Source organism: Lutra lutra, chromosome 16 (assembly GCF_902655055.1).
Source record: "Lutra lutra chromosome 16, mLutLut1.2, whole genome shotgun sequence".
Classification (NCBI taxonomy): domain Eukaryota; kingdom Metazoa; phylum Chordata; class Mammalia; order Carnivora; family Mustelidae; genus Lutra; species Lutra lutra.
The window spans coordinates 56,212,925-56,285,013 of NC_062293.1; the positions used below are offsets into that span (position 1 = coordinate 56,212,925).

Sequence of the window (72,089 nt, forward strand, 5' to 3'; positions counted from 1 at the left end):
CAATGGAAGGGGGGAGAGAATATGCTGGGGATCTTAGAGAGTCCCCAGTGTACACCCCCCCACACACATGTGCACGTGTGCACACACAGACACAAAAAGCAAATCATATACACGGATGAATAAAAATCGGGTATTGGTCCTGGGGATAAAAATATATGTTTATAAAAAATAAAATTAAGAGTCAAGATGGCGGAGAAGTAGCAGGCTGAGACTACTTCGGGTAGCGGGAGATCAGCTAAATAGCTTATCTAAAGATTGCAAACACCTACAAATCCAACGGGAGATTGAAGAGAAGAAGAACAGCAATTCTAGAAACAGAAAATCAACCACTATCTGAAAGGTAGGACTGGTGGAAAAGTGAATCCAAAGCGACGGGAAGATAGACCGCGGGGGGAGGGGCCGGCTCCCTGCGAGCGGCGGAGCAACGGAGCAAAATCAGGACTTTTAAAAGTCTGTTGCACTGAGGGACATCGCTCCAGAGGCTTAACTGGAAGCCCAGGCAGGGTCAGCGTGGCCTCAGGTCCCGCAGGGTCGCAAAAGGATCGGGGGTGTCTGAGTGTCGCAGAGCTTACCGGTATTAGAACGGGGAAGCCGGCTGCAGAGACAGAGCCGAGGAGTGACTCTCAGCTCGGGGTTGCCTTGGACCGGTCACAGGCTCGGCCAGCTCGGAGCGTGGCCGGAGGCCAGGGTGACGGGAGTCATTGGGTGCTGTTCTCTGGGGGCGCACTGAGGAGTGGGGCCCCGGGCTATGGGCTCCTCAGGCCGGAGACCAGGAGGCCGCCATCTTCATTCTAATCCTCAGGAACTCTACGGAAAGTGCTCAGGGAACAAAAGCTCCCGAAAGCAAACCCGAGCGGATTACTCAGCTACTCAGCGCGGCCCCGAGTAAGGGCGGTGCAACTCCGCCTGGGGCAAAGACGCTTGAGAATCACTACAACAGGCCCCTCCCCCAGAAGATCAATGGGAAACCCAGCCAGGACCAAGTTCACCTACCCAGGAGTGCTGTTTCAATACCAAGGAGAGCGGAAGAATTCCAGAGGAGAAGAAAGCAAAGCACGGAACTCATGGCTTTCTCCCCATGACTTTTTAGCCTTGCAGTTAATTTAATTTTTTTTTCTTTTCAATTTTTTTTTCTTTTTCTCTTCTTCTGCTAAATTTATTTTTAACATTTACCGTTTTCTTTTTTAACGTTTTTTTAAATTGTTTATCTAATATATATATATTTTTTCCTCTTTTTATATTTTTTCTTTATCGGCTTTCTTTTTTTAAATAGTTTCTTTCTTTTTTTTTTTTCTCTTTTTGAACCCATTTTTATCCCCTTTCTCCCCCCTCACGATTTGGGATCTCTTCTGATTTGGCTAAAGCATATTTTCCTGGGGTTGTTGCCACCCTTTTAGTATTTTACTTGCTCCTTCATAAACTCTTATCTGGAAAAAATGACAAGGCGGAAAAATTCACAACAAAAAAAAGAACAAGAGGCAGTACCAAAGGCTAGGGACCTAATCAATACAGACATTGGTAATATGTCAGATATAGAGTTCAGAATGAGGATTCTCAAGGTTCTAGCCGGGCTTGAAAAAGGCATGGAAGATATTAAAGCAACCCTCTCGGGAGATATAAAAGCCCTTTCTGGAGAAATAAAAGAACTAAAATCTAACCAAGTTGAAATCAAAAAAGCTATTAATGAGGTGCAATCAAAAATGGAGGCTCTCACTGCTAGGATAAATGAGGCAGAAGAAAGAATTAGCGATATAGAAGACCAAATGACAGAGAATAAAGAAGCTGAGCAAAAGAGGGACAAACAGCTACTGGACCACGAGGGGAGAATTCGAGAGATAAGTGACACCATAAGACGAAACAACATTAGAATAATTGGGATTCCAGAAGAAGAGGAAACAGAGAGGGGAGCAGAAGGTATATTGGAGAGAATTATTGGAGAGAATTTCCCCAATATGGCAAAGGGAACAAGCATCAAAATTCAAGAGGTTCAGAGAACCCCCCTCAAAATCAATAAGAATAGGTCCACACCCCGTCACCTAATAGTAAAATTTACAAGTCTTAGTGACAAAGAAAAGATCCTGAAAGCAGCCCGGGAAAAGAAATCTGTCACATACAATGGTAAAAATATTAGATTGGCAGCAGACTTATCCACAGAGACCTGGCAGGCCAGAAAGAGCTGGCATGATATATTCAGAGTACTAAATGAGAAAAATATGCAGCCAAGAATACTATATCCAGCTAGGCTATCATTGAAAATAGAAGGAGAGATTAAAAGCTTCCAGGACAAACAAAAACTGAAAGAATTTGCAAACACCAAACCAGCTCTACAGGAAATATTGAAAGGGGAGCTCTAAGCAAAGAGAGACCCTAAAAGTAGTAGATAAGAAAGAAACAGAGACAATATACAATAACAGTCACCTTACAGGCAATACAATGGCACTAAATTCATATCTCTCAATACTTATCCTGAATGTGAATGGGCTAAACGCCCCAATCAAAAGACACAGGGTATCAGAATGGATCAAAAAACAAAACCCATCTATATGTTGCCTACAAGAAACTCATCTTAAACCCGAAGACACCTCCAGGTTTAAAGTGAGGGGGTGGAAAAGAATTTACCATGCTAATGGACATCAGAAGAAAGCAGGAGTGGCAATCCTTATATCAGATCAATTAGATTTTAAGCCAAAGACTATAATAAGAGATGAGGAAGGACACTATATCATACTCAAAGGAACTGTCCAACAAGAAGATCTAACAATTTTAAAAATCTATGCCCCTAACGTGGGAGCAGCCAACTCTATAAACCAATTAATAACAAAATCAAAGAAACACATCGACAAGAATACAATAATAGTAGGGGATTTTAACACTCCCCTCACTGAAATGGACAGATCATCCAAGCAAAAGATCAACAAGGAAATCAAGGCCTTAAATGACACACTGGACCAGATGGACATCACAGATATATTCAGAACATTTCATCCCAAAGCAACAGAATACACATTCTTCTCTAGTGCACATGGAACATTCTCCAGAATAGATCACATTCTTGGTCCTAAATCAAGTCTCAACCGGCATCAAAAGATTGGGATCATTCCCTGCATATTTTCAGACCACAATGCTCTAAAGCTAGAACTCAATCACAAGAGGAAATTTGGAAAGAACCCAAATACATGGAGACTAAACAGCATCCTTCTAAAGAATGAATGGGTCAACCAGGAAATTAAAGAAGAATTGAAAAAATTTATGGAAACAAATGATAATGAAAACACAACAGTTCAGAATCTGTGGGACACAACAAAGGCAGTCCTGAGAGGAAAATATATAGTGGTACAAGCCTTTCTCAAGAAACAAGAAAGGTCTCAGGTACACAACCTAACCCTACACCTAAAGGAGCTGGAGAAAGAACAAGAAAGAAACCCTAAACCCAGCAGGAGAAGAGAAATCATAAAGATCAGAGCAGAAATCAATGAAATAGAAACCAGAAAAACAATAGAACAAATCAACGAAACTAGGAGCTGGTTCTTTGAAAGAATTAATAAGATTGATAAACCCCTGGCCAGACTTATCAAAAAGAAAAGAGACAGGACCCAAATAAATAAAATCATGAATGAAAGAGGAGAGATCACAACGAACACCAAAGAAATACAGACAATTATAAGAACATACTATGAGCAACTCTATGCCAACAAATTGGACAATCTGGAAGAAATGGATGCATTCCTAGAGACATATAAACTACCACAACTGAACCAGGAAGAAATAGAAAGCCTGAACAGACCCATAACCAGTAAGGAGATTGAAACAGTCATCAAAAATCTCCAAACAAACAAAAGCCCAGGGCCAGACGGCTTCCCGGGGGAATTCTACTAAACATTTAAAGAAGAACTAATTCCTATTCTCCTGAAACTGTTCCAAAAAATAGATATAGAAGGAAAACTTCCAAACTCATTTTATGAGGCCAGCATCACCTTGATCCGAAAACCAGACAAGGATCCCAACAAAAAAGAGAACTACCGACCAATATCCTTGATGAACACAGATGCAAAAATTCTCGCCAAAATACTAGCCAATAGGATTCAACAGTACGTTAAAAGGATTATTCACCACGACCAAGTGGGATTTATTCCAGGGCTGCAGGGCTGGTTCAACATCCACAAATCAATCAATGTGATACAACACATTAATAAAAGAAAGAACAAGAACCATATGATACTCTCCATAGATGCTGAAAAAGCATTTGACAAAGTACAGCATCCTTTCCTGATCAAAACTCTTCAAAGTGTAGGGATAGACGGTACATACCTCAATATTATCAAAGCCATCTACGAAAAACCCACCGCAAATATCATTCTCAATGGAGAAAAACTGAAAGCTTTTCCACTAAGGTCAGGAACACGGCAGGGATGTCCGTTATCACCACTGCTATTCAACATAGTACTAGAAGTCCTAGCCTCAGCAATCAGACAACAAAAGGAAATTAAAGGCATCCAAATCGGCAAAGAAGAAGTCAAACTATCACTCTTTGCAGATGATATGATACTATATGTGGAAAACCCAAAAGACTCCACTCCAAAACTGCTAGAACTTGTACAGGAATTCAGTAAATTGTCAGGATATAAAATCAGTGCACAGAAATCAGTTGCGTTTCTCTACACCAACAACAAGACAGAAGAAAGAGAAATTAAAGAGTCCATCCCATTTACAATTGCACCCAAAACTATAAGATACCTAGGAATAAACCTAACCAAAGAGACTAAGAATCTATACTCAGAAAACTATAAAGTACTCATGAAAGAAATTGAGGAAGACACAAAGAAATGGAAAAATGTTCCATGCTCCTGGATTGGAAGAATAAATATTGTGAAAATGTCTATGCTACCTAAAGCAATCTACACATTTAATGCAATTCCTATCAAAGTACCATCCATTTTTTTCAAAGAAATGGAACAAAGAATCCTAAAATTTATATGGAACCAGAAAAGACCTCGAATTGCCAAAGGAATATTGAAAAAGAAAGCCAAAGTTGGTGGCATCACAATTCCGGACTTCAAGCTCTATTACAAAGCTGTCATCATCAAGACAGCATGGTACTGGCACAAAAACAGACACATAGATCAATGGAACAGAATAGAGAGCCCAGAAATGGACCCTCAACTCTATGGTCAACTCATCTTTGACAAAGCAGGAAAGAATGTCCAATGGAACAAAGACAGCCTCTTCAATAAATGGTGTTGGGAAAATTGGACAGCCACATGCAGAAAAATGAAATTGGATCATTTCCTTACACCACACACGAAAATAGACTCAAAATGGATGAAGGATCTCAATGTGAGAAAGGAATCCATCAAAATCCTTGAGGAGAACACAGGCAGCAACCTCTTCGACCTCAGCCGCAGCAAAATCTTCCTAGGAACATCCTCAAAGGCAAGGGAAGCAAGGGCAAAAATGAACTTTTGGGATTTTATCAAGATCAAAAGCTTTTGCACAGCAAAGGAAACAGTGAACAAAACCAAAAGACAACTGACAGAATGGGAGAAGATATTTGCAAATGACATATCAGATAAAGGGCTAGTGTCCAAAATCTATAAAGAACTTAGCAAACTCAACACCCAAAGAACAAAGAATCCAATCAAGAAATGGGCAGAGGACATGGACAGACATTTCTGCAAAGAAGACATCCAGATGGCCAACAGACACATGAAAAAGTGCTCCATATCACTCGGCATCAGGGAAATACAAATCAAAACCACCATGAGGTATCACCTCACACCAGTCAGAATGGCTAAAATTAACAAGTCAGGAAATGACAGATGCTGGCGAGGATGCGGAGAAAGGGGAACCCTCCTACACTGTTGGTGGGAATGCAAGCTGGTGCAACCACTCTGGAAAACAGCATGGAGGTTCCTCAAAATGTTGAAAATAGAACTACCCTATGACCCTGCAATTGCACTGCTGGGTATTTACCCTAAAGATACAAACATAGTGATCCGAAGGGGCACGTGCACCCGAATGTTTATAGCAGCAATGTCTACAATAGCCAAACTATGGAAAGAACCTAGATGTCCATCTACAGACGAATGGATAAAGAAGATGTGGTATATATACACAATGGAATACTATGCAGCCATCAAAAGAAGTGAAATCTTGCCATTTGCGACGACGTGGATGGAACTAGAGGGTATCATGCTTAGCGAAATAAGTCAATCAGAGAAAGACAACTATCATATGATCTCCCTGATATGAGGGAGAGGAGATGCAACATGGGGGGTTGAAGGGGTAGGAGAAGAGTAAATGAAACAAGATGGGATTGGGAGGGAGACAAACCATAAGTGACTCTTAATCTCACAAAACAAACTGAGGGTTGATGGGGGGAGGGGGTTGGGAGAGGGGGGTGGGGTTATGGATATTGGGGAGGGTATGTACTATGGTGAGTAGTGTAGTAGTAGTAGTAGTATGCTGTGAAGTGTGTAAACCTGGCGATTCGCAGACCTGTACCCCTGGGGATAAAAATATATGTTTATAAAGCTGTAAAAAAAAAAAAAAAAGAAAGAAAGAAAGGATGAATACCCAAGTTTTGTAGCAACATGGACGGGACTGGAAGAGATGATGCTGAGTGAAATAAGTCAAGCAGAGAGAGTCAATTATCATATGGTTTCACTTATTTGTGGAGCATAACAAATAGCATGGAGGACAAGGGGAGATGGAGAGGAGAAGGGAGTTGAGGGAAATTGGAAGGGGAGGTGAACCATGAGAGACTATGGACTCTGAAAAACGATCTGAGTATTTTGAAGGGGTGGGGGGTGGGAGGTTGGGGGCACCAGGTGGTGGGTATGGTAGAGGGCACGGATTGCATGGAGCACTGGGTGTGGTGCAAAAATAATGAATACTGTTATGCTGAAAAAAAATAAAAAAATTAAAAAAAAATGGGCAGAGGACATGAACAGACATTTCTGCAAAGAAGACATCCAGATGGCCAACAGACACATGAAAAAGTGCTCCATATCAGTCGGCATCAGGGAAATACAAATCAAAACCACCATGAGGTATCACCTCACACCAGTCAGAATGGCTAAAATTAACAAGTCAGGAAATGACAGATGCTGGCGAGGATGCGGAGAAAGGGGAACCCTCCTACACTGTTGGTGGGAGTGCAAGCTGGTGCAACCACTCTGGAAAACAGCATGGAGGTTCCTCAAAATGTTGAAAATAGAACTACCCTATGACCCTGCAATTGCACTGCTGGGTATTTACCCTAAAGATACAAACATAGTGATCCGAAGGGGCACGTGCACCCGAATGTTTATAGCAGCAATGTCTACAATAGCCAAACTATGGAAAGAACCTAGATGTCCATCTACAGACGAATGGATAAAGAAGATGTGGTATATATACACAATGGAATACTATGCAGCCATCAAAAGAAGTGAAATCTTGCCATTTGCGACGACGTGGATGGAACTAGAGGGTATCATGCTTAGCGAAATAAGTCAATCAGAGAAAGACAACTATCATATGATCTCCCTGATATGAGGGAGAGGAGATGCAACATGGGGGGTTGAAGGGGTAGGAGAAGAGTAAATGAAACAAGATGGGATTGGGAGGGAGACAAACCATAAGTGACTCTTAATCTCACAAAACAAACTGAGGGTTGATGGGGGGAGGGGGTTGGGAGAGGGGGGTGGGGTTATGGATATTGGGGAGGGTATGTGCTATGGTGAGTGCTGTGAAGTGTGTAAACCTGGCGATTCGCAGACCTGTACCCCTGGGGATAAAAATATATGTTTATAAAGCTGTAAAAAAAAAAAAAGAAAAAGCAAAAAGAAAGGATGAATACCCAAGTTTTGTAGCAACATGGACGGGACTGGAAGAGATGATGCTGAGTGAAATAAGTCAAGCAGAGAGAGTCAATTATCATATGGTTTCACTTATTTGTGGAGCATAACAAATAGCATGGAGGACAAGGGGAGATGGAGAGGAGAAGGGAGTTGAGGGAAATTGGAAGGGGATGTGAACCATGAGAGACTATGGACTCTGAAAAACGATCTGAGAATTTTGAAGGGGTGGGGGGTGGGTGGTTGGGGGCATGGATTGCATGGAGCACTGGGTGTGGTGCAAAAATAATGAATACTGTTATGCTGAAAAAATAAAAAATTAATCAAAAAAAAGATTAAAAAAATAATAAAATAAAATAAAATAAAAAATCGGGTATTGGTAACACTATAGGAACATTCAAAGCTAAAAATTGGAAACAAGATCTAGAAAATTCTCAGGGCAATTCATACCACTACTTGCCACTAGGAGTAAAAGAACAAAAAGAAAGTGTGTTGAACCTTCCAACCACCAGAAAGGAAGGAAGGTCAAAATAGGAAAGCAGACTGGGTGGCTCATTGGTTAAGCCGCTGCCTTCGGCTCAGGTCATGATCTCAGAGTCCTGGGATCGAGCCCCGCATCGGGCTCTCTGCTCAGCAGGGAGCCTGCTTCCTCCTCTCTCTCTCTGCCTGCCTCTCTGCCTGCTTGTGATCTCTCTCTGTGAAATAAATAAATAAAATCTTTTAAAAAAAAATAGGAAAGCAGATACTATAGAGTGAAAGGCTTAGGTTTGTTTTGAAAGTGTTAAGAAAAGAAAGGATTTAAACAAACAAAACCCAAGATGATAAAAAATACGGTAATTTGGCTTATCAGTAAATTTAACTCAGATAGACTCATCTTTTTTTTTTTTAAGATTTTATTTATTTATTTGACAGAGAGAAATCACAAGTAGGCAGAGAGAGAGAGGAGGAAGCAGGCTCCCTGCCGAGCAGAAAGCCTGACGCGGGGCTTGAACCCAGGACCTGGGATCATGACCTGAGCCGAAGGCAGCGGCCCAACCCACTGAGCCACCCAGGCGCCCCTAGACTCACCTTTTAAAACATTTTATTTTCTTAAATATTAGCAGATTGTACCAAAAAGCAGAACCTAGGAAAGGCAGGTAAGCAAAATGACCTGAAAAATTGAAGACCAAGCAGTGGTGAGAGACAAAACTAAGAAGTGCATGAACCAGCAGACTAAGGTGAAAAATCATTATTTTGGATAGAAAACGCTGTTCATAGTAAAAAGGACAGAGCTGACAATATAATGAGCATCCCTCATGAGTCGTGATACATCAAACAGAGAAGTGTCAGTAGGCGTATGGGCAAATTGGAGATTTTATTTTTTTATCTTATTTCATTTTCTTAAATTGGATATTTTAATACACCTTTCTCAGTGTCTGACAGATGAAGCAGAAAGAAACCGTGTAGATAGAGATACCCAAGCAATGCATTAAACAAGCTGCATGTGATATCGAAAAATAGGTCAGAGCAAAAAGGGGAAAAAAATGCACTGACCAGGGAACACTAGTAGAAATGGCATAGAGTATATCTCCTGCACCTGGAGGAATAAATACATAAAATAACAGTGAAGGGGCGCCTGGGTGGCTCAGTGGGTTAAGCCTCTGCCTTCAGCTTGGGTCATGATCTCAGGGTCCTGAGATCGAGTCCTGCATCAGGCTCTCTGCTCGGCCAGGAGCCTGCTTCCCCCTCTCTCTCTGCCTGCCTCTCTGCCTATTTGTGATCTCTCTCTCTCTCTCTCTCTGTCAAATAAATAAATAAAATCTTTTAAAAAAATAAAATAACAGTGAAGTAAATAAAAAACAAAACAAAGCAAAACAAAAACCCAAAAAAGCAAAAAAAAAAAAAAGCTCTACTATCTAGAAAATGTAAACTCTCTCAAAAAAAAAAAAAAACTCTTGTCCCAACAAGAGAAGCCAAGCCCAAATTGAACACTTTGTATAAAACAAGGAAAATTTTAAAAGATGATGTTGATTTCGATCAGTAGAAACAAAGTTGGTTTCTTCAAAGGGTGTATCCGTCTGATCCTACCAGCCCCTTAGTTAAAATTGGTTAATGGCTACCTGTTGCTTTTTGAATGAAGTTGAAACTGTGAGGCTTTCATGTTCCATGATGTGTGGTAGCTGGGGCTCTCAGATGGTCCCTCGTGGTGTCACTTCCGGCTCGTAAAGTGATGGATGTCACTTTTGAGATTAGATTTCTAAAAGACTCTGGTTTTTCACTCTGTGTCTCTGTCTCTGTTTCTGTCTGTGTCTCTCTGAGAGCAGAAGAGGAGATACCTAGACAGGTCTGCCCCAAGAAGACAGGTCTTGCAGTGGTCTGTTTATCAAGCAGACAGAGGGAGCAGGGACGGAATGAGTGTGAAGAATTTTAACACAGTGACCATTCCCACTGGACCATACCCACAGTGACCATACCCTGGACCAAAAAGTGTCTCTGGATCCTGTCCAGTTAGATTCAGGACTCCTTCCCCTCTGTGTGCGAAGAAGAGTGGGGAGGGTGTAGGATAGAAACCCCCTGAATGTCAATGTGTGGTATTATCTTCTCTAAGCCAGTGGGTCAAGAGGAAAGCCCGGGGTCCACAGGGTTATGGCTGTTCCCTCAGGAAAACGGCCAGTTCTGTTCTGTTCCCACTTCTTGAGAGCCCCCCCCCCCCGCACTGCCATGGGGCCACCACAGTTCCTTTGTTTTGTTCTGGAACCTAAGCATTCTTAGGACTCATGAGAGTAACTGAAAGAGGTCCCCATACCCTTCAATCCTATGTATACCAAGTCTGGAAATCACAGAATCCCAAAGAGCCACTTTCTAGTCTCCTTCCCATCTCAGAGTATGTAAAACTCCTTTAATCCATACAATCAACCAGAGACTGTATAACGAATTCACATCCCAAAAGAATGCCTAAACTTTAACAGGAAACAGGAAGAAATCAAGACCTGAACATGAAAAGTTCTTTCTCTTCTAGAAAGAAAAATCTCCCAAAGTTATAAGGCAACAATTCTCCACTCCCTAATTTCCCATGATGCTTTAGGGTCGCCCAGGCAAAAGGGTCTCACTTTAGTTTTTTGGCCATATGTTGGGCTTCCAGTTCTGGGTGCTGACATGTGCTCCTTTCCAAATGCATGAAGTGTCAGCGTGGAAGAAACGCATTCCTTTCCATGCACTCTGTATCCTTTCCTCTTGGTAACTGACTCCCCTCTCACTGTGAGTCTAGTGGGGATGTCCATCAAGTGTCTTCACCTCCTCTTGCTGTAGGATTAAGCATGTCACCAAGATTAGCCATCAGTGACTGAATTCCCACAACACCTGGACACACTGATTGGATTTGATCTGGACGTAAGACCCATCCTCTAGAGCCCTTTGGGGGCAGGGGAATAGAAAACGAGGCTTCTCTCCAAAGAGCGGGAGTTCTAAAGACAATGTAAGTTTGAGGCTGCAGCCATGGGATTGCAGGCACAAAATGAGGACAGAATGCTGGGCGCCTGGGTGGCTCAGGAGGTTAAATGTCTGCTTTAGTTTCAGGTCATGATCCCAGGGTTCTAGGATCAAGTCTCACATCAGGCTCCCTGCTCAGCCGAGAGTCTGCTTCTCCCTTCTGCCCCTCTCCCCCACTTGTGCTCACTCTCTTTCTCTCTCTCTCTAGCAAAAATAAATAAATAAAATCTGTATAAGATGAGGACAACATGCTGCTAACTGAAAATAAGAACAAGCAGAGACAAACAGCTGAGTGGTGGGGAGTAATAGATGGTCAGAAAAAGAGAGAACGGTAACAATATTATGTGAATCTCTGTAGCCATCCCAGCCTGAAGCTAGATCCACCCCCAGATCCTTGCATTTTATTGCTTAACTGCTGGAGTGAGTTTCTGGCTCTTTTAATTCAAAAAGTTTTGAGTAGCTTGGGCCATGAGACATGCGTGATTTCTAGAGTGTGAGATGTCTCCTCCCCTAACACTCCTGCAGAAATGGCCAAATGCACAACTGGTGTTGTCATCACACTAGTCTGGAACCACACCAGGGACAGTGTTATCTCCAGTGAGACCTGCCTTCCCTCTCCACACTCTGAAGTTGAGGAGTAAAGAAACCACCTCCCTCAATGCCATGAAAAATCTCACTATCTTGGGCCCAAACCAGGAGCCTGTGGTTTCAGTATGAGGTCCAGGACACTCTTCACCTGGCTCCAGTCATTCCTCTTTCTTGTTACACCTGGTTATTGGTGCAGGGGGCCACAGCCCCAGCCTGGCTGAAGCTGACTCCTAGCACTGGATCCAGAGTATAGATTCCCCCCAAGTTGTGCTTTGGCCCCAAAGACTCATCTTTGTGCATTTCCCAACTTGGCTCCAGATCAGGCATGAATACATTATTGATTGAGTGTAGGATTTTGTGAATATGATATTATTATGTCCAAGGCCTGTAAATGCCTGGGTGTTACTGTACATTAGGAACAACAGAAGAATTACAATGAAAGTAATCCTTAGCAGATGGCGAGCACCTGGTATGCCCCGTAGGGCTTCCTGGCCAAGTTGAATAGGAAATGCAGCATAGGCCTCTTGCAAAGGTTTTTTCATGCTCTGAATTTAACATGATCAGGTCTCCAAAGCAGGCTCCATCCTACTCACCCAGCTGTAGGTACAGAGGAAGAAGGCAAGGTGGTGAAATTTTATCAGTCTTCCCTGCCCTGTCTGCTCACCAGGCAAGTACTAGAAGAGACGGCTCGTGGATGCTCATCCTTTAACTCACAGCAATTCTTCCTGGTAGTAACTCTGGTCTAATATTTTGCATTCTTTAATCAATTATTTACTAAGCCCTTAATATATATTAAGTGCTGTTCTAGACATGGAGGATACGGCAGTATGGAAAAAGTGCTACCCTCACTGAGCTCATATCATTATACAAGAAACCCACTTAAACCAGATAAGCAAATAAAAAGATATTTAAAATGTGGAAAGTGATTTAAAAGAAATTAATGTGGCACTGTGCTGGTGAGTAGCTGGCAGAGGGCTGGAATGGCTTGGGTAGCTCATGAAGGCCTTCCAGAGGTGATATTTGAGCTAGATCCAATGAATGCAAAGTAGTCTGTTGTGCAAAGAGCCAGGGGAGGCACATTAGAACTGGAATAACATGTGCAAAGGTCCTGAGGCAAGGAAGACTTTAGGATATTCTCAGAATGGCCAGTGGGACCATAGCATGGAGGGCAAGGAGAAAGGTGCTGTGAATGAGGTTGGAGGAGGGGTTAAAGCCATATCATGTGGTGCTGACAAGGCCATGATGAATACTGTCAGGACTTCACAGTTTATTCCAAGGGTACTGGGAAGCCATTGGAGGGCATAAAGGAAGAAAGAGAGAGAGTGGGAGAGATCATTTGATTTATCATTTAGCAGGATTTCTCTAGCTGCTATGTAGATATAATTAGATTCTAGGAAGGCAAAATAGGACACATGGCAGGAAACTAAAGCAGAAGTCCAGTTGTTCCAGACCCCAAGCAACAGAATCAACAATTCTTTCTCCCCTATGGGGTGGAAGGGTTGGAAAAACTGGTTGCCAGAAAAGAAAGCACAAGAAGAGGGGGAAGAAGTGACCTTCCACTGACCTATGAGATTATATATAGGTCCCCTTACCTGGATATACAATGAAAAAATGTTATATGCTTTAAGCTCACAATTTAGCTTAGCTTTTGAAAAATACCTTGGAAATAGGACTCTATCTCCCCATTTTATGGGTAGGAATACAAGCTTTAAGACTTTAACTTAAGAAGTAATGTATTCAAGTTGGAAGACTAGAAAGTTCCTCATTTCTCCACAGAGACATTGATTTAATAATAATATGAGGACCCAAATACTTTTATGAGAAGTGAGGAGGTTGCAGTATTCCAGATGAGAAACACACACATAAAACAAGAATACCCTTACTGAAATCAGTAAAAAGAGCAATTTCACTACCCATGCCAGCCCCTTCCCCAAGCTGGTATAGGTCATCACCAACAGAGATCGCCCAGCCCACAATGACTTTCTTGTGGATAGGAGACTGGAGCATGTCTCCAACATTCTAATTCTTCTGGCACACTGCCTGAAGGGCCAATTTCTGTCTTCTTCACACAAAACACTGACAGAACCAGCATTATTCAGATGCCTGGGGGCAGTTTAAGGACAAAGGAAAGGGGGTGGCAATGTGGTGTGCCCAAGACAGCTCTGGAAGATTCAGAGGAGGCACAGATACAGGGGTTTCTTTCCCAGAAGAAAGGAAGAGGTGTGAATTATGTTTCCAATGTCCCAGACCCTTGATGTACTGCTGAGAGACTGGGCTCTGTCATGCCTCACCCAGGCACCGATGGAACTGCATAGTTTGGTAGGAGTGGCTAAGAAAAGTTGCTGATGACTTGGTGAATCCAATGCACCTTTGTGAGAAGGAATTTATCTCAGTGTAGTAAGAATACATCTAACAGCATACTTAATAGTGAAAAACTGAAAGTTTTTCCTCTAAAATCTGGAACAAGGCAAGGATCTCCACTCTCACTGTTACTATTCAACATAATACTTGAAGTCCTGGCCAGAGCTATTAGACAAGAAAAGAAATAAAGTGCATCTAAATCAGAAAGGAAGAAGGAGAATGATCTATTTGCAGACTACATGATTTTATATGGAGAAAACCTTAAAGACCACACACACTGTTAGAATGAACAAATTCGATAAAATTTAAGAAGTCAAACTCAATATATAAAAATCAGTTGCACCTTCTGTACACTAACAATAGATTAACTAACAATTTCCCAAAAGGAAATTAAGAAAACAGTCTCTCGGGGTGCCTGGGTGGCTCAGTAGGTTAAAGCTTCTGACTTTGGCTCAGGTCATGGTCCCAGGGTCCTGGAATCAAGCCCCACATTGGGCTCTCTGCTCAGCAGAGAGCCTGCTTCCTCCTCTTCATCTCTCTCTCTGCCTGTCTCTCTGCCTACTTGTGATCTCTGTCAAATAAAAATAAAATTTAAAAAACAAAACAAAACAAAAAAACGCAAAGCAGTCTCACTTACAATACCATCAAAAATAAGAAAATGCTTAGAAATAAACTCAACCAAGGAGGCAAAAGACTTGTACAATTCTATAATCTGAAAACTATATAATATTGATGCAAGAAATTAAAGAAGACACAGACAAATGGGAAGACGACCTGTGTTCGTGGATTGAGAGGCTTAATGTTAAAATGTCTAGCCAGAGCTGGCGGACACATCACCTGGGTGCATAATGTCAGAGGATAGAGTATGATGTCACAAACTTGTGTTAACCAGCTTCAGTTGCATTTCTGGAATAATTCATGCTGATTTCCCTACATGAATGTCTTTCCCTTTCTCTCTCTCTCCTTTCCTATTTCCTCTGGTGCTTTCTTGCTCTCATTTACCCTTCACTCAACCCTTGCTTTTATTTCTTTCTTCCTCTGGTTTATGATCTTTATTTATTTAGGGAGTTCATGAATGATATTTCTTACTTACTCTAGAGGAAAGGGAGGATAGGGAGCAGAAGGTGAGAAGAACAGGGTGGGAAGATCTGGGGAGGGAGAAGAAGAAGACGGATGTGCCTTGTTCCCATGACAATCATGGGAATCACATGGGCCCCTTGTACCCACATGAGATTCTTATATACAAGGAATCTCGGTGAGTAGGACAGTTACTGTTGTCTAAAAGTTATGAGTAAAGTTCCAAGGCTTGGAACAATAGGCTCATTTTCTAAAGAAGACCTTGCAGGATGTAGATACTCCCTCTGGAGCTTAATAAATATGGGACCTGGCCCCACTGTCATCCCCCACCAAAAAGGAATCTTGGGAAGAATTTGCTGGTGGCCTTGTGGGGAGAATGTTATGACCTTCCTCTCTCCCTATCATGCTTCACCTCCCCCTAAATCAGTAGATGGCCTGTGCAGGTGGAACTACTGGCAGAGACTGCAGTGTCTACAGACAGTAAGTCCACTTGGCCCTCTGCTTATACTCTATGCTCCTATGAGAAAGGTGTGGGGTGCCTGGGGTAAGATGGCGGATGGCAGAGTGGAAAGAGCAGTTAGCAATGGAACAGCCAGCACTCACTGTCTGTCAAGGCAAGAATGTGCTGTTGTCACCGGGTCCTGGTGTCACCCTGCCCAGGTCAGGTACTTGACACATGGGATTCTTAAGCACCAAGAATGTTTGCAATTCCCAAAAGGAGCAGAAGCTAAGGGAAGTACAAAGAGGTCAGCCAGAGCATAGGCCCCTCTAGCTCCATACCACAGACTCCTCATGGCTTCTCTCAAAGGACTCATGCATTCACTCCCTACCTACTCCTCTCCCAGACCCACCAGGTGAGAACCACCAAGAGCCTCCTAAGATAGCAGAGAGAGAGCTGCCACAGAAAATGTGCTTTCCCTCCTCTCAGCCCACAGGCAAATCCCAATACACAAGAGAAGGAAGAAAGAGAGAAAAGAGAAGTCTCTTTTCTACCCCCACTCTAAGGCCTGACCAGTGCTGAGGAGAAATGAGAGGGGAACTCAAATGGGAGTGGAATGGAAGACCCCAGGGCTGTTTGATATCAGAAAGTGGCAAGAAACCTAAGGGATCTGACACAGACATTAGTAAGGCACACAAAGGGGGAAATTGTCACAGCATTTTGAAGGAAGTGATTGGACAGAAAAAACAAATTTGTGTTTTATCTCACTCCCAGCCCCAATGTGATTAAAATTAGAGTATCAATCAAGACAATGGCAGTTCATACTGATGGAGAGCTAACCTTGAGGCTGCACCATGCTCGGAAACCATCACTATCTTTGATGTGGACTCCATGTTGAGAACAAGGCAGGGACTTGCTGGGGTCCCCCCCCCTGAGACTCAGGGTTCCAGTGCAGGCAGCCCTGCCTCAATGACCATGCTCCTCCCAGCATTAAGATACACCACTGCCATTTTCCCTCCATGACCATGCCTTTTCCCTCCATGACCATGCTCCTCTCCAGTGTTAAGATACACCACTTCCATTTTCCTTCCCATTGTGGCACACGAGAGGGCCTGGTCCAGGTGGCTGCAGGTACATGGTACAAGCTATAGTCTGGGGGCTTTGGAACCTCTGGCTTCAATAGGCTCATCTCTCCATGACAGGGTGCTGTGGTGTCATTACTTCTCTGGGACCCATGGTGTGAAAACTGTATGGTAAACATTGCTATGGGGGAAAGGCAGGGACCGAACTCACAATCTGTAAGCATCTGCTCTGAACCAGGTTGTCTGCTTGCCAGGCCCGGTGATGGGAAGATCCCAGGTATTCTCTCTTTGATCATTCTAATAACCCTAGGAGGGAGAAACAAGTAGATCCATCTTGTAACTAAAGATGTTACGCTCAGAGACGTTCAGTCATGTGCCCAAAGCCATGTTTTGTTTTTTTTTTTTTTTTGTAATTCTTACACATTGATACTTTTTTTTTAATTTTTTTTATTTTTTCAGCATAACAGTATTCATTATTTTTGCACCACACCCAGTGCTCCATGCAATCCGTGCCCTCTACAATACCCACCACCTGGTGCCCCCAACCTCCCACCCCCGACCCCTTCAAAATTCTCAGATCGTTTTTCAGAGTCCATAGTCTCTCATGGTTCACCTCCCCTTTCAATTTCCCTCAACTCCTTTCTCCTCTCCGTCTCCCCTTGTCCTCCATGCTATTTGTTATGCTCCACAAATAAGTGAAACCATATGATAATTGACTCTCTATGCTTGACTTATTTCACTCAGCGTAATCTCTTCCAGTCCCGTCCATGTTGTTACAAAACTTGGGTATTCATCCTTTCTTTTTTTTCTTTTTTTTTTTTTTTTTTTTTACAGCTTTATAAACATATATTTTTATCCCCAGGGGTACAGGTCTGCGAATCACCAGGTTTACACACTTCACAACACTCACCATAGCACATACCCTCCCCAATATCCATAACCCCACCCCCTCTCCCAACCCCCTCCCCCCATCAACCCTCAGTTTGTTTTGTGAGATTAAGAGTCACTTATGGTTTGTCTCCCTCCCAATCCCATCTTGTTTCATTTACTCTTCTCCTACCCCCTCAACCCCCCATGTTGCATCTCCTCTCCCTCATATCAGGGAGATCATGGGATTCCAGAAGAAGAGGAAACAGAGAGGGGAGCAGAAGGTATACTGGAGAGAATTATTGGAGAGAATTTCCCCAATATGGCAAAGGGAACAAGCATCAAAATCCAGGAGGTTCAGAGAACCCCCCTCAAAATCAACAAGAATAGGTCCACACCCCGTCACCTAATAGTAAAATTGACAAGTCTTAGTGACAAAGAAAAGATCCTGAAAGCAGCCCGGGAAAAGAAGTCTGTAACATACAATGGTAAAAATATTAGATTGGCAGCAGACTTATCCACAGAGACCTGGCAGGCCAGAAAGAGCTGGCATGATATATTCAGAGTACTAAATGAGAAAAACATGCAGCCAAGAATACTATATCCAGCTAGGCTATCATTGAAAATAGAAGGAGAGATTAAAAGCTTCCAGGACAAACAAAAACTGAAAGAATTTGCAAATACCAAACCAGCTCTACAGGAAATATTGAAAGGGGTCCTCTAAGCAAAGAGAGACCCTCAAAGTAGTAGATCAGAAAGAAACAGAGACAATATACAATAACAGTCACCTTACAGGCAATACAATGGCACTAAATTCATATCATATCTCTCAATACTTACCCTGAATGTTAATGGGCTAAATGCCCCAATCAAAAGACACAGGGTGGGGATAAAAATATATGTTTATAAAAAAAAAAAAAAAAAAAAACCCTAAACAAAGGGTTCAGATCGTTTCTGGAGTGGTGAACATGAATGCTAGAGGGTAACATACCCAGAGAGCGCATGGATTCCTCTACCTCTTCCTCTATAGCTTGCTGCATGCATCTCTTACTCTGGGTAGTTAGTGCCAGAATTGAATTGAATTATAGGTCATCCATCTGGTGTCCAGAGAGTAGTAGAACTTGGTGTGGAAAAAATTCTTTTTTGTGTGTCAGAAGTGTTTTAAGTAGAAATAGATCAATATGTTATCTATATCTTCGTTCAAATCTCTATTGCAATGTTTACCATGAAAACCCTGTGTCTCCTTATTAGAGAACTCCTTTTGGAACTGTGTCAACAAACATGTTCATGACACTCATTGAACAGGTTAACTCACTTAACCTGTTACAGATTCTAATAAAGAATAACTTCTTCTTCAAAAAAAAAAAAAAAAAAAAAAAAAAAAAAGACACAGGGTATCAGAATGGATCAAAAAACAAAACCCATCTATATGTTGCCTACAAGAAACTCATCTTAAACCCGAAGACACCTCCAGGTTTAAAGTGAGGGGGTGGAAAAGAATTTACCATGCTAATGGACATCAGAAGAAAGCAGAAGCCATGTGTTTTGTACCTGGGTCTTAATTAATGAAGGTGACGGTGTGATGACACCAAGAGGTCAATACCACTGAAAGAGAATTTGAATATTCCTCACAGTGCCACCAGAAATGAGACACGTGATTCACCATGCAGGTCTGTGGGAGGAAGACCCCAGGTTTTGGTCAAGAAGCAGATGCAAGAGTGAGGGAAGGTTTAGGCCAACATGTTTATGGGGGACAAAGCAAGGGAGGACAGGGTGAGCTTAGAAATGGCTAGTTTGAATAATTTCAGTGGGGCTTTGGGCTACAGGGGTGTTCCCTAGTTGCCCAGCACCTAGCCCTGGATGATTAGGGCAACTGTTGCCCCCTGTGTTGTTCTGGCCAGGTAAAGGAGTTGTGGCTCTGGGTTGGTTAGTCTGCAAATCAAAGGCATGCTCCCGGATGAGACTTTTGCCCTCTCTAAAAGTTGGGAAGGCCAGTCTCTAAGATGTCAAAACATCATCATATACAGAAAATTTAAAGACACGATTAATACAGTATGAAGCTAGAAAGGGCTAGAGTTGGGATTCAAACCTGGATCTTTTCACTCTACCTTCTTTATGCCACGGATTGTCCATACCAACACTAGTCCCTGGAGCTGACTTTTATGAGGTTTAGCACCAGCTGCAATGGGCCTGAAGAGCAGGAGGAGGTCAGGGTTGGACTGGGAACAGCACCGTGCTTGTCAATCCAAGTCCATTTCCAAAGTAACTGATGGTGCATGAACTTAAAGATTGTTACTATCCAGGCCTGTGCCTATTGAGAACACTCCTTATCTAGTGTCTGGGATTTCTTGGTGCTTTGGGGCAGAAGCCTGGCTTCTGATGAGAGTCCCTAAGGAGGGAACCTGGTAGCAGTGGCTCCTACAAGCATCTGAAGGAGTTTCTGGTGAGAAAACCCTATCATCCTGCAGGAGGGGAGAGAGGGGTGGGCAAATTAAGCCAGCATGGGGAGACCTCCAAAGGTTACCTTGTTGGGTTCTTTCTCTTTTTTAATGTTCTGATTCTATTGAGGATCAGGACAGGGGAGTCATATGGAAGAGGGGAAGCAGAACCTGATACTGCCCCCTTCACAGTTGCAGAGGACCAAAGTCTAACCCTAGTTAGGGAAAGATTGAACTGAGTTTCAAGGGAGCAATTAGCAGATTCTGTCTGGTATGGACAACAGGTCATGAAGGACTTTTAACATCGATTTTTGTGATGGGAGACTCAAGTAGGAGAGGTCCAGACAGCCAGCCTCCATTGATTTAATGGCGTGTGCATTCATGCTCACACACATGCACCTACACACACCCATTATAGTCACACCACGATCCTTACCACCCACATCCTCAGGTTACTGAGAAGGGCCAATCAACGCAAGACCCAAAATGTTCAACCAGTTTGCACAAGCAGCTTGAGAATAATAGATTCCCATCCACTTTCTTTCTTTGATAATCTTCTTTGATATGATCCTTTTTTACTTTGATTTTCACCTTCTGCAGACAGCTTTGATGTGTTCTGTCCTCTGTTCATTCATTCATCTGTTCACGCATTTATTCATGTATTTTTCAGACACCCAGTGAGTTTCTTTTGGTGTTCCAGATTGGAACTGAAAAAAAAAAAAAAAAAAAAAAACAGCTAAGATGCAGTACTTCTCCGTGGTTGGGACAACTGGAGTTTGGCTCCAGAAATGTTCTATTTTTCTGCCAAGCAAACATGACTCTAATTGGTAGATGTTGTGTTGTTTGTCATGCAAATGTGATTTCACTTCGAATAGGGTTTTAAATTGATGACTGAATTCATTATTTTTTTAATCATAAAAGCCTTACACTTACACACACACACACACACTCCCACTGTATTTTCTTCATCCCCAAACACAGGCATTGTGCCAAACATGGCTGGGCATGGCCATTCTCCTTTGAAATTAATTAAAAACACTTATAATTAAATAAATGTGATTTACAGCAATACTTGCTCTAATGCCAGTATTAACTTTCAGGGTCTGGCTCTTCTTCCTTTCCATTCCTTTCATTTCATTTCAGCATCATTTTATGCTTTGAGGCTCTGAAGCGGCAGAAAAGCCAGAGCGCCTTGACAGCCAACATTTGAGAAGCCCCCATTTGCTGCCAGACACTGTTCCGAACACTTTCCATGCATTGCTTCCACTAATCCATACTACTATATACCTAGCAGGTATACACTGCATCATCTTTGTTAGTGTATGTGGAAACTGAGGCACAGAGCAGTTAACTTTCTCGAGGTCATGCAACGAGTAATTTGGCAGAGCTGAGATTCATACCCATACCACCTGGTCCCCGGAACCCGTTTCTTGGCTAGTATTCTTTACTATGTCCCAAAGCAGAAATAAATACCACCAATGGAAGAATGGGAGATAACGCAGTCCCCAGACAGGAAGGATTGAAAGATTTCTCTTTAATGTGAGCAGAAAACCGAAATTAGAATGACATGACAGATAGGGCTGAAGCTTAGTGGGAAGTTATTCTTGCTTGTCAAAAGAAAATGCTTCCCCCTGTGGGCATATACTTCCTGCAATTACACACACCTCATAAACCTTCCATGTTTATAGGGCTTTTAAAATTATAAAATTTAGAAATAAAGTAAGAGCCAAATATAAAATTAATCTCAAATGACCAACATAAGTGTCATGAGCTAGGTGATGTCTTGCTGATGCTAGATCTTTAAACCCAGGGTAACAGGGGTCCCACCTGCCACACGCAGTCCTTTTGAGCACACATATCTAGACTGCTGTGTGATCTCTGTGTCCTCCTACTGGTTTTCCTCACTAGGGCTTTGGCGAAACCTTTGTTCACACAGAGAACAGGGCAGCACATGGCCTCACTCGCTGGGAATGCCCCCATGTTGTGTAGAAGTATACTTAGTAACCTACACAATAAAAGAGACTACTTACTGGGGGTGGGCAGTGGGGGGAGGGTGGGCACTGAAATTGCATTGCTCCTGAAAAACAGAAAATAAAGGCAACGAAATGAGTTTTTCTCAGGTTCTCGTCAGGGCTTATTTTATTGTGCTTGGCATACAGTTTGAACAAGCTTAGTTATCTGGTTTCTCAATCTATAGCATATTGCAAACAGTGAATTAAAGGAATGGAGAGATACCGCCGTACGCTAGAAGTATGAAAAGATTGAGACATGCCAGCTGAGAGCCAGAGAGAACAGTATCAATCATGGGGCCATGTAGCATCACCCCCAAATTGCCCCTAATACAACTGGTCCCATTATAGAACAATACCACAACTGACACTCCCTGTGATGACTCACAGAGTCATAAAGGAGAGCTAAGTGGTTTCCTTCTCGCTCTGTAAGATGTCAGAAAATGTAAAGCACACTTGTCAAAGATGTTCACTGAAAATGATTAAAGTAAGAAAGGGTTTCAGGATTTAAAGGGCAAGCCCCGGTTTGGAACCGGCCAGGTCCTGAGACGTGACAGTAGAGAATTGATAATGTGTCATCTGCATGTGCTCTTTCTTAAGTTAGAGTGTGAAGAAATAGAGAGCAGGGACTAGAGACATATTTCTGGCCTTTGTGGTCCCCAAAATAGACTGTTGTTCATGCCACCATCATCATCATAATCACTGCGTATTGTCTCAGGCTTCACACTTAACGAATCGTCATGACATGTGTACGTAGGATCTGGTAACCCACACCTCGTGGCTTTGTGATACAGCCACTGCATTTCCCAGAATCCCCTTTGCAGTGTGTGTCTGGTCAGGGTTGACCATAAGAGTTTTTCTTTTTTTTTAATGTCAGATTTGGAGGGTGCATATGAAGGAAACGCCATCTTGTTTTTATACTCCTCTACCTTGTCACTGGTCTGTGGACTCACCTTGTTGGACTGGGGCAGCAGCCGTGTAAACAAAGCCACCTTCCCCTGGGATCCTCCTTCATCTTCACAGTCTCCTGGGCCAGGTGTGTGTGGCTGTGTGATAAAGGATGCGGCCTCTCGCAGGACCCAGCTTCATGGAAGCCGGAGGCAATGAGGAATGACACTGGTTCAGGTTGGTCCTGCCGGGCTCCTATGCATGTCCATGGATTCCAACTTGTCCTTGCTCTTCTCCACCTTTCTCCATCTGCCTGTTCTGAAGATATCAAGTAGAGCATCAGGCTGGGAGAGAAGAGCCTCCCAAAGATGGTTTAACCAACCGTCACCATTGAATAAGGCCAAATCCTTGGCCTATATATATTCTAGTGTGGCTTTGCTTCTGTGATTGAATTCTGACTGATAAAGTTTTCAGAGATGAGGAGAGGGAACTCAGGAAGGGTAAGTAGTTTGTCGGAGTTCTCAAAGCACGTAACGAGGTGGAACTCCTTGTGGGTCCATCTGTTGTGTTCTTATTCACTAGGTCATATGGTCTCTTGAATAAAACTTCAGCAAATGAGTGAATTCAAACAAATATAACATCTGACATCGTGGGAGCTGTAAAGTAAGGAAGTCGTTTCATTTTCTTGTGCACCTCTTTAGTGCCCAGAGAGCCTGGTCCTGGCATGGGGCAGACCAGCTGCTCCAGAATCTGCTTTTGGAACGATCGCAATGGGATCCTTTCAGTCCCATCTGTGACTGAACAACCACCAGTCAAGCATAGGTAGAGCTATCAGCGGAGCTCTCTCCTCTGTTGAAAACACTTTCAGAAGTCTCTTCACTGACACAACTGTCTAGTAGAATGTGAAGATAAAGATAAACATGCATACATTAGTGTCAGAAAGGGCTCTGGGGCAGTGATTTTATTTTCCATTCAATGTGCTTCGGTTTGTGTAATACACGGCTAGTCATTTCTACTTAGAGTAACAATAGAGAAGATTAATACAGACACGTCATATCTTCTGAATAGAGGCATGCAATTTGCATATACCAGGGTTGCTAAACTCTAAAAAAACAACTTGACATTTACTTTCATTTAGGGTTTTTTTGTGCGTGACAAAGTCTTTTAGACAATTATCGGTACACTGGGGAATAACATGTAACAAGTTCTTAAATTCTGCCATCTAGTAATTTTGATTAAGAGAAACTAAAAGCAGCCCAAACATTTACACTAGGATCCATTGTTCTAACCCTTAGCCAGAAAGTCTGGCTGTTGCTTCACTCAAGTTATAAATAACTATTACTGCTTTTTCATAGATAAGGCCTCTGACCTTCAAAAAAGGCGAGGGGGGAAAAAAATACTTCATCCTGTTGTTTTAAAAAAAATTTTTCTTTTTTTTTTTTTTTTACTATGTCTAAAAAAGAAGAAGTATTGAAACAGAGGTTGCCTGAGCTTTATAAGGTATAGGAAAACAGACATCTACACACTAAATTTTCTTAAGAATTTATTTGTGAGAGAGAGAGAGAGAGAGAGAGGATGAGCACTGGGGAGAGGCAGAGAGAGAAGCAGACTCCTGGCATTTCAAAAGTCAAGGGGAGGGGGAGTAGAAGTGTCAAAGGGAGCCCCCATGCGGGGATCAATCCCTGGACCCTAAGATCATGACCTGAGCCAAAGGCAGACACAACCAACTGAGGCACCCAGGCACCATACACATTACATTTCTAAGAAACATGAGGTGAAAGAAAATCCCTGGGTAAGCTCTAAGTTTGTACGAAGAAGCTAGATTTGCTATTCTCCAAAAAGCAAAGGGCCCTGCTGCACAATATACAGAAATACTAATGCCTTTTCCCAAGAGTGAAACTCAAGGTTGCTGCAGCATCGTATTCCTTGAAGGCATTTAAAATGCCAGTCCAAGCACAGAGCTGCTCCTTCCTCTCCTACCCATTGATGCAGTGATTTTCATGCATTTCTGGCCAGGTGTCAATGACAAAGGCCAAGAGGTGATGCAGGACTTCATCCCTGTTCTGCTGGAAGAGGGTCCGGAGGATGGCCATCTCCTCCTGGAGATCTTCTTCTCCACTTCCATGCTACAGCTGCCCAGGGATCCCAGACTGCATCTTCCAAGGCCTTGAGCTCCTTCTCTCTTTGCAGGTGGTATTGTTCAATTTCAGCCTGAGCTGCTTCTTTGACCTGCTTCAGCCTGTGGTTCTTTCGCTTGTGGGCTTCTGACACCTGCTCAGAGACCCACTTCCTACATTTCCTATTAAGTTGAATGGCAGTGGCCACTGTGGGGCCAAGGGGAGTCTAGGATTTTTATTTTTTTTTTTTGTCTTTTTTTTTTAATTTTTTTATTTTTTTCAGCATAACAGTATTCATTATTTTTGCACCACACCCAGTGCTCCATGCAATCCGTGCCCTCTACAATACCCACCACCTGGTGCCCCCAACCTCCCACCCCCCACCCCTTCAAAATTCTCAGATCGTTTTTCAGAGTCCATAGTCTCTCATGGTTCACCTCCCCTTCCAGTTTCCCTCAACGGGGAGTCTAGGATTTTTAAACGGAGATGTATCTTACTCTTCCCACTATTGGATTTCCAGTGTCAAAGTAAATGCTCTGATCTGGATGACAGAAGATCTGGGGTCTAATCCTGGATTCACAATTAACAGCTGGGCAACCCTGAGCGAAGCCCTTCGCTTGTCTGGGCCTCGGTTGGCACATCTGTGAAAGGAAGGGTCTCTAAATTACCCCCGTGGGTCATTAGCGCTTGCCATCTAGTTATGGGACAATCAAATGAGAACTTACAGTTTCATAACGTGTTCCTTCTAGGAAATACATAAAAGTGGAAAACAATTTGATCACATGTAAATCCAATCCCAAGATGAGAAGAGTACTAACTTTTCACTTGGACCTGAATTTTCTAAAGACGGTTCCTCCAGCAGATTTTCAAGGTTCCCTTCAGGAAAATGAGTAAGATCCTATATGACTAATTCTTGAACCTCAAGGAAGGCTCAGGAAAGTCAGGAAATAGAAGGGAATAGAAGGGATGTCTGTCTCTGCAATGTAAAGATAAGATTCCAAGTCTTTGGAGATGGACCCTGGGATTACACTAGTGGCCTCTTGTTAAAGGAGCCGGTGTCGGGACTGTAGTTCCTGGTAAGTTACCAAGAGAAATAGGAGGTGTCCGCCCCTATCTTTAAGGAGCTTATGGTCATGTGGCATGTGTACTGATGAAACAGTATCTCAGAACAAGAATAGCCTCAGACATCTCAAAATCAGTGGTTTTCAGACCACTGCATCACAATCACCCAGACAGTCTGCTAAAACACAGCTTTCTGGGCCCTCCCTGTGAGTTTCTGATTTTGTGTGTTTTGGAAGGAGCGCAAGAATCTTCATTTCTAACAGATCCCCATGTGATGCTTACTCTGCCCATCAAGGGGTCATCCTTTACGAAACACCAGGCTAGGAGACTCCCCACTTGTGCCCATGACCTCTAGCAGAGACAGTAAACGTTTCTGTTAATTCACGCTTTTTACAATCTGGCCCTAAACCCTTAGAAGGTTCACAAGACACCACCCATTGGAAAGGCAAAAATAAAGAGTAATTTTCATTAACACATTTCACAGAGACTTCATATTCCTTGACTTGGGTCTTTAAATTTCCTATGAAGTTGAAAATTGAGCGAAAATTGATCAGTTGTCTAGATTGCTTTAAACATTGTTCATTTTAAGGTTTGATTCAGTTAGGATCAGACTGCCCTCTTTTCTATACTATGAATCTTTTGAATCCCATTCAGACCAAGTATTTTTCTACCATGCTTAAATGACGGGGAGAGTCCACAGTCCATTCTGTGGCTGGATAGCTTTTCCCAAAATGAACCTCCAACCCACCCATCTCCCATCAGTCTCAGTTCTGAGCATCACACAAAAACTGTGTCTTCCTGTCTCCTAGTTGGACATTGGTTCAATATCCAAAGGCTCTTATGATGTGCTCACATAGGCACATGGATTGTCCCAAACACATTGGTCATCCCAGCTGGGACTATATGATTTTATCTGAGCTATTCCTGAGATCTTAGGGGTTTGGGGATAGACTCAAACTAAGGCTAAGTTTTTCATGGATTCAAAAATACCCCCTGAATACTTTCTCCATGTCAAGCACTAGGGAGGGATTAGACAAAGATGAGAAAGAGACAGACTGCCTCAATCTTTATGGGGTTCACATTATCATGGAGAAAACTATGAATATGTTTTACACTGTCCTTGACCTTTTATTTCTCTCTTGCTGAACATATTCCATTTTTCTATATGCTTTGCCATCTTAAAATTCAATTCCTCCCAACATCTTAGGATTACTTTATCTGGAAGATTCAGGCTATGTAATGTGAGTGCTCTCATTTACTTATTCAGCACCATCTTATTAAAATATGTTGAGATTTGCTCAGGAGGGAAGCAGAAATATATGTTAAGAGCCTTGGAGGAATCTTCAAGGTGGTCAGTGATGTAGACAACAAAATTGTGATGGTTCAAAAGACATGCCCCAGATTCTTTGACACTTCTACCCCCCCACCCCTTGACTTTTGAGATGTACATGACAGTTTTAGCCAAAAGAGTACAGCAGGAGAGCTGTTCTGGGTCCTCCAAAGCTGTGTTATCAAGATCAATACAACTACCTTGTTTGCTGGAACATCCATGCTGGAAACCGTGAGTCCCACACAACAAGCCCTGAAGCTGCCATATTGTAAGGAAGTCCGCACTATGCGCAAAGTACACACAGGAAATCCAGTGGTGGTCTCCCAGCTGAGATCCTAGTCTGTAGCCAGCATCAACTGCCAGGCTTGTAAGTGAAGGCTGTTCCAGATGCTTCCAGCCTTCAGCAACTGAGTCTTCCCAGCAAAGTCCCTAGACATCTCAGAACAAAGACAAGCCATTCCTGTGCAGGACTGGACCCGTCGAATCTGTGAGTATAATACAAGTTGTTTTGGACCACTACATTTTGGATAGTTTATCATGCAAGAATGGAGACAAAAACACACAACCATGTCTGTTTTCATTGATCTTCATCTTTGTCAACCGGAATTAGAGCTTTCCCATATCTTTTCTGAATCTCCATCCCAGTCCTTTTCTACTTCCTATAATCTGCTATCCCAGAATCTGCTCTCCACTCTCTTCTCCTCTCTCTTTTCCCCCTCCTCCTCTCTCTTTTTCCTCTCTCTCTTTCTCCAACCACCCTCATCTTGAAATACACCAAATTCTCCCCAAGCTTTGTTAGACCCTTTCACTTCCTTTGGCCCTTGCCAGACCTGGTAGTGAATATGCCACAGAAACAAAACACAGCAAATCACATTACAATTTTCACACCTGTAAGAATTTACCCATGGGGGGAAAAAAAAAAAGATTTCCAAGCCCCCATGGATGAGTTACTTATTTCTTTCCTTTTTTTTTTTTTTTAATTTCAAAATTAGTTGTAAAACCACCTTAATAGTCCCATGGAGAAATGATTCTGCCCTATTCATCAAACAAATTATCACAAGATAATTTAGAGACCCTATGTTTCATACTTCACTTCCAGCGTTCTGTGTGGGAAAATGGAAATGAATTATCCCTTGTGAGGTGGAAAATCTGAGCCACAACTCTTAGTCTAAGTTAGGATGCTTTCAATTCTGCACTCAGATTAAACCTATATGATGGTGTAATTATCTTGCAAACTCCCATGCTTTTCCCTTGCTTTCCAAGCATACAGTGCTTTCCACCTCACTGGAAGAAAAAAACTTATATTAAAACAAGACCACCTCTAGAAGCTTGTTAGCATGCGAACTGAAACTTGACACCCTACAGTTACCACTGGCCTGTTAGTGAAGGAACCAGGGTTAAGAAGAAGGCAGAATTCAGCATCTGCATGAAGCCAAGGTCATGATGCAGTGAGAGAGAAGAGGGGGTGGAAATACTAACCTGTGTTCATTTGGTTGGAGCCATGGTAGAATGCAGAGAGGGGACCCCAGGAGTCCTGTGACTCAGAGAACTATGATCCCATGAAAAGTTGTGCAGGACCACAATGGCTGAGGTCCCCCCCTCACAACAGACATTCAATACCAGTGGCCACAGACTAACCAGCATCTGTTTCAAGGCCCAGCAGAAGAGCTAAAAAGGGTCCAGTGACCAAAAAACTCTCCCAAAACAAAACAACAACAACAACATACAAAAAACAACAACAAAACCCACTACGTCTGCAACAGGTAAAAACTGACAAAAGTCATTAGGTCTTAGGAATGAAGACCCTTTGGTCTTGTAGGAATATAAACCCACAAGGTTGTACATGTCTATGAACATTATTTGGATCATGCTCTTGGTTTCATGGTCTAACCACATGCTGAATTTGTCACATTGTACACTTAAAATAAGTTCAGTTTGTAAAATAACTATCACACCTCAATAAAAGCCATGAATGAAAAAGAAAGAAAGGAAGGAAAAGGACACAGAAAAAAAGCCACTTCTTTATTGGAGGCACTTTCTGCATGTAAAGATAAATGTACAGTCAGGATAGCTCCTGACTGTACCACTCAGTTCTAGGGGAAAACGGGATATAATTAGCACCCGGCCTCATCTTGATCTTTCCTCCAAGAGAGGACGAGACAGGATTTTTCTTAAAGGAAAGAAATTCTCCTGTCTCTTGACATTTGGTTGAAATATTGAAAATAAATTGTACCTTGCATAGAGGGCCTGGCATATTCAATTCTCCATCTCTGTCAGGAGAGAAAGACAGGCACCTCACTCTATAGTGTGATTTATAGCAACAAGCACAGGAGAAAGTGTGTTGCCTTCTTCTTCAGGCTAAATCCCTCTTCTAATTAACAGAGAACAGGCCTTGTTTTTTGCAGGGTTGGGGACGGGAGGGAATGCTTGCAAACACCCATGTACCCGTAAGGAGAGGGAGACAGTGTGATCAGAGCTGTGGCTGCTCTGTGTGGTTTTACAAACCAGAGGGACCCATTGCAGACAAGATACACAGCGCAGAAAAGCATGCGTACAAGAATTACAGTTCCCATATGCTGTCAAAACTGATCATCCAAGCTGCCACCATGCTCTTTATCAACCCGAAGACAAAGAAAGTACCTTAAGATTGAAAATGCTGGGGGTGTTGGGGGGAAGGGGTTGGGTGTGTATGCCTCCTGCCTCAATTAGTTCATTTACAAGTGTTTACTGAACTGTCTCTTCAATGCCAAGGATGTAGACAGGATAATAGGAATATATTAAACACATCCTTGACAAATTGGAGCTCATAGGCTAACTGGGGAAATGAAAGAATAAGCAATTAGAACACAACTTACCAATTGCCGACGTAGAGATATTTTGAAGGCACAATCGGAGACAAAACCGTAGCTGGAGAAACCCTGAAGTGCCTGGCACAAAAGAGGACCAGTGGGCTAGGTATTCAAGGAGGAGTTGAAAGTGAAAGTAAAAGGCACCTGGGGGCCTCAGTCCATGAAGCGTCCGCCTTTGGCTCAGGTCATGATCTCAGGATCCTGGAATCAAGCCCTGCATCAGGCTCCCTGCTCAGTGAAGAGTCTTCTTCTCTCTCTGCCCCTTCCCTGGTTTAAGCTCTCTCTCTCTCTCTCTCTCTCTCAAATAAATAAAATCTTTACAAAAAATAAATAAAATAAAATAAAATGGAAGGATAAAGAAGATGCACTGATATGTTCCAGGCATAGAGAAGAGTTAACACACGAAGGGTTATGTGTGAGTTCTGTATATGTGTGGATTAACACTTCACAAATGAAAACTTGACCAAAACTAGGGAGTTCTGTGTGTCAGGTATGAGACGGTTGGTGGCAATTATGTGGGGTGGGAAGTCTCCTCTTGATGTGGAGGGTAACAGTGCAGGAAGATCAATGGGGAATTTGAAGGACAACCATGTTGATACACCAGGTCATGGCAGCTACACCAAACAGTGGGCTGGACACTGCTGCAAATGCCCCACTATCCCACACAACAATGGTTCAACCAGGCGTGTTGCGCTGGGAACGAGACCATTTGCCAACCAGGTACCCGACTCAGTGGCTTTACCTATAAAAGACATTGCTCCATCACGCAGTTGACCTGATCTTATCTGTGGCTGTAGGTCTCTCTCAAGTCCTCAGGTCACTCTCAAGCTTAAGACCTCAATGAGATGATTTCAGAAGAATCTACTCATCCAGTTTGGTGAGCAAATTCCAGACACAGAGAGAAGCTTTATTGTTCAAAGATGAAAAAATAGAAACAAGATAATAGGGGACCTATGAAAAGATCCTAAACACAGATGGATAGTATAATACTTACGAAGCAAAAGGAGGACATTCTTTTTAAGGATTTACTGCATAAATTTTAGACATTTGTCTTGTATTGTCAACAATATTAAAACAAAAGACAACAGAGCGAGATCAAAAGGCAGCTGCTAAGAAGGAATTATAAAAAGGGAACTAGATGAGATAAGCAGAGATTGTTACTGTTAAATGTGTGAAAATAAATTTTTTAAATGCATGAGAAAAGTAAAAGAATCAACAGAGCAAAAGAAAATCACATCCGCAATGTGGAAGACAATTTTGAGGAATTCACCCAAAATCAAGAGGAAAGGGAAAAATAAAATAAAATTATGAAAGGGACAATGCTGAAAACAGAAAACAAAAAGGAGAGATCCAAACGATGGACTAATGGTGTATTTGATGGGAAAAATAAGGCAAATAGAGCAGAAGCAAATACCAACAATTTAGTAAAAGAAAAATCTCCTTAAACTGACAACCTGAGCCATGAATTCCAAAGCTTCCATGAATATTAGAGTCCCTTTTATGTATAGATATATCTTGAACTTTAGTGGGTGATATTGCGGGAAAGGTTAGGAACTAGCTCTTGCACAGTTTTTATAAAAGCCTTGTAAACTCTATCAACCTGATGGTGTTGCTGGTTCTTCTAAGTAAAGGGCTGGGATCTTTCCCCCTTTGTAATCCTTAATGTTCTTCAAGGAGTTCATATCATATGAAGGGTAAGAGCTTTTTCCTCAGGCCCTCAGTGGGTTTCTGCATGCCAGTTTGGGAATAGAAGTCTACACCTTCCTCTAGTTGGACAGTTGGGTGGCGTTGGGGTGGCAAAGGAAAGGGAAAGGTACTCCATATAGAATGGAAGAATGTAGAATTTCTGGAGGTGAGGAGAATGGAGAAACCATCCAGAAAGGGGGAGAGGGAAAAATAGAGATGGGGAAAACAGAGACAGTAAGGCTAAGTCCACAGAAATAGCACCTGCAGATGAAGTCACTTGGAGTCACTAGACTTGGAGTCTAGCCAGGACCTGCAGAAGCACTTTGGGAGGACAGTAAAACTAACTGGTGTCCATGACAATTGGGCTTGGGTCCCCAACAACAGTGACCTCCCAAGTGACAACTACTTCTACCATGTTTCCTCTCTGAATAGACCCACCTGTGTTCTTGACAACTCCCTTCACACTGTCATTCATTCTTTCATGTGACAGCCACTGAGATGGGGCTGGGGACAAAGTGGAAAGCAAAAAACAGATGGGTCATGGGGCTTAATGTCCAGTGTTGAGGAAAGATCATAAGTCATCACAGTGTTAAGTTTATAATTACAAGTTGATGTTTAGTGCTAGGAAGGGAAGTAATGTCAGTCTCTGAGAGCAGATAACAAAGGATTCCATGACGGACAAGGGGGTCAGAGGAGGTCTTCATGAAAGAATGATGCTCTAGTTGAGATCAGAGTGGTACGAGTGGCATTCTTGGCATTTGGGCTTCATCATAAGAACAGTGGAAAGCCACTGAACATTTCTAAGTGGAGGTTGAATACATGACCCTGTACTGTGAGGAAGAGGTTGGAGGGCTTAGAGTAGATGTGGCAAGACTAATTAGGAGTATGTAGGAGTCCAGCCATGAGTGATGATGGCTTGGATCCCCATGATGGCTGTGGTGATGGCAAGATGTGATCCGGGTACTTAGGAAGTAAAATTGGCAAGGCTTGGGGTAGATCCAGTGTGAGGCACTCAGGTTTCCTGGGTTTCTGTCCTGCTCCATGAGATCCCATTTCCATGTAGATGTTCAGAGTAAGCAAACCAGCAAGTTAGACGGAGAACGGAACACTCATGAGCCATAGTTTTGTCCTTTCTCTGGCCCTTGAATGGCATCTCCCAACTCCTGTCATTAATTAAAGATAAGGGAATGGGAATCTTCTTTCAGGAAATTCCTTGGAACCTCTAGCTAACCACAGAGAGACCCTCATTCTGCTGAGTCACAGTTTAGGTTGTGGGCCAGCTCAAAACCTCTGGGAAGCTCTCCCCTAACTTGAGGATGCAAATGAGAAGTTGTGTGGTGTTATAAGGTGCAGAGGGGTTGACCCCATTAATCATGCCCTCCTTCCTGAAATACTACCCTCACTTGGCTTCTGGGAGCCATTACTCTGCTGATTCTCCTCTCATGTCACTGGCTGTTATTTCTAAATGTTCTCTGCTCATCCCCATGCTTCTTCTTAACCTTTATAATTTGAAGTTTCCTAAGGCTAAGTCCCTGGACTGCTCTTCTTCTCCCTCCTCATTCATTCCCTGGTGATCCCAGCCTGTCCTGTGACCTTATACATAACTTATACCCTGATGCTTCCCTGGACCACATCTTCAGGCTCAACATCTCCCTTAAGTTATCCAGCTGCTTTCTTCCCACATCTCCATTTTTATATTCAGCCTAATGTTTAAACCTGAATGCTTGATGTCCTGCCTTCCCCCACCCATTGTTCCTCCACTGGTCTCCCAACCTCAGTTCATGACAACACCATTTACTCACTTTTACCAACAACAAAATCATCCTTGTTCTCTAGTATAGTCTAGGAGCCATTACTATCAGCTCCACCTTCCGGGTATATTTTGAATGCAGTCACTTCTCTGCAGATACCCACCATTATCTTTCTAGGACTTCTGCTGTGGTTTCCTAAATGGACTCTCTGTTTCTGTTACTGTATGTTCTCTGTTCTTCACCTAAAAGTCAGAGTGATCCATCTAAAACATGAAACAGAGTACATCACTCCTTGCTCTTCACTCTCCAGTGGGTCTCATCCTATTCAGACCAATTTCAAAGTCTGACCATGACCTAGGAGGCCCTCAACTCACCTCTCCATCCTCACCTCTGACCTCTATCACCATCACTCACCTGGCTCAGCCACACTGGCTTCTTTGGTGTGCCATGAACACACCAAATACCCTACAACCTTAAGATTTACACATGTGGTGCTGCTTCGTCCTGTAGGGTATAGCTACCACTTTATTCAGGTGTCTGCTTTACCTTCACTTCCTCAAAGAAACCTCCTTAATAATTTTTTTTAAAAAACACCTATCTCCTGTCATGCTGTATTTTCCTTCAGAGCATGTATCACTCTCTGACATAATGACTTTCAATTATTTACATCTTTGTTAGTTTCTTCTAAGAAAATATAAGTTCAGGAAGTCAGGGAGCATGCCTACCTCATATGCTGCTGAATCCCAGTGCCTGGTACAGAGTCTAGCTTGTAGTAGGTGCTCAATAAACATGTGTTGAATAGTTGAATGAATGGATTCCTGGTTCTATTTTAAGAAAGTTAAGGAAAGAAACACCTGTGGGGTACAAAGAGTGTACACAGGGAAACACTCGCCATCTGAAAGTGTTATGTGAGTTTTGGAACAGGTTGAGGAATGTTGGGGGGAAGCAGACTGGAGTTGGGGAAAGCAAGTGGCAATTTAAAAAAAGGGGGGGATTTATGGTGTCTTGTTGAGAGGAAGGAGGGTAAAACAAAAACAGAGAGTAGAGGTATTGAACTTCCTGAGTCTGCAGAAACCTTGAAGTGGGAAAGTACATAATATAACCAGGAAAGGACATTCTAAAAGTGTTGGATGCATCATGGAAAAGCAGAAAGAGAAAGAAGAGATGAGAAAGAATGAAAATGTGACTGTATTATGTTTACAAAAAGTTGTGATGTCCTTCACCAAATGTTTGTGTAAATGGTTTTGGTTTTCCTGGTGGTGGGAAAGGAAGTGCAAATGCTGTATGGACATATGGAAATTCATTTTTCATTTTTTGAAGGATGTTGTCATGAAAAGAATAAAAGACAACACTGCTAGAATGCGAGAGTGAACTTTGCAGAGCCTGTGCAGAATCCCAAGTGGGTGGGGTGCCTGGGTGACTCAGTCCATTAAGTATTGTGCTCCTGATTTTGGCTCAAGTCTTGATCTCAGGGTCATGAGATCAAGCTTCATGTTGGACTCTGGGCATGGAGTCTGCTTGAAATTCTCTCTTTCTCCCTCTCCCTCTGCCCCCACCCCCTGCTCATTCTCAATCTCCCAGGAGAAGAAGAGGAGAGGAAGGGGACGAAGGAGAAGAAGAGGAAGAAAGAGAAGGAGGAGGAAGAGGAGAAGAAGAAGGAGGAGGAGGAGGAGGAGGAGGAGGAGAAGGAGAAGAGGAAGAGGAAGAAGAAGAAGAAGAAGAAGAAGAAGAAGAAGAAGAAGAAGAAGAAGAAGAAGAAAATCCCAAGTGGCCCTGAATTTAGGGGAGTAAGCAAACCCAGAACTCCAGCTGTTGGATGAGTAACGCAGTTAGTGATGACCTATGGATGGAGCCCCTGCTTGTGGGAGGTAGGTGAAAGGAGAGAGAGAGAACACTTCAGAGTACTCAGAACAAGTCTCGCTTACAACAGAAATATATTTCCCATGCCAACTCGCCAATCCAGGAGCTATCCCTTTGGCCATATTGATTGAGAGCTGTGCAGGTGAGCAGACGCAGACAGGTAGAGGTGAGGATGTGACTCAGAAAGTGTCTAAACAAAGATAGTGCTCCTGAACAACAAGCAGATGAGAATGGCAACTGGTGCCACTCTCCTCCTGGATAATAGGAGAATCCATCCTTCCCTGTCTTCTCCCTCAAGTTTTCCCACTGAACTCTAGAAGGTCTGGCCTGCAGCCCTGCTGGAAATGTGGCTGCCCTCTGGAGGAACTCTGGAAGACCTTGTGTCTTCATTCAAACTCTCTGGGCCAATGCTATAGGCACAGCCCCACCACATGTCACTTTCTCAAGCCTGACACCTTTTCTAGACACATTTCCAGGATAAGCAAATGAAACAGCAGTCATACCTCCACTTGGGTCCCAGACAACATGAACAACTTTTTCTGCACTTTCTACCCCAAGAGCAGATATTTCCCCAGCGTGCTCTGCTTGGGAAGAGAACAGTGATTGACTCAGGAAGATGCCTCCTTTCTCTGTGTGTGAGGACTCTCTTGGCAATCTACCAGACTCTCTCCAGTGTTGCGAAAACAGCCACTCTCAGATTAAAAGAGTAGTGGAGAGATGCCCCAGGATAGACAATAGGAAGGATCAGGTTGATATCTGCTCCTTTCTCTGGAGTATATCAGGAATTTGGAACCTGTATTAATCAGAGAGGTTAAGTTATGCTGCAGTAACAAAAGACTCCCTAAATCTCATTAAGTTCAAATGATAAAAGTATATTTCTTGCTCATGCTGCATGTCCACAGTGACAGAGGGCTCAGCTCCTTGGAGCCACATAGGAACACAGACTGATGGAGGAACCACTATATCGAAGGTTTTAGGTTACCGTATCAGAAAGAAAGGTGATCTGGAGAGGATCTCATATCAGCAAAGAAAAACTCCAGTCTGAAAGCGACAATGTGTCACTTCTGTTCACAGTGCATTGGTCAGAACTAGTCATGTAGACGCATCCAGCCACAGGGGGGGACAGGATGTACAATCCTGTCCTGTTCCAGAAATGAAGAGAACCAGAAATGATTGGCAAATTGCATTAAGGATGGCCACATTGTCTATGTGATAAGGAGGCCAGCTCCAGCAAAGACCACCCTTTGCTTTGAGCTCAGAAACAGCCCCTCACCCTTAACTATTTGAAGCCAGGAGAGGCCCCATGATGATCCCAATGGAAGGGTCAAGAGAGGAAACGGTGGCCAGGGTGTGTTCCGCAAGAGAGATTTTGTTACCCTCTAGTGACATTTATTGAACAACATTTACTATGATGGATGGCTCCTGGAAGCATGACATTTAAATGTTTATCGATCCCCTCGTAAGCTGGACAGGACCCAGGAGATGCTCAGAACGAGGCCCAGAGCCAAGCTGGCCAGCTGCACCAAGTAAAGTGGGGCTGACAGATGCTCCAGCATCCCGCCCCCTAAGGGCACATCTTCCTCCCCCGTGGGGGACACATGAGAAGGTTTAAAGTTCAGTTCTCCCCTCTGAAAGGCCAGGCTGCATCAGCCCAGAGGGGTGACCCCCAGCAACTAGCTCCCTGTTCTCTTGTTTTTCTTCAAATTCACACTGAGGCTTTCTTGTCTTACTCACTCTCCAGCCTCGTGATGGCTGTCAGTGGTGACAGGTACAAAGTCTTCTAGCCGGTCCCTCCCCAGCACAATTTCCTTCCCAGAGCCTGGAAGCACAAGCCAACTGCAGCCCTACCCCCATTCCGAGGTCTCCCTCCTCTATCTCTCAGAGCCTCCTGGGAACCAGAACCTTCATCCCAGCAAACGCTGTGTATGGAATTCTTTCTTTCTGGGTGATGCCAAGGATGGAGGAAAAGCTGGAGTGCAAATACCACAGGGAAACAGGCACAGTGGAGTGTGGAGTTCTGAGGCTGGCTTTGGGAGGCAAGAACAGAGAGCTCTGCAGAACGCAGGCCGCAGTAGGAAGGGTTGTTGGACAGCTGCTTTGAGTCAGGAGTATAGGACTCTTGGGAGAGGAGGCTGCAACAGGCCAGGGTAGGTGAGGGCTCAGAGGAGACTGGTGGTGGTGGTAGTGGTCAGGGGAGGGATAGAAGGTAGCAGTGTGCCTTCCCAAGCTCACCTAGCCAGTCATCGGCAGAATAGGGGCAAGATCTGGGGATCCTGTCCCTGTGCCCTTTGCAGTGGGAGGGGGACTCTGTGGACTCCAGGCAGCCAAGGTCAAATCATCCTTGGACTTAATAGCAGAGAAGCACTGAGACGTAAGCAGCACATGGGTCATCCTTGAAGACTCTGAAGAGCAAGGCTACCAGTGTCCCGGGGCCAGGAGGGAACAGAGGTCAAATGCAAGTTGTTCTTTTCAAAAGACTCATCCTCCCCTGATTTACCACTCAAGCTCTTGAGGGAGCTTCGAGTGACATGGGACTTTAACTGCTTGTGTGAGGTTGACAAGAAATAAATCAGTCATAATTTTTCACCTTGAAAAGATTTTCCTTAATACCATATCCAGGAAGCTTCTTTGAGTTGTAAGTGACACACACAATTTCAACTGGATTAAGGAGGACAAACAAAGTGAATTATTGGCCACATAACTGAGAAGTCAAGGATGGAGTTTGATCAGGGCATGAACTCAACTGCTGGCGTCACGAATCTCTCTCTCTCTCTCTCCTCTGCTTTCCTTCCTTTTCCCTTCATTCTCATAAAAATCACTCTTCTAACAAAGTGACAGCAGAGCCACTGATAGGACATCCTTATAGCCTACCTCCACCAGCAGAAAGAGAGATGCTCTTACCCGTGGTTTCAGAAAACCTCCAGGAACTGCCTCTCGTTTAGCCTGGTCTCAGTCACAGGTCCAACACAAGCCAGCCGCTGTGACCTGATGTTGTAGGACAGCTGGCCACCCACCTCTGTGTGGAGCTGGGTGTGGTGGGCTCAGCTTCCCTCAAATGGCAAGGATGCCCATTTCTGGAGGGAGAATGGATGCCGGTGGAAGCAAGAACATCCTCTCTGAGCACCTACTAACCTTCGATGGGACTACTCCGTGCAGTGCTGTGCTTGCATTTTGGTTTTATTGCTAGTAAACAGCTGTTTAGCTTAATTCCATGAGTTTATTGGTGTGTCTGAAGATATGGAACCCCAGCTGCCCCCCTCCCTCAGCTCCTCTTCTGTGAGTTTCCTTCCAGGGCTATTCAAGTGTCTGCTTCCTGGGAACATGATTCTAGAGATTTTAGAAGGAGTCACAGTCCCTGATACTAACTATGGGACTCAGCTGATATTTTTAAAGCCTTGGAGTTATTTGTTAAAAAAAAAAAAAAAAAGAAGAAGAAGAAAGAAGGAAAGAAGAAAAAAAAAAAACAGTTGCTTCATCTGATTCGCTTCATTCAAATTAAGTCTCTGCTTACCTAATTGTTTACAGAAACCCTCACAAATGAGATTAACATTTAAAAAAAAAAAGCAAAGACAACAAGATAATTAAGTTTGATTGCTCTAGAGCAGGTTGGTGACAGCCCTGGAAACATGCCAACACTAATTGACTGAAGATATTTCCCATACAGTTAATTGCAAATGGTCATTGAAAGCCCTTGAAATGATCTCAGGTTCCCCTGAGCTGAAGTGTGGAGAACGGATTTAGAAGTGTGAAGGAGAAAGGGCTTGGAAAGGGGACCCACTGGGGACGTTGGGTCCTTCCTGTCCCAGAGCACTGTGCAATGGAGGTTGTCAAATCCTGTCTCCCCGCTGGACTCTGTTCTTCTGGTCTGTCCAGTGACTGTGGCTGGTGAGGGTGGAGAGGTCATCCAGAATGAGATGACTGGAACTTCTCTGATCTCTCCTAACTTTGATTATACTTTGACCATGTGCTGGGAAAGTCAAGGACACAAAGATTCCCAACTGTTCAAGTAACCCGAGAAGACCTGCAGTGGCTACCTTTAAAAATGGTGGAAGGAGATGCAGAGGGCTTCCGGAAACTGAGCGGTGCCTCTGAGGGAAAGGTAGACCTACCAGGCAAGGAGGAAGACCAGGAGAATCAAGAGGGACTTTGTTGGGACAACTGCCTTGACGTGAGGTCTTGGAGAGTAAGATCTAGATACAAGAAGGCAGTGAGATAGAAGGAAGATCTATGTGCATGACGTGTTAAGGAAAGCACTCAGCATGCTAGTGGGGCCCAAGTGTTCTCCTTTGGTGCAAAGGAACAGACGCTCCATCCCTGTTTGCTGGCAGGACTCACATGGGACCAGAAATCTTACAGGGACCTAGGAGTCCCCAGGCTCGGAGGCAGACTCATGTTTCAGGGTACAAGGCAGCTTAGTGACCAGGTTTCTCTGTTGCCCCTTTCATGGTGACGTTTTCTGGGGTCACCCAGGGCTTAGCTGTTAATGGAACTCAGCTCCCCTCTCTCTTGTAGACCCTTTTCTGGAACGATGAGTTCTGGAACGATGAGGCAGGTTGCCTCTCCTCACACCTCTTCTTCCTCACAGCTCCTGCCCTCACACCTTCTGCCCATGAAAGCTCTGTATTGTCTTCCATCTCTGCATTTTGGGTTTTCACTTCAGCTCTCCATAACAACCTACATAGCCATTAAAATGCTCACGAAGATGAATCCAATTAGCTTTGATGGTCGATACCTCTCACCAACCAGATTTTGATCATGTGTGTGATAGTAAGCAAGTGAGAACCATGTGGCCCAGAATGTGGACCCTTGTTAGGAACATTCTGGAGCCATTTGCCTCAATAAGCAGCTATGGGGAAGGACTTCCCAGAGGGGGTTTCAGATGTCAGGTCAGCGGGCTTGTCTAATGCAAAAAGAGATACAGACACAAGGTGGGAAAATCAGCTTGGCATAAGGGCACAGAAGAATTCGTGTTGTAAACCAGAGAATCTCAAACCTGACTGTGTATCTGAATCAACATCAGGGCTGCCCCCAGTTTCCGAGGCAGTAAATGTGGGTTGGGCCTGAGAGATCCCATTTCTGACAGGTTCCTAGGTGATGCTGATGCTGCTTGTCCAGGGACCACGCTTGGAAACCCACCGATTAGGACTGACTGGGACGATGTCCCATGGGCCAGTCTGGTCAGCAGCCCATTTGTGCAAGGCCCCAAAACTCAGAATGGTTTTTGGATATTTAAGAGGTTGGGGAAAAAAATCTGAATATATAAATCTAGCTATGTTCCAGTATGAATATTCTATGACATTCACATTTTTTAAAAGATTTTATTTTTTTATTTGACAGACAGAGATCACAAGTAGGCAGAGAGGCAGGCAGAGAGAGAGGAGGAAGCAGGCTCCCCACTGAGCAGAGAGCCCAACGTGGGGCTCGATCCCAGGACCCTGGGATCATGACCTGAGCCGAAGGCAGAAGCTTTAACCCACTGAGCCACCCAGGTGCCCCTGACATTCACATTTTAGTGTCCAGAAATAAACATAGGACACAGCGATGCTCACTTGTTTCCGTGGTGTCTGTGGCTTCCAGGATATAATGGCAGCGCTAAGAAGCTCCAACAGAGACCACGGGGGCCCATAACATGTTTGCTGTCTGGATTTTTACAGCTGAAGTCTGCTGACTCCTGTTCTGGACGAAGGGGTGTGGTGTTATTTTATATAATTCTGGACATTTATCTGAAGATTAATCAAAGGGATTCTTTGACCCACCAAGTGATCCTGTCCTTGAGTCTCAGCTTCATGGGCCCAGAGTCCAGCACCTACTCTCCCACAGGACCTCTCTGGGAAAACCGTCTCAGCCCTCCAATGAGGCTCTTACCTCTTGGAAGCTGGGATTGTCTGCAGAGCTGATTCCTCCCCAAGCAACAGCCGCTCTTCTGAGTCACTGTTTAATAATTTTCTGCTTAGGGGAGCCTGGGTGGCTCAGTCTGTTAAGCAGCTAACCCTTGGTTTTGGCTCAGGGCATGATCTCAGTGTCCTGGGATTGAGCCCCACATTGGGCTCTCTTCTCAGCAGGGAGCCTGCTTCCCCCCCCCCCTGCCTCTCTGCCTACTTGTGATCTCTGCCTGTCGAATAAATAAATAAAATCTTTAAAAGTGTATATATATAATAAGTTCCTGCTTCAAATAAATAGTGGGGTTGTGGCCTGTCATTACCACCTCGATGGGAGGGGATAAATCTGACCAAATGGTTTCCTGGTCATTTGGGCTTTTTTGCCCCGAATTCTCAGAGTGAACTTCTTGGAACCTTCTGGCTTTTAGGCTCTGACAGTCTGTGACCCATGCGCCTATGTCAACGATGGGTACAGTCGAGTGGTTCTCAGTCTCTTACCCTCCACGCTTTCTAGGATTTGGGACACACTGATGGCCCACTCCTGCCCCTCCTCGTCCCTCTTTCCCCCTTAGCTCGTTCAGTTGAGACCAGTAATGATCACCAACCCTTAGCGAATGTTTGTGTCAGAGACTGTTCTCAGTAATTAACTAAGTAGTCCTTGCCAGAAAACCATGAGGAAGGTAGGATTATTACCCCTGAAGAACTGAGGCACAGAGAGGTCGAGCAGCTGCCTACTATCAAGTAACTGGTGATTGGAAAGTCTGGTGGTCGGGGCTCAGGTCCCTGCTCTGGGTCCAGGTTCAGATCCTTGCTCCTGCCCGTGTGTGGTAGAGCTGCCCAGCCATGCCACGGGGCCCACTGTATCTGGGATAAATTATCTCGAGGAGACAGAGAGAAGCTTCCTCCAATCTCCATTTGAAATGTGGAAGGTAAAACTTATTAAAGCTTTTCAAGGAAATATCTCGGTGACCTTGAATAGACAAAGAGTTCTTAAACAGGACACGAAAGAGCCAACCATAAAGACAAAAAGGAATGATAAATGGGTGAATGTTAAAGTTAAGAACTTCTATTTATCAAAAGACCCCATTAAGAGAGTGAAAAGATAACATTTCCTTTTGAATGGGTAAAAGATTTGAACAGAATTTTCATAGAAAAGAATGTCCAAATTGGCATTTGATATACTATATATATATATATTCCACTTTCTTAGTTATCAGGAAAACACAAATGAAAATATAAGGGTGTGATAGAATATACCTATACCAAATGAAAAAGAAAACTGAGCTTTTCTCTTTCAACAACCAAGTGTTGGCAGAGATAGGAAACAATCAACACTCATGCACTGCTGGCAGGAATGTACACTGATACAATCATTTTGATTAAGTTCTGGCAGCATTTACTAGAGCCTAATATATGTGTAACCTATGGTCCAGCAATTCCAGTCCTAGGTATATATCCAGAAGAAATACGCACATGTGTTCATCCAAAGAAATGAACTGGAAATCTTATAGCAGTGCCATTTGTAATAACCCCCAAAATGGAAACCACTCAAATGCGTGTCACTAGTGGAATGGATAAATAGTGTTAGAGACACACAATGGAGTACTTTATAGCAATGGTACACCATGGCAACCCAGGTACAATCTTACAAACAACGTAGAGCAAAAGAAGCCAGATGCAATATGTCTACAAAGAAAGATGATCTTTGTGTGAGAAGACAGGAGTGTTGTCATCCTGGTGGGATTGGGGGTGGCAAACAGGGCTTAAGGGGTTTCTTGGGGGGTGGGTCATATTCTTTCTTGATTTGAGTACTGATTATTCAAGTATGTTCCATTTGTGAAAATTCATTGTATAGTAATTTCTTTCATGGAAGAATAGTTGACACACAGTGTTACATTAGTTTCAGGTACAGGATACTGATCTGACAATTTGACACATTGTCGTATGCTCACCACAAGTATAGCTACCACAGTGTATGGTATTCTTCTGTGCCCTTTCCTGTACTTGGATAGTGTGCACATTTCCTGTATGTATGTTGATTAAACATTTACAGAATGTTTCCATTGGACAGACAGGCACTCTGCAGTCTGTACCTCCTCCAACATTCCCGCAGCATAGTGTGTAGGTAGGTGAGGGAACCCGTTTATGGGCTGCTCATTAAGTGAGCAGTTGAGCTTAGAAAAATCCCCAGTCATCCGCCTTAGGGTACCAGGCACCCACCCTTAAGATGATTTCTAAGCATGTTCCAAGCTGAGTTAAATCCCTCAAACACCTTATTCTGGTTACGCAGAGAGAGACTACTATGGTCTCTCTCTCCATAGCCTCCATCCTGGCTGTCAGCAAACTTCCCTTCTGTATTTAAGAAAGACACTCTCTTGCTGATTAAGCTAGGAGGGAAAGTAGTTCCTGAGCCTTGGTTCTGTGTTGTGACATCCAAACAGACATGTGAGCGAAAATCACATTTCAATCCCTAACATCCATGGAGATCAGAGGCTGAGAATAAGCAGGTGTATCTGCTTTGTCAACTTGTCTTATTTAGGCTTTTTTTTTTAGATTTTATTTATTTATTTGAGAGAGAGAAAGAGAGTGAGTGAGGAGTGAGTGCAGGTTTGGGGGAGCAGAAGGAGATAGGGAGAGAAAATCTCAAGCAGACTCCACGCTCAGCACGGAGCCCGACACAGGGCTCAATCTCACGACCCTGAGATCACAACCTGAGCCAAAACCAAGAGTCAGATGCTGAACTGACTGTGCCACCCAGGTATTCTGGCTATGTAGTACTCTATTTCAAATTCGAATTAGCTGCCAATATTTAATAATCAAATTTTTGCCCCAAACTCTTAAGTTTCTGCTTCTTGGGAAAAATCAAGTGACATCTATCTTCCTGAAGCCCACACCAGCTCAGTCCTCTCAGCCACCTTAGGTCCTTGGCCCCTGGAGACGTGGGGTTGCAACTCCTAATGCAGAGAGTTGAAAAGCATCCACTGAGGCCCCTTGTGTTGATGGACTTTATAAGGTAAGGCACTGGGCGTTCCATCCATTGGGTCAACCGAAACTGATGGCCTCGGCCCTGTGTTAGGGGCCCGGCCAGTAATGTCGGCCTCTGAGCCCAAGTTTCATCATTTTAAAATAAGGGAACCGAAATACAGATTTTCTGCAGTCCCCTCCAGCTTCACATTTTGATCCATCTGTGATTTCAATTAAATCCGGAGAAGTGGGATGTAATTACGTTTCGTGAATAGGGCCAGTCATTCCAAGCTAGTGTGCATGATTCATGCATGCACAACTAGTCTCTGGAGTCCAGAATGGCCTTTCTCCTCAAGGACCAGGGTTCAGGGGACTTGGAGTAGCCCCAGGAAGAGAGGCCACAGGAGAGTACTCCCCCCACCCCAGGCTCTACTTACAGAAGTCATCGGGTGGGCTTAGCCTAGACGGTTCAGCACATTTTCCCATGTTTCACACCTGTGTCTGGAAGTTCCCAGCTACCCCTGCTCCACCAAATCAAAGTCTGCATTTTAACGAGATCCTTCAGTGATTTATATGGCATTCGCATCCCAGACATGCCGGTTTAGAGGCTCTCCTTGGTTGGATATTCTTATCCTGGGCTCCTTAAGACGATGTATGGCATTCCACCTTCATCTCTGCTTGTCCCAGCCAACAGTCAGCAGTCCTGGTCTCAGTCTTCCTTCCCCAGCAATGTTACGGGTGATATCCCCACTCAGGCTCCCGGAGACAAGCTCACGGCTGTTAGCCCTGCTCTTGGTGGGTCCACCTTGTCCTCTCCTACTCAAGAAAGCCTCTTGGAATTCTAGGGAGCGGAAATGCCTGCCTCAATTTGTTGTACATTTTCAAAAGCAAATCATGCACGTGCTCCCTCCCGTTACTCCTATCAAACAACAAATTACTCTGACCTTCTTCACAAAGGCTCATGACACACAGCTGAGAGCCTGCTAGAAACAGGGCCTGGGAAGGAGGGGGCAGCTTGGGAGAGGAGGAAGAGCCACACTGCCTGGTCCTCTTCCAGGCAGATGCTAATGAGCCTCACCAGCCCTTAACCTTCCTGCCAGAGAAGCAAGCCAGTAGTGTGATGAGCTGTCATTGTTCATTACGGGGGCAGCTGATGGGCTCAGAGGTGTCCATGGACACGGACCAGCCTGTGGGCACAGCATAAAAGAGGGCTATGCTAGGGGCAGAGAGCCTGAGGGAGGGGGGCAGGGAACAAGTAAGAGCCCACCTTCATGTCGGCTTCTGTCCTGCATGCCCACTGGGTGGCTTTTCCTCACTCAGGCTACGAGGAAAGGCTGCTCAGCAGAGAGCTTGCTTCCTAACACAGCTGGCTGTCATAGCAGGGTTTGGCACACTTGGCCAACCAGAAGAATGAATCTGGGGGTCTCTGCCCCCAACGGTTCCAGGACAGGGGCTGTTGGAGAGAAGAGTAAAGAAAAGGAGAATGTAGATGAGGGAGGAGGGACCAAGCTTTTCTGTTGCTCCTGAAGAGAATTCTGCTTCCCTCCAGGTAAATCAGCCCCTTCTCACCCCATCTCAGGTGAGTTATTTGGTCCTGGGTCTGAAAGCAGGATGGAATCACAAGATTTGATGTGTCCCAGATCCCTAAACCAGGAATCCCATCAGTAGCCACTTGTTACAGGTGAGACCACCAAGTCTCCAGATGGTCAAATGACTCAGCCAAGCTCAATGGGCCAAGGTTGTGTGGAAGAGGGAGGAAGTAGAGCTCTGTCTGCTCTCCTGCCTTCCAACATGGGATGTTTCCACAGCCCAGAGGTTGATGATAGTGGCAGCTTTGGGGCAAGAGGCAGGAGGAAGATCTGGGGACACACCTAAGTTTGCAGGTCATTCCTCTCCCATAATCAGGTCAGGCCTCTCCCCTGGAAGCCTGCCCTGACCCACTCACTCCCATGGTACCTCGCTCTTCATCTGCCCTACTAGCAGACTTTAGTAAGTCAGTCCAGCCACTTGTTGCAATTAAGATTTTGTTCACCATGTCATGAGCTCTAAGTATCTCCCCACTAGACCGTAAGGGTCTCATGGTTCTCACTGCTCCTAATAGAGTCTGATGTATATTATAGATTCTTAGCATGTGTCCCCTGATGGAGCAAACCGACCAGAGATCACCCTATGACTTTTAAACGAATAGTACCCAACCAAGGAAAAGTTGGGGGAACTTGGAAGGATCCATTTCTAGAAGCAATTCTTGATCTTCTAAAACAAAACAAAACAAACCCCCCCCAAACCCAAAATAAACAAAACAGAAGTGTGTGTGTGTGTGTGTGTGTGTGTGTGTGTGTGTTGGAGGGTGAGTTCTGATCTTTAAGCACCTTGGGGACAGGTCTATATCCTTATATTTCTGAATCTACTTCCCTCCCCTTGCCCCATTCTAGCATAATTCCTAGCACACAGTAGATGTTCATGAATGCTGGTCAAATGAATGCAGTGAGAGAAGAAAAAGGGAAAAGTAAAAGAAGGATTTCCAGAAGGCAGGAGGAGAGGCAGAAGGAGCGAGGGGCATGCTGTTCATTGCATGTTTGGTCTAAGCGCCTTTTCCACCCTCTCCTGCTGCACTGTCCCCACAGATCTAAGGGTGGATGGTGTTGCCAGGGGTGGCTGCCCATGTGGCCAGCACCTGCGGGTGTCTGCAGTGGTCCCAGTGCCAGCAGCACTGGTGGCTGTTGGGTCCAGTGGCCCTCTTGTTGCTTTCCGAAGCACATCAATGATTTCTCTGAATAGCAGCAGTGGCCTCCCTCGGAGCCACCCACCATCAGGCCCCTGGGCTCCGGGATCTCCTGACTTTGGTTTCTCCAACCCCAGGGGCAATGGCGGCTTCCTGCCATTTCCAATCCCCGGAAGAGTTCCACCTCCTCTTATTGGTCTTTCAGCCCTTCCAATGCTTTTATAACATGTCCCACCCAGGGCTTTCCCGACATCTGACATACTTAGCATGGTTTCTGGTCTTTTTTTTTTTTTTTTCCTGGCTGGATTTTGTCCCACAAAACCAGGAAAGAGAGCAAAAAGGAGGGAGAGGTGAAGCAAAGAGGAAAGGTCGACCAGCAGTAAAGGTCGGTTCTGATTGAAAACGGGAATGAATGTAGGAGGCAATTGTGTTCCATTGAAGGACACACCCAGAGCACGCTTGACACAAACAAGACAATCAATCCTTCCCTGATTGATGCCTCGGCATTTGGACTTTCTATTTTCCCTCCTGCCTTTCCTCGATGATCCTATAATCTCACACTCAGTCCAGACACAGTTTCCTCGGGCCCTACCTCAAACCCCTGCACGTGTTTTTCCCACAGGAAGGGAGGGCTCCGCAGCTGCCTTGAGCTTATTGGACTCTGAAGCCGGAATTTTAAGGCTTAAGAGGTGAGGTGCCAAGAACTCCCAGAGACTTCCTCAGCCTTGTTATGGTTGATGTCATCTGCTCCTCTACATAAAAGTGAATGAAGAAATGCTGTGTCTCTCATGGGCAAATTCCAGCTTCTGCTGGAGGAGTCTTGTCCATTTCCAACCAAAGCCTTGGGCCATGGATGGTAGGAAGGCAGCGGGAGGAGGGAGTTAGTGAGGGGCTGGTGAAAATTCCAAGGGGCTGGGTCAGGAAGCTTCTGGATGTTTGAGAGCATCTGGCACATCCTCCCCTCCACCCCACACTCTGTGGTGGGGAAGGTCATTCTTAGCTTCCATCCAGCCAAGCCCTTCCTCTCTCAGCCTATCCCATGTCCACATTAAAAAAGTCTTTCTGGATTCTTCCCCATTTGTGTTCTCTAGCTTATCCCCTCTTCCCTACTCTGGATGACGTCATCTATGTAAAGCAGGGAGGGGAGGTCATCAGCCAAGAATGTGCAAGGTGAAATAAAGTCAGGGGCTCAAGGGGCATGAGGAGCAAAACTGCCACCACGTGATGAAGGGTTGATTTATGGAGTGTCAGGGAAGTCCCACCAAGATCCGATAACAGAGATCCTTGCTGATCTATCAGGCTATTTCATAACTCTCTAGAAAGACCCTGTCGCCAAGAGACAAGACAGTGCAATGTATTCAGAGCAGGGCAGGCTCAGGCTGCTTAGGCTGAGCAGGGCAAACGTTCAAGGAGATGAGCCTTCTATGGGAGTTTTGTGTCCGTGTCAAAATGGCGGAGCTTCAGTTCAGGCTCCAGGAGGAAACAAATTAACCACAACTAACAACTCCTGGAAACTCCCCCTTCCTGCCCCCCAACCCCCAACACCTCCTCTCATGTAGTCATAAGCTAACAGTAGAGTTTTCTCTTGTGATTTGCCATAGTTTGGGAAGCTACCATGTTTGGTTGTATGCAATAAAAAAGAACCAAGACTAACAAAGATGAAAATCTGCCTCTTTTGGTCCTATATTTGGGCCAGTTCCTTTATTTTAATGTGGAACATTGTGTTGATTCCCAAATCGTTGGGAGAGAGATCAGCCCACACTCTTCTCCTTACATTCATCCCTTGTTCCCAAACTAAGAGTTTGTTGGTTCACTGTTATAGGTCTTGAGGGCCTGCTCACAGGACTGTCATCAATAGGACCCTTTGCCACCCCATGCCCCATGAGCTCCACTGGGCTCCCTTTAGGGAGGGTCATAGGGCTTAGGACCAAGTCTCTGGAGGGGTCTCATCTGGAGAAAGAAGCCCACATTCTGGATTTATACAGAAGTTTGGGTCCTGCCAGGCCCTGAACCAGAGCAAGATAGAATTTGCTGGGTGGGGCAGCTTTAAGAGTGGATGTCCAGCTGGACAGGTGAACTCTGGTGAATATTCATACAATTGTCTAAATGCAAGAAGGTGCATTTCTGGAGGACCTGTGGGGCCTGGGAGACTTTAGGAGCACTGTGGGTCCAGGATTAAAGGCAGACACATAGCCGCAGGTGTTAGCTGGGACAATCGTCCCATGGGGCACAACGTGCCTGGGGCAGCAAGACACCAAGTCCCCAAAATCCAAGGTAGCAAGAGCAGTAATGGAGGGGACACTGAGTCAGAACCTAAAGCTGTGGGTCTTTCCCCCATGAGCACGAGGGGCCCGGGAAGGGGATGGCAGTCTCTGTTAAGGTCACACAGCCCAGCTCTCTTGTTGTCTGCGACCCAAGAGTCAGGAGACGTGCCCGAGAAGGTGAAACTAGGCAGGAAAGGAAGCCAGCAAGGGGGCCAGACATCGAGTCCAGGCTGGGGGTTGAGGGTGGGAGCGGTGGGGTGGATGGTGGGGTGGAAGAGGACGGTGTCACGGATGGATGTCTTGTTTGTGCTGGAGCAACACAACTTCCAGTGATATAGAACCGTATCCTCCCAATGGCTAAAGCCATTCATCGGGATGAAGGCAGAAAACAGCCTCAGATGTGTATCACCCCCTGATTTCCTTACACAGCTTTCGAATACGCTTGCATGGACGGCGTAGGAAGTACAGCGATGTAGTCCAAAGACTAATTTTCTCCAAGCACTCTGGTTGACAGAGTCGAAGGAAGAGGGTTTGGCTAGATTAGGGGAAAGACGGATGAGTATAAATTATGTGTGGGGTAGTTTATCAGTTTGAGTGGGAGAATTAATCTACGATACGCATGTCTCGGGGTGTGCGTGGCGACATAATTCAGAAATGGCAGTGAGGCAGCATTAAGGTTGAGAAATGGTGCAATTAAAAGAGCCAAGAATCACCACTGTGAAGGCTTCTGCATCATCATTAATTCAGCCACATTACCTTTCGCGAACACTGCGCAAGGTCCCGTTTGCAGCCTTTGATGACTCACCGAGGAAGACCAGCTGCTGGCAGCGTCTCTGGGGCTCCTTGGGGAAATTAGCGATTTTCCTACTTGACCAGCCTCTAAAGTTAACCAAATCCTGCCCAGAGCAGCTGTAGCTGTTGATGGACAGTGACCCTGGGTGTGCTGGCAGGAAAAAACTAAAACAGAAACAAAAACAAAAAAAAATGAGGAGGAGATTAGCTGCTTCATGGTGGCCAAAGTTTCTGCTTCCGTACGTAGGTCAGGGATGGGGCACGAGATTCTGCATCTCTAGCAAGCTTGCAGGGGTGCTGATGGGACAGGTCCCATGTAAGGGACTGCCTTTGAGTGGTAAGGATCTGGATGCTTTGGATGGGAGGAGACACGGGAGTCACCTGGGAGCCTGGTAAAAATGCTGATCACAGGTCCCACCCCAGACCTCCTGTGCTGGGGTCTGCATTCAAACAAGATCCCCTGGGTGATTTACATGCTTATTCGTGTTTGAGAAGAGCTGCTTTACAGGATCTCCTTGGTCTCCTTAGAGAGGTCCGTGACACCCATGAAATGATACGCAAAATCTCCCCAGGCGTGCTGGCTTGTGTTTAGGACACAGATGGCGCTCTGGTCCCTGAACCCTGCGATGCATTTCTCTGCCCTTCCGGGTTCTTGACTGAAGGAAAAAGAGCCAACTAGAGGACTCAGTACAGAAAAAAAGGCTGTAAACTAGAACCTCTGAGCCCAAGTCGGACACACCCCAATGCAGAATGTCTGTCCTAGTGCAGGCTGGAGCACAAGCCCAGAGAGACCAGCCGGATTTCCTTGCCTTCTAAAAGTGCCTGGGTCTGTGGGGCCAACCAAGCTGTCTTGCCCCCTCCACCACAGGAGCAAGTACGGCCAGTCTGTTTTCCCCTTCCAGTGCAGCTGGAATGCTGGAATAAACATGCAGGGCCTGGCCAGAAAGGCAGGTGGGAACTTATATTTGCTTGATCTCACAGGGATGGGGTATGGGGCATGGGAGTGTGTGTGTGCATGTGCGCACATGTATGTGTGTGTGTGTGTGTGTGTGTGTGTGTGCCTGTGAGTAGAGGGAACAAAATTCTCCATTCCCTGAGGAGTGAAGAAGCAGCACTGGGAAGGAAGTTCCCACTATAAAAATGGGGAAGAGTCCATATTCCCAAAGGGATCCACGTAGGAGAAAGGCTTCACATGCTCTAATTCAGAGCTTGCCTTGGCTACCACGTGCAACCTGGAACAAAGAGGTACCAAAGTCTTGAGATGCCCTCAACTAGCTCAGGCTGCTTGGGGGTGGGGGTGTTCCCCAGACTCCTGAGCAGAGATGTCCAACCCATTCAATATATGATCAGTTGGGGGGGGATATCTTCACCACAGCTCCCTCCTCACAGCCCAGAGAGGTTCCCGAGGTGGGAGGAAGGGTAATTAACCTCCCTGATACACTCTCATCCCTGCAACACATTGGCAGCCACCCCACAAATGCCTGTAAACTTCCTGAGAAGCCAATGGCTGCTGAGAATCCCAGATCCCTCTCCTCCAGTGACTCCATAATGCTGGGAGCCACTGAGGGTTGCAGAGTAGTGCAAGAGGAGTAGCGACACCAGTTTGTCATCAGAATGTGTTTCTATGCAGGCTCCTGGGTTTTGGTTTTTGAGGGTTGGGGAGGTGTTCGTTTGTTTTGTAAATTGTCTGAAGAGATTTCAAAAGAAAAGTAGCTGAGTTCCCATGCTCTAGAAACTCATTTCAGCTGCTTTCTCTTTCTAAATAGCTATTTGTTCTATCATTTTTTCCCCTTTTCCTTAAAATGGCCTTCCACCCTGCACCTGAGCTCTAACTATGCTATAATCATGAATGATGAGAAGTGGCCTCTCTCCACCAAAAGCTGAGAAGGTCAGCTCTAGATTTCTCTTCCCTCGTTCTTGTTTAAGCCAGAAGGAGCTTTGTTCCAGGGCACCTTCTCTTCTCAGCCAGGATAAGAAGGATGGAAGCCAACACTGTCCTTAAAGGGCTTTGGGCAGATGGGTTGAAATTCAAGTTCTCCTGGAAGCAATGTAGTTTCGCTCCACCTCCTCAGAAAATGTCTAATCAAAAACAATCAAAAGAAAAAAAAATCAGCACCATCCTCTTCGTGCTGCTCATGCTTTGAAGACCTCAAGTTTGTTCCGTGCTCTTTAAAGCTCAGGCATGCAAATCGCTCCCACCTCTGTCAAGGTCAACCTTAAGTCTGCTCCCTCTTCCCCACCTCTTTTAAAGACCCATCTTTCTGCCTTGGCTCCAGATCACAACTGATATTTAGGAAATGGGGAAAACAATGGGCTGGACTCACTTGGAGCAGGAAGGGCAGAAAGCCTATGATCCCATGAGGAGCTGCCTAGATCTAAGTGGGGGAGAGAGATTGCCTTAAGCTGGCTATTTGAGGGACACTCAGATGGACAGAGTTTGGGTATTTGGGTCAAAGGTCTGGGCTAACTTTGGAAAACAGTATGGAGCTTCCTCAAAAAGTTGAAAATAGAGCTACCCTATGACTCAGCAATTGCACTACTGGATATTTACCTCAAAGATACAAATGTAGGGATCCGAAAGGGCACATGCACCTGAATGTTTATAGCAGCAATGTCCACAATAGCCAAGCTATGGGAAGAGCCTAGATGACCATTAACGATGAATGGATAAAGAGGATATGGTATATATATATATATATATATATATATATATATATATATATACACACAATGGAATACTATGCAGCCATCAAAATGAAATCTTGCCATTTACAACAATGTGGATGGAACTAGAGGCTATTATGCTAAGTAAGATAAGTCAACCAGAGAAAGGCAATTATCATATGATCTCACTAATATGAGGAATTTGAGGAACAAGACAGAGATCATGGGGGGAGGGAAGGAAAAATGAAACAAGATGAAACCAGAGAGGGAGACAAACCATAAGAGACTCTTAATCTCAGGAAACAGAGGGCTTCTGGAGTGGAGGGGTTTAGGGGGATGGGGTGGTTGGGTGATGGGCACTGGAGAGGGTATGTGTTATGGTGAATTGTGTAAGACTGATGAATCACAGACCTTTACCCCTAAAACAAATAATACATCATATGTTTAAAAAAAAAAAGGTCCCGGCTAGAGGTCTACCAGTAGAATTGGTAGTCATTAATGCCAGAGTTTTCACCTAGGGATAGAATAATGAACTAAACTTGAACAGGAAACCTATGTTTAAGCCCTAGCTCTGGGCAGCTTTTATCTATCTATCTATCTATCTATCTATCCATTTATCTATCATCTATCATGGAAACTATAACTAATTCATAGCACTGATGTGTAGATTAAGTGAGATTACATACTCAGAGACTGTTTACCTTTAATGGTCTTATATTTGGAGGGGTAACATACAATTTTGGGACTCAATGACAGAGTGAACTTGGTAGAGAGGTTCTGTGTTATTTTTGAGGTGATTTTTTCCCCCTCATATTTAACTTCATCATTCAGTCAGCTAGACATTCCACATAGTTGTCTCAGGAGAAGATTGACAAAATGGTCAAGTCTTGCTTTTGAGATTTGTCAAGTGAGGTCCCTGGGGGGATGGAAACAATGCAGGGTTCTGGACATAGTATTCACAAAGGCTGGGTCAAAGCAAGGCTTCTCTCTACCTCTACCCACCACCAAAGAAGGGAAAGAGAGGGGATAGAGTGTGGATGAGACCCAGAGGGACCAGGAAGAAAGGTACAGAGTCAAAATGAGGAACCCCCAGACTCCATCCTGTGTCAGAAAGAAAGCTCTGAATATTGCCAGGACTCAGGGATGATGTGGGAGCTGGATGAGACTTTGCAGGCCACTCAATGTGTTTATTTGCATGAGCACTCCAGAAAAACTCTGTGGCTGCCCCCCAGTTGGTCAGCAGTGACCAACAGATCATTTGATGACCATCCTGTAGAAGTGACACCTGCTATGCATATGTTTATTTCTGGTTGCCACCTTAGTAAGCCCTCCTTTGAACATTGCAAGACACGTTCCTGTCTTGACTCAGACTCCTGACTCAGAGGATGGGGCCTGGACAGACCAATGAGGTAGATAGAGGCATGAAAAGGCACACCTTTTCACCTGTGCCTCCATCAGACTTCATAAAAATGGTTTGAGATCTTCTTTGGAGTGAATCCAATGGCAAGACAAGTACCACCACCCCACTTCGAAGGAGGAATTAGAGCAAAGAGTAGTCCTGGAGAAACCCAGGAGCACTAATAACATGAATTGTCCTGGTAACCAACGTGAATGGGCTTAGTGATTGATCCCTATTTCCTGTATTTTTCTGAAGAACAAAGGAAAATTTGTTCATCTTATTCCTTTTCTTTTTTCCAATACGTCATAAGGCACGTACTTCAGTCGTCCTTGATCTCATCCATTCTCAACACCTTCACCACTAATGACTCCCCAAGGCAGGTATATTTTGGAGGTAGAGCAGATAGAACTTGCTGATGGATTACACAGAGAAGTTGAGGGAAAGGCAGAAGTCAAGAATGACTTCAAGCATTTTGGCCTCAGCAACTAGCAAATGATGATATCAGTTACTGAGATATAAAGGAGGGAACAAATATGGGTGCCTGAAGTTATATTATTGACTTAGCTAATTACTGGTTATTTTCTGGCTCTCCTACTAGAGTATAAGCTTCATGAAAACAGGGACTTAGTCTTGTTCATTGGTTTTTCCACTGACTAGAAAAATGTTTGCAATAATGATGCCACTCAGTAAACATGTATTCAATGAATAAACTGTGTGAGTGAAAGGTAAACCCAACAGCAGTTGGGGAGAGAGATGGGTTTTAGATGGGGGAGCATGGTTCAGTCTCTGAGAAATGTTAAGTTCAAGAATCCCAGAAACCACTGAACTGAAAATGGCACATAGGCTGTTGGACATTGGAGCTTGGAGCTTAGGAAGGGGTCAAGGCTGAAGAGAAAAATGTCAGAGTCATCCTCAATGTCACTGAGTATGGTTGATATTCAACATCATGCAACCTGATAAGGTCACCTAGGCTAAGGTCTCTTTAGAGATGAAAGGGAAGATCTCTGAGGCCTGCTAACATTTAGAGATTGGGGAGCATATGAGGAGTCAGCAAAGGAGTTCATGGTTGTGTAGGAAGTAAACAGATGGTACGGTCTCAGAAACCAGGAGAGGAAAGGGCTTTAAGAAGGCAGAATCACACCGCTGTGTCAATTCTGCTGAGAAGATGCACAAGATGGGGTTGTTCCTTCATCTCCCACTGACTAGAAGCTCGCTGAGGACCAGGATTTTGTTGTTGCATCCTTCTGTGCCCCCACATCGTGCCATCCCTGCCCCCATTGTGATAAGATGCACTAGGGAGGCAGTAGTACAAAGTACAAAGGGTCATACTGGGAAACATGAGACAGGCATGGGTCCTGGTCCTGCTGATGACATTGGCTACCTTTGATGGAGAGTGTCTTCTTGCTTAGCACTGTGCTAGGCATTTAGCTGATTATATCCCACTTAGTACTCACAACTCTACATTGTATTTGTATCACGCCAATTTTACAGACTCCCCAGAGCCAGGATGTAGGTCAATACTAGAGAGTAGCATGCCTTACAGAGTGAGGGGTAAAAGGTGGACTTTGGATTCAGACAGACATGGCTGTGATTCCTGGTGCTGCTACTGATTGACACCAAAGTCTCCTCTTTCTGGGTCTCAGTTACGATTGAATTGGATTAGAAAAAATCACCATTGTCCCTTTAAGTACTACATCCTACGATCATGGGGTTTGTTCTTTGAGGGCACAGTGCAGAAGGAGAGGTGAGTTTCTGAGGACTTCAACCCATGCTCAACAATTAGTCAATACCCAAAGGTGTACCCTGTCTGTCACCACATTGTCTGTCACCAAATTGTCTTCCCAAAGACAGAGCCAACACAGATGACCTTTTCTTGCTGTCACTGACATGAATTCTGAGACCAGGGGACCAAGTTCAACCTCATAGTTGTTTCTCACTCAGTAGGTGCCAGGCAGTGCATAAGCTGATGGTGTGGAGGGACAGGCATTCCATTTCTGCTGGCCTAATGCTGGGTTATTGGAAGAGGTGGTTGGATGAGCAGCAGTCAAGAGTTGTCTGCCCTTTTGTGGAATGACTGAGATAAATGTATCTGTTTGTTAGCAATAATGACCAGGAACTCTTGTCATCCATTTTAACGGAAGACAAAGATGTTTAGTCTGGAGTGAAAGGGACCAAAGGGAGGCACGGGGCTGCTTTCTGAGCAAAACCATGCCTCACAACAGCCCGTGGTGCCTCCGGTTCCCTGAAGGATGTCATGAAGTCTCTCTCCAAGGTACACTGCGGTAAAATGGAAGGGGATTTGATCTCTACTGCTCCAGAGAATGGAATGAGGATCTAGAAGTCATTGGGGAGATTAGTTTCTACTTAGCATGAAAGACAGGATAGCAGAGGAGCTGAGTGTATGACCTGGCGATATGAACTTTGGCATGAAATTTGAGCTTCTGTACCTCAATTGTCTCATATATAAGATGGAGATCATTTATGGAGAGTATTTAAAGTGTTTAGCATTGTTTCTGGACCATATTCTCTTTGGTTTCATTAGGATTAGAAAAAGTATTTTATTTTATTTTATTTTGAGATTTTATTTTCCATCCGACAGACAGAGACCACAAGCAGGCAGAGAGGCAGGCAGAGAGAGAGGAGGAAGCAGGCTCCCTGCTGAGCAGAGAGCCCGATGTGGGGCTCGAACCCAGGACCCTGGGATCATGACCTGAGCTGAAGGCAGAGGCTTAACCCACTGAGCCACCCAGGCGCCCCTAGAAAGAGTATTTTTTAAAAAAATTTCTTCAAAGATTTATTTGAGAGACAGGAGGGAGGGGCAGATGGAGAAGGAGAGAGAAGGCTTAGCAGACTCTGCACTGAGCATGGAGCCCCACTTGGGGCTTGATAGCACAACCCTGATCATGACCCTGAGATCATGACCTGAGCCAAAGACCCTGATATCATGACCTGAGCCAAAAACCAAGAGTCGGACGTTCAACCAACTGTGCCACCCAGGCGCCCCAGAAGGAGCATTTTCCCCAGAGTGCTCTGACAGTGGGCAAGGCCACCCAGTCAGGGGCCAGCCTCTGAGGCTGGAGGATCTGGATAAAGGACCACTTGATGAGGAAGGGAAGCTCTCATCACAGAGACAGGTCCTGTCTCATTCTCGGATCCGAAGTCTAAGCAATGATTCTATGTGCAGCTCATCAACTACAGGTCCCCTCTGACTCTTGTTTCCAAAACACAAGTCTTGTTTTCCTTTGCTTTGCTTTGAAGAAAAGGGCAAGAGAGCTGAAAAATGTACAAGAAATGCTTTTACAAGGATTCTCAGGGCAGCAGTTTCTGAGGTATTTGAATGGGAAAAGAAAAGGGCAGAATACGCTATCTCCAGCAACAGACCTGCTTTAGACTGAGTGAGGGGGAGCCTCCTGGTGCAGTTGTCTATACTACCAAGTATCCTGTTACTGTCACTATGGCAACCCATGGCTGAGAGGCCCCTGCTGCCGGATCACAGATGGGCACAGTTAACCTTTCCCTCACAGATGACAAAGACCCAGCCATCCCAGTGGAAGCAAAACCTTGGTCTCTACTCCTTCTGAAACAAAGTAGCTGAAGAGATATCACAGTCCATTAAAAGAATTTTTGTTATAGCAGCAGAACCTGTTCTTTGTTTATGGAAGCCCGTGAAACAGGAAAGTTGTCTTAGCTGTTCCAGTCAAGAACAGAATGGGCAGATTATACATCCTCCCTCCTCTGAGAGAGTTCACAAGGTACTTCTGGAGGACAGGAGGCCTTCAGGACCCCACAAAGAAGAAATACCACTGGTGTCTAATATAAGTGCCATAGGAATTGGAAGAAGAAGACCCCTGAAAACTGGAGAAGTCAAGAAAGACTTCTTGGAAGAAGTAGGATCTACATTAGTCCTTGAAGGATGGAGAGGAGGTAGTGGCCAAGAAGGTTTCCAAGATGCCCATGTCAGATGGGTCCTCAGAAAGTTGTCTACCCTGGACTTCCCCATCTACTTCTGTGTCCATTTCCTGCGTCTCATTTCTCTTTGACACCTCATGCTGTCTCCACCCTTCCTCTAAGGTGATGCTTTTCTGAGCTTCTCTGACAGCTAAGGAGGAGAGTGCCCCCATCTAAATAATTCATTGATTTATTTAACTCCTATTTCTTTGAGTGCCATCTGCATGAGACAAATCTGCATGAGAGAAGCAGAAAACAAAACCCAGGCCTTCAAGGACTGGCACACTATCATACGGCCCACTCGGGGAGGCACAAGGGCGAGAAAAAGCAAGTGGTGACTATTTGTTAAAAATAGCACTTCCATCTCTGTAAGAATAACATATATTCACTGTGGAAAAAATAGTAAAATGATGAAAGAGGTCCTCTTACTATATAAAACATGGTGTATGTTATTTATATGTAAATATTACACATAGATTTGGAATTTGCATATAAATGCATGTTTTAAAAAACGCCCAAATCTCCATGGCTTACCCCAACAAGAATCTATTGTCCCTGCTGCAAGCCCCACTGGTTTGGGAGGTGGCTGTGCTCCACATAACCACTCTACACTATTTTAATTATGCCTCCATCTGAACATAATGCTTTAGGCTTTCCGAGAAGAGGAGAAAGGAATGGAATGTTGGCCACTGGCAATTAAATGCTCCCACCTTTATGGAAATTACATTGGCTCACATTTCACAGGCCAAAGGTAGTCATCTATCTGATTTAACATCAAGGTTGGCAAGGAGATACGACGCTTCCCTATGCCTGAAAAGGGGAGTGGGGCATCCTGGTGAACAGACTGCCAGGCAGAGTGTTCCAACATGTAAATGTGCCATATTTGTTCTACCAATTCTCCTTCCCTTAAAAGAGCTGATGTTCACTCTTCACAGTCTGGGCTAAACCTTAGGGTGGGCATCACGCTAGAGGCCACCTCGAGTCTGAAATGCCAGAAGTGAAACCAGGGTCCATAACTGAAGATGGGAGAGCTGGAAACCCAGAATCTGCAGTTACTTCCATATGTTCAGAATGCTGTGCAGGGATAGTGTATTATCAAGAGGGAGATCATTTCACCAACAGATGACCATGAACTCTACACAGAGTAGAGATGGTTCAAAACAAACTTGTCTATTGAGTCTCACTTTGGTCCCTAGAGTCTTCATGGAAAGATGTCAGGGATCCCTTCCCTCCCTAACTTCCCACAGCCTCATTTTCTTTCCTCCCTCCATGATATCTTTACTTTTTGTACATTCTACATGACCTCTCCTTCTCTACCAGTGTCCCAGCTCCATCCTGGAGAAACTCTACAGGTTTCTGAAGTCCTGAACATGTTCCCCTGAGACAGTTCTGAAGTGTCAGAGGGGCTGTTCTTATGGCACATGAGACCACCATAGAAATACTTAGATATTTTTGATTCTTTACAAGGAGCACCTGCACCCTTCTTCTTGCTGATTTTGACCACCTGTGAGAAGACACAGATGGCATTAATGGCACCTGAAAACAGAACTTGCCAGGACCTTAGATCCAAATCAGGACACAAACACCAAGTAGAGCACAGTCAGTTTAAAAATCTGATTCCATGGATGTGTGGCCAGTAGTTAAATGGTTAAAGTTACATGTAAAAGAAAGGTGGTCCTCCTTCCGTTCACTAATATAACTGGCCAGAGCCCAAGCCATTGGCCAAGCCATATCTGTACATGAGTGGAGCCACCTGATTTGAAAAAAGATAGGTAATAATCGGTCTCTCCCCTCCCCCCTCCCATCCCTCCTAGGGGTAGGACTGATGTATGAACTCAAAGCCGGCCCTCATCAGGCCAGGACTGACAAAGTCTCTCCTTCCTCCTGCACCCACAAACATTCTCATCGTTGCCATGTTGAAAGGGACTAAGACCCTAGGACTTGGATTCTGGCTTTAGGAGGAGAGAGAAACCCAATTTGGGCTTCAAGCTAAGTTTCATAATCTAGTTCTGTTCTTTCCAAGAGCTCTGCATTGAGGTGTTGAGTACAAATGGGTTCTTTGTTCCCCATATAGTTTCTCTTCATGGGTACCTCTTTGGGGGGAAAGGTGATGGAGCAGAAGACCAGAATCTGGGCAGGACACAGACCTTCTCCAGAACAATGTTAAAATCTACTCTTGACCTAACCATGTGCAGTTCAGAGATGGGTGAAGGCATCACAGAGGAGGTGGCATTGGAGTTGAATCTTAAAGGATGAATAGAAATCTGATGGGCAGATAAGGGTACTTATTCCTCAGGTTCCCTGAAAGGTGGGGAGAGGAGAACCTGGGGGAAAGTTGCCTGGGAGTTTTCCTACAGCCACAAAGGCGGACTCTGCTTCTTTGATGTTCTCACCATCTAATTCCAGTTGTCTAAGTGACGGATGGGCTGGAAGGGCCATTTCTCGGTGGGTAAGGGATTCTGAGTCTGCTGGGTTGGCAGGTTTTTGGCAGGCTGTCTATCTTGATTTGTTGCTTTGAAGGGCCATTGCTCAGAAAGACTTTGTTATCAGCAGAGCCTGGGGCTGCTGGGTCATGTCTGTTTCTGTGCTCTAGCGGGCCTGCCATGCTTGGTTATCTTTATCATCCAGCCTTTTAGTAACTCCAAGCCTAGAGGAAGGATGGATCCAGCTTTTTGCTGGGCAACTCTCTGCATTCAGTGTCTGATGCGCTGGAGACCCTGAGATGGGTTGCGGCCTTTGTGTTCACTGCTGGGGACTTGGTGAGTAGCCTGTGAACCCAAGTGAAGAATGAGGCACTGGATGGAGATAGTGATGGCAAGTGGGGTCGCCATGCCTTCCATGTATTCTACCTATGTATTCAGTCACTCAAGCAGCAAACATGTACCAAGCTTGGGGCCCTTTGGAGTTCGGAGGAGGATTTCTGCCTTAGCCTCTGGTGTGATGGGGTCAAGAAGGACTCAGCTTCTACGGACTTGGCACACCAGATACGACTGTCCTAAGGACCCAATGACTATTTCAAGGATGCACCAGCATTGTATAAATGGTAAAGCAAAAGAGATGAACAGAATTAACCGTATCATTGCTCTCTGTGTTACAGAGATGTATTACATTACATTGCACAAGAGTCCTTCAAACAATTGGGGTGCCTAAAGATTTGGTTCAGGTTGCCCCTGATTTACATTCCCCACAATGCTTCAGCTTTCTAGAATGCTTTTCTCCCCCACCTTCTTCTTTATCCATCCCCAAACCACCCTTCTGTCGACAGCAGACTTGATCTGGCTTCATATAGAAAACTGTTCTGAGGGACGCCTGGGGTGCTCACTCGGTTGAGCGTCCAACTCTTGACCTCAGCTCTGGTCTTGATCTCAGGGTTGTGAGTTCAAGCCTCACGTTGGGTTCCATGCTGGGTGTGGAGCTTATTAAAAAAGGAAAAAGAAAAAAAGAAGATGCTTTTTCTGAGCCTGTTGTGTGCAATGGCACCGGCTCCCCTTCCATACTGGATTCCAAATGACTATACCTTCCAACCATTCTGTTGGGAGGGACAGACGGCTGGCAGTGAGGGAGGGATCTGCCCCAGGCACTTCAGATGCCTACTACCACTCACAGGGCTTTCAAACATTCTTAATGTTGTTCTCAATTTGTTTTGTGAATGGAAATCTTATCTGTCCCACTCTATTGTAATCTACTCAAGGGCAGGGCCAACGCCCTTGGATGCTTTTCTTTGCTCTGCATTGGCTAGCATTGTGAAATGCTCTCAGTGTTTGTCATCACTTTATCAGCGAGGCTGATAGAAATGAGGCTGTTAATTTCATCTTTGGGACTTCATTTGCAATTAAATGGATGGTGATGGCTTGGTTATGGCTTAATTAATAAATTCAATAAACATGAATTAAGAATCTATGATGAGTCAGACACTGTGCTAAGCACGAGCTCCAATGAGATGAATGGCAGGTTTCTGCTCTCAAGAATTTCGTAGTTTAGTAAGAGATGAACATACGCAAACAGATATTTATAATACCAGGGGTAATTGCTAGAGAATAGGTTTGCTTCAAGGACCATGAAAACCCAAAGGAAAGAGCAGGAATCCATGCTTGCAAATTTGAAGGATGCAAACAAAACTTCCAAAGATTCAGGGGAAAGCACTCTAGGCAGAGGTATCAGGGTTGCAAAGACACAGAAGCACAATGAGATGGGAAGCCCTACCAGAATGATGTGAACATCTTGGTGTGGTCTAAGACATGGGCTCCATGGTGGAGAATGGGGTCAGACTGTGAAAGCCTTTTCATACCAACTCAGGAATTTGGACTTGACATGGTACTCACAAGAGCCGAAGGAGGTTTTCTTTGTTTGTTTTTTAAGATTTTATTTATTTATTTGAGAGTGAGCATGAACAGGGGGAGGGGCAGAAGGGGAGGGAGAAGCAGGATCCTCACTGAGCAGGGGGCCTCCTCATCCCAGAACCCTTAGCTGAAGGCAGATGCCCAACGGGCTGAGACACCCAGGTGCCCCCTGAAGGAGATTTTTAACAGGTGGAGTACCATGATCCTATTTGCTTTTCGAAAAGATAGACTTTGGTCTGTGTCTGCATGGGGTGCCAAGAGGGGCTACGTTGAGGCCAGGAGGGCTTTGAGAATCAAATGGATGGGAGAAGAGAAGCTGGGATGCTTTTACTGAGCTTTAAAAAGCTCTTCCCTATGAAAACAATAATAACAAAAAAAGATATTTTAAATAGCTATCCATGAATATTAATTAGATTGACTACAAAGACAAGCAGAAAAGAATTCAGAGGGCAAATGGCTAAGGGCCACTTGGCACCTTCTCCATCAATGTGTAATTGTACTGGATTGTTCCACATTTAACCTGGGCTTCTCCTAGCAGGTGCAGAATTAATCCATGTCAAAACTTTCTTGCATCTAACCCTGAAGTTTTGTCCTCAGCTCCCCTGGCGTGCCCGCATCTTACCAAGTGGCATCCCTTCCATCTTGGAGGGTCTTCCCATAGCATCCGTGGCAGTGACTATGGGCGGAGGTAAATGGGTGGTGTCACAAGTGCAAAGCACATCAGGTGGCTTCACAGGGTGTGTAAAATGCCCCATTTGGATCACCAGAGTCCCAAATCCCATCCCCAGTTTTGCAGATCTCCAAACCTGGTTTCCTCAGTGTTCCAAAGTGAACTGAGTTCAGAAAGGCTGAGATAACAAAATTTTGCCCCTTCTTTAATTGACCTTGAGAAACATGGCTGTCGGGATGGGGGCAGAGGCAGTTACTCATGTCCTCTCACCCAGTAGGTACAATGAGCCCGTTTTGACATTTCCATCAGAAGCTCAATTATAGCTTGAATGTCGCCCGCTGAGCAAGGATCCCAACAATGGGAGACAAAGAAGTGTGTACGTAATTGATGCTACCAGGTAAGGGTATCTAATGCCTCCATGTCCCCTGGAGGAATTTTCCTACCCATATTCCCCTGGCAGCCCTGGTCTCCTGGTTGCAGGTCAGACAAAGTGTTTGGGAGAAGATAGTATCTGGAGTGCTCATAGTATTTACTGTAGAACTGAAGAGTAATGGACACTGTCAAGCATTGGAACTAAATCCGATTACAGTGGTCTGTACGTCCAACGGAGACTGTTCCACCACTTAAGTGAACATGCATCTGGCATGATCCAAGCGCCAAGCATCGTGTGCTACATCACTAAATGAGACAAGGACTCTGCTGTCCGGACACTAGGAATTCTGTAGGAAGCAGATGCAGTGGCCCATGATGACAATGCGAGTTGATGTTTACTGTCATGGAAACTTGTTCTAGATATGGTGGGAAACAGGGCCAAGTGCCCTAATCCTGCCCAGGGGTCCAGAAGAGCTGGACAGAGGCCGACAAGCTTCAGCTAATCCTACTTCAGTATCTGATTTTCCCAAGGAAACAAAATGCCATTTTTATGACTGTGTATTACCAATAATACAATTAGATAGAAAACTGTGGTGTGTTTCTTTTTATGTGGATGTATTAAGAGTTGTATGAATAAATTTGGAATCCTACAGTGTCACACTGTTTCTATTTAGCATGATAACGAGATGTTGGGTACATCTTCTTTTTAAGATTTATTTATTTATTTCTTGAGAGAGAGAGAGAGAGAGAGAGAGAGCAAGGGAGAAGCAGAAGGTGAGAGAGAATCTCAAGCAGACTCTGTGCTAAGCCCAGAGTCCCACACGGGACTCAATCCCATGACCCTGAGATCATGACCTAAGATGAAATGAAGAGACAGATGCTTAAATGAGCCACCCAGGCACCCCCAAACTATGTTGTTGAACATTTTGGTTATTTTTAATTATTCACTATTAAAAATAAAACCTAAACTGATGTGACCTTAGAGACGATGCGGTAAGATCCTCTCCCTTTGCCACTGAGGGGAAATCCGGTGGATTTAAGTGATTTTCCCCAACTCCTACAAGAGCCGGGCTCGGATTTCGGCTGAAACACATTTTGGGGGGAAGGAGGAAGAGAAGTGGGTTATCTGAGAGTCACTGAACAAGAAAGGCACTGGGAGGACACCACGGATGGATACTGCCTAGGACTCAGAAGTATGGAGGAGGGGGAATGTCAAGGTTTTGAGGATGCCAGTGCACTCATGTGAAACCGACACCAGCCTTTCAGCATGGAGATGCGTGGGCGAGGTGGCCCTTCTGAAGGCAGCTTGACAGCGTGTATCAAGAATGCTGAGAAAACCCTCAAAGAGCATGGCCCCCGCAAGTTCACTCCTGGGAGGCTGCCGTCCAAGGGAGCTGGCATGCGTGTGGGCGGTCACTGAAATGTGGCTTATAGGTCAAAAAGAGAAACAGAATTAATAGTAGAGATACGTAGATGATAGATAGATAGATAGATAACAGAGATATATTTTTCTTTATTATATATAAACCCTCTTTGTATATTGTATGTATTCTTTTTATAGATGGTTTAGAGGTTTCTTTTAATATATAAAGGGATTTATTACAAGGCGTTGGCTAACCCAGTTATGGTAGAGAAGTCCCACATCTGCCACTTGCAAGCTTAGGGACCCAGGGAAGCCAGCAGCATCATTTGGAGAACCAGACAGCTGATGGTCTAAGTCCCATTCCTAGGGCAAAAGACCAAGTCCAGCTCAAGCTGTCAGGCAAAGACAATGGAGTCTTCTTCCCTCTACCTTTTTGTTCTGTTCAGGCCCTCACCGGATTGCACGGTGCCTACCCACTTTGGAGAGGGTAATCTCCTTTCCTCCATGAGTCAGAAAAGATACCCAGTCCTCTTCCTGTGTTAGAAAAAAAAAAAAAAGTCCTCCTCTCGTCTTGCCTTTTCTAGTCATCCAGGACACTCACAACCCTCGGGGCCACCAAACAGGTGTGGGATTTTCCCCTCACACCAAACAGTTCTCCACAATACCAGCTGGGTGTCCTACAACTTAGCTCCATTCTGATACTGTCTACATAGAGGTGGCATCAGATCCCCCCGGTGAAAGGCTCCGTTCTACAAGACTGAAGCCAATCATGGGCCCAACTTGATACCTGTGCTTCCCACTGGTCCATGGCAAATTGGACCTTCACACCCTCCCTCCCTGGGTCTGGACTGATTCCTTAGTGGTTCTCACAGACCTCATGGAAACAACGAGGTTCACCAGTTCGTTAACAAGACACAGGTGAATGGCTAGTTGAAGAGATACCTGGGAAGAGGTCTGGGAGGGTTCGGAGCATAGGAACTTCTGTGTCCCCAGCCCCACCGTGGAGTTGGAAGGATCCAGCCTCCCAGTGAAGATGTATTCACTAACATGGAAACGTCAGGAAGTCCCAACTATTGGGATTTTCAGAGGCTTCCTTCCATAGGCATGATCAATTATGAAGCCAATTTCCAGACTCTCTCCCCTTTCTGGAGGGTGGTGGGTGGACCTGAAAATTCCAAGCTTCTAACCGCAGTTTGGTCTCTCTGGTGAACAGCCCCAATCCAGAAGCCTTCTAAGAGCCTGCCAGCATCCCCTCTTTGGAACAGGATGTGCAGAGTGCTCTTGCCACTCAGGAAATTATCAAGGTTGTAGGACCTCTGTGCTGGGGGCCAGGGGCAGAGGACGATGTATATATATTCTATTATTTTCTGCTCTCTTACGGCCAGTCTACTGATTCGAATATAGAAAAACCCTCACGGATACATCCAGGAGTAACGTTTCACCAAAGTATCTGGGTACCCCATGATCTAGTCAAGCTGAACCGTAAAATTAACCATCACCGTATTCAGGGTTGGGGAAATGTACCAGTAGACTCTGGTGCATTCATAAGAGGTTGAGTTGTGTTCTAGGATTACCTCTTTTTTTTTTTTTTTTTTTTTTCTTTTCACTGTTAGCTTTTTCTGGCTCAGCAGGCCCCTCCTCTCTGCTTGCATTCCTGGGACCTCACCCACAGTCTCTCCAGAGGGCTGCACCTTACCACCCCCGCCACCGCGCTCAGTCCCTACCTCAGTCCTTTCCTCAGCAATCCCCTCTGCCCGGACATGTATGGAGCCCTCCATGCCTTTACCGTGATCTCAGGAGAACAAAGATGCAGACGCATAGGGCTGCTCTGCAATGTTTAATTGAAAGAATGTTGCTTCTTCTTTAAGTGAAAAAAAGAAAAAAGAAAACAAGTGAAGAGTAATAAAAGTATCCATCCTCTTACAGCCAGGAATCCCGCTTGCTGGGAGTCAACAAAAAAGAAGTAGCAGCTAAGGGGTGCCTGGGTGGCTCAGTGGGTTAAAGCCTCTGCCTTCAGCTCGGGTCATGATACCAGGGTCATGATACCAGGGTCCTGGGATCGAGCCCCACATCGGGCTCTCTGCTCAGCAGGGAGCCTGCTTCCCTTCCTCTCTCTGCCTCCCTCTCTGCCTACCTGTGATCTCTGTTTCTCAAATAAATAAATAAAATCTTTAAAAAAAAAAAAAAAAGAAGCAGCGGCTAAAACTATCACTATTACTACAGTACAAAACTGGTAGCAGCTTAATTAAAGTCCAGTGACTAGCAATTTAAAGTACAGTGAGGGCATGTAAGATAGCATTTTGTAGCTTCTTTTTTTATTTCTTTCTTTCTTTCCTTTTTTCTTTCTTCCTTTTTATTTATTTGACAGAGAGATAGCACAAGTAAGCAGAGCAGCAGGCAGAGGGAGAGAGAGAAGCAGGCTCTCTGCTCAGCAGAGAGCCTGATTCGGGACTCGATTCCAGGACCCTGGAATCATGACCTGAGCCAAAGGCAGCAGCTTAACCAACTGAGCCATGCAGGTGCCCCAGCATTGGGTAGCTTCTTAAAAAACAATTAAGTGAGGGGTGCTTGAGTAACTCAGTTGGTCAAGTGTCTGCCTTCAGCTCAGGTCATGATCCCAGGGTCCTGGGATTGAGTTCCGTGTAGGGCTCCTGGCTCAGTGGGAAATCTTCTGCTCCCTACTCCCCTGCTCATTCTCTCTCTCTCTCTCTCTCTCTCTCTCTCTCTCTCAAATAAATAAATAAATAAATAATCTTCAAAAAATTTTAAAAATAAAAATAACAAAGTGATAAGACCAAGATGACACTTGGCAAAATTCTCATGTTGTCACATTAAGCCCAAAAACTGGTTACAACTGGGTGAAAATATGTAAGCACAGGGAAAAACAATCCAGAGCAAAGACAAATTCTGGAAATCGTACAGGAGCAGTGATAGCTCGTGGGGTGTGCTTTCTCTAATGTCACATTAGTTTTGCAATTAAAAATAGAACAGTCCTACCACCATCACGCATTGGAACGCGGCTACTCTGGCGTGTTCAGACACAGAGTGAAATGCAAGGCTTGGGAGCCCCCCCGCCGCCCCTGGCCTTGAATGCATTTTCCTTTCTGCAGGCAGTTGGGGAGTGAGAGACGGAGCCCCACAGACAGTGTGGGTTTGTGCCTGCGAGTCGGTTGTGTGAAATACATTGTACTTCACGCATTTATGCCTCCTTACACCTAGAGACACACAGTTCCTTCCTGCGCAGCTTGCTCAATGCTTTTGTTTTTGTGGATTTCTGTCTATGAGTTGCATCCTGAAATGTGGGCTTTCTCAGACCCAGAGGACCCCAGTAAGCTCTGCTCTGAGTGTGCACCAAAGGAAAGACGTCGATCCTGTTTCCATTCCAGAGTCTGCAGTGGGTAAGGCAGATGAAGCCCCCCGGGAACCAGGTCAGATTATGGCTATATACATGAGACATAGCTCCAAGTGATACTCTGAGACGTAAGTGGCTCTGAGCACAGGCTGAAAGCCAGCACTCCACTCCCACCCAGCCAGCTTACAGCCACGTGGCTCAGACGTGAGCACCTCAAGTAGAAGTGGTCAGGAGGGTAAAAGTCTTCTAAACTTACCTCCCACACTTTGCACACCTCCTCCCAGGAAGGAAGCTGCCAGCCATGTTCTGCTTTATGACTGCAATGCCTACTAACTCTTCAGAGAGCATATTATTACCCAAATTGATAGATGAGGATGCTGGAGTCCAGATAGTTTAAGAACTTGCCCAAGGTCAAAGTCGCACAGCTGTGACCTTTGACACAAGGTCAAAGTAACACCGGTCCTCGTTCCCAGGCTGTCTAACTCCAGAGAACCAGGCTCATAGCTGCCCTATTCTGCCCGTTGAGCATAGATGGGTCCACCCAAACACCTGCTTCTGCCTTCTGGAGCTGAAACAAATAAGAGGGCTTGACTCTCCCCTCTGCAGGCTACGCATTCAAATGTTTGAACATTATCAGGTCTTTCTACCATTCATTCCCATGGCACCCTCCCTCCGCACAGCCTGCCTTCCATTATCTCTAGATCCTTTCCCTCGGCCACTAAGCACCCCCACACCCCACCTCACAGCTCAGCTGAGCTTGACCAAACAGACTCTCATTTCTTTTCATAGATATGGTTACTTCACATGGTGTCTCTGATGGCCCGATTCTTCCAACGATAAACCAGATGTGCCATTCTCTGCCTCAAACCTCCAACAGGAGAAATCATTCAGAAAGGGAGGGGAGAGCCATTAGTGCATTAGAACAAAACCGTTCAATCTGATTTTCGTAGAAGACTGACATTTCATTTCCCCAGGGGGAGAAAGGAGAGGGGGAGCAATAATTGGTTGAGTTTCCAAGAGGGAAAGAAACCATTGCTGTCTCTGTCTTCCACATCACCACTGTAAACCCTGGTGCTTGGCAGAGATGGGGGGGGGGGGGCTTGTTTGACTATATAAGTTACCAAATGATGGTGATAAACTCTGACCTTTTGATGGGAGCCCCTCCAATAGAACTGAGTTTATACTAACCTTGGAAAGATCATGAAGGAAAACAAAGGGCTCTAGACTAGCAACCAATCAGAACAGGCACTTGGCCCCTCAGGAAGGATGCTGGCTGATAGGATACAATGTTTCTACCACCTGAATGCCAACCAGCATGAACCTGCCAATAGGTAAGCTTGGTTAACCTTTGGACTAATGAATGTCTGGTAAAATTTTAAATTTATGACAATTTTTTTTCATGCAATTAAAAGAGAAAGTATTTCATATCAACAATATTGTTTTGCATCACGGTGTGAGATAATATTATTGACAATCGTGTGTTCAGTTGGTGGTACCCAGCTCAATGACTTCAAGTTCTTCATTCTGTCTGTTTTTTGTGCACCTGATTTCTCCCAAATTGGAAAGCTCTGATTCTCTGCGGTGGGGTGTTGAGAATGGCAGTGGCAAGTAGTTGCTTGTTCTTAAGAGAATTGGGAATAATTGGATCGAAAGTGGACTGGAAACTTTTCTCATGGGCTCGGTCAGTTAAGCATCTCACTCTTTTTTTTATTTTTTAAAAGATTTTGTTTATTTACTTGACACAGAGAGAGAGAAAGAGAGAGAGAACACAAGCAGGTAGAGTAGGAGAGGGAGAAGCAGTCTCCCCACTGAGCAGGGAACCTGATCCGGGGTTTGACCCCAAGACCCTGAGATCATGACCAGAGCCAAAGGCAGACTCTTAACTGACTGAGACACCCAGGCACCCCTTTTGCATGTGATTTTAAAATAGTATGCCATTGAGTCACTTCTTGACAAGTGAAAAGAAAATCAGCAAGTCATGGGAAAGAAAGTTTTCAGCAGCTGAGCGATTTGTACCCAGTTAGGTTTTCCTGGAAAATCCTAGGTTTGATTTTTCACCCTTAAAATTATGACATTTTATCCCTTAGATGATATTTCAAGCCACACTGAAGATACTGAATAAATCATTGAGAAATACCACTTTAGGCAAACCTCTTGAAGTTACCCAAAGATACCAATTTCCCATTAGTCAATTTCTCTCATTGTATTTATTGAATAATTGTTGAGAAAATCAAATGGTTCTCTATGGCTTAAAATAAGACAAAATAAAAAAGAACTATCCTTTACCTACCCCTCAATAACCCTAATTCTGTTTCTAGAGGCAACAACTTTCAGTTTCTTTCATGCCTTTTTTCCCCCCTGGTGTTTACTTCTACCTTGCTAAGGAACATACAGTCTTTGATTTTTTTTTTCTTTTTTCGGCTTTTAAATGTCATCTCCTGAACTGCCATTGCAGATGATGAGAACTAAGCCCTCTGAGCCTCCCTGTCCCTAAAGACACAGAGATTACCCCTCCCTCCTTCTTCCAAGTGTAGCTTTATCTTGCCTTGGGTATATGCATTTTTGTTATTTACCATATTTTTACTATATGACTGTTATTTCATAGTTGAGCTAGATGTTTCTTTCTTGAATATTATTTTAATTTTTTCTGAATATCACATTGGCCTCATTTTCTGAGCATGCATCACCAGTTCATTCCTGAGTTCTCTACCAGCTGCGTGCATCCTCTCATGGTACATTTCAACACATTAGCAGCTCCTATGATTTATCCCCACCCGCTCTGGAGCCTTCCCCCCCACTTGCTCCAGCCTGAACTGGCTGTTCTCTATCCCTAATGCCCCTGGGAGCTCTATTAGGGCTGCTTGCATTTTTCACCTGTTACCAGGAGTCCCTGTTTTCTGGAATCATGTTTTATGTTTCTCTCTCTTTTTGTTTGCTGCTTTGTTTCTATAGGATTCCTCCTCTTGAGCAAGTGGGCCAGTGGGCACAGGAGATAAAATGTGTCAGACATTTCAGAGCTAGGATATGCACATCCCACACCAACATCGGATTAATAATGTGGTTAGCTACAGAAACAAAGTGGCAATTTTCTCTCAGAATTCTGAAGGCATGGTCAATGGCCTCCAGGTTATTGTTATATAAGCTGTTAGTTGAACAGTTACATTTTCTGATTCCTGATACTTTGTGTATGACTTCTCTCCCTCCCTCTCTCCCTTCCTTCCCCTCCCCTCCCCATTGTCCTCCTTCTTCTCCCTAAATTCCTCCCACTTCCCCTCCCTGCTTCCTCCCTCCCTCTCCCTAAGTCCCTCCCTCCTCCTCTCCCACCTCCTCTCTTCTCTTCCACCTTCTCTCTCCCTGCCTCTCCCTCCCTCCCTTTCTGTCTCTCTCCCCCCACCCTGTAAGTCCCTCTCTCCTCCTCCTCCCCTTCCCACCTTCCCTCCCCTGCTCCTTCACTCTCTCCCTAAGTCCCTCCCTCCTCCTCTTCCTCCTTCTCTCTCTCTCTCTCCCCCTCCCTCCCTTCTTCTCTCTCTCTCTCTCTCTCTCTCTCTCTCATTCTCTCTTTCTCTCTTTATAAGGATACATCAAGACATATACTTGGTTTGCCTTTTCAGTCTGGAAATATGTGGTGTTCTAATGATAGAGTTCTTCAA

General features: G+C 44.6%; 1 pseudogene; it reads right to left on the reverse strand.

The window, feature by feature from the left end:
- Positions 1 to 25,031: 25,031 nt before the first annotated feature.
- LOC125086716 (V-type proton ATPase subunit G 1-like) lies at positions 25,032 to 34,232 on the reverse strand (annotated as a pseudogene).
- Between the last annotated feature and the right edge of the window lie 37,857 nt (positions 34,233 to 72,089).